This window comes from Hyaena hyaena, unplaced genomic scaffold (assembly GCF_003009895.1).
Source record: "Hyaena hyaena isolate Hyena2069 unplaced genomic scaffold, ASM300989v1 scaffold_217, whole genome shotgun sequence".
In the NCBI taxonomy this organism is placed as follows: Eukaryota; Metazoa; Chordata; class Mammalia; order Carnivora; family Hyaenidae; genus Hyaena; species Hyaena hyaena.
In genome coordinates this window covers 2,130,337-2,200,600 of record NW_024080849.1, presented here as the reverse complement: position 1 = coordinate 2,200,600, position 70,264 = coordinate 2,130,337, and the positions used below count along the sequence as shown (strand labels likewise).

At 51.8% G+C, this 70,264-nt stretch overlaps 1 protein-coding gene across 1 annotated transcript; it reads left to right on the top strand.

Annotated features, from left to right (window-relative positions):
* The first annotated feature begins 13,951 nt into the window (after positions 1–13,951).
* On the top strand, positions 13,952–65,472 carry VANGL1 (VANGL planar cell polarity protein 1). Its single transcript, XM_039242758.1, has 8 exons — positions 13,952–14,053; positions 24,444–24,647; positions 32,259–32,391; positions 36,600–37,207; positions 57,857–57,990; positions 59,763–59,895; positions 60,768–61,002; positions 65,184–65,472. Exons 2-8 carry the CDS (start codon positions 24,577–24,579, stop codon positions 65,442–65,444), a joined length of 1,575 nt encoding a protein of 524 aa, XP_039098689.1. The 5' UTR covers positions 13,952–14,053; positions 24,444–24,576; the 3' UTR covers positions 65,445–65,472.
* The last annotated feature ends 4,792 nt before the right edge of the window (positions 65,473–70,264 follow it).

Here is a 70,264-nt window from a genome sequence, read left to right as displayed (position 1 = left end):
GCAAGTTTAACAGGTGAAATCCTTCTTCAACATGTACGCCGCTGATGTTTTAATGAATCATGTTTCCTTAGACATTTGAAACTACAATCCCAATTTAATATATTGGATTCTTCCAGGCAGCTGAGACTCATGTCGTGGCAGACATAACAAGGAAAATTATTCTTGGCAATTATGCTACTATTGTAAATTAATAAATCAGTCTTGCAAATGTGGCATTTCAGAATCTCTTGCCCATTTCAAACATCATAAAAACAGAAAACAGACAAAGGGTATGCAAAGCTGCAGGATGATTTCAGGAATTATTACAAATCTCATATGATATCACCAACCGGAAGAAATTTGGCGCCTATTTTTCCATTCTCTCTATGCTTTATTTGGATAGCTGTCCAGGGTTGTAAATTGATCTTTCAACCCGGGGAAACAAAATTACAGCCTCCACTGAATGATCCTGTTCAAGATGCAGATTGAAAAGTTGACTGATTCTATGACCTGGTTGGGGATGGGTCTCTCTTCCATGGCACCTGCTTACCTGTCTTATTGCCCACTTTTTCAGTAGTGCTGTGTTGACATAGGTGTTGGTGATGAGCCGAGAGGGGGTCCCATGAGACAAAGGAACCTCACTCATAACTCCAGGCTGATGAGTTTGCACATCTCATGCTTAGAGTCTATCTCTCCTCCACGCTACACTGAATGGAAAGTGTCATGCAAGCCCTCTAGAATGCATCTTCCCATTTAAGTCAAGAAGCTTCCATGACAGGCTTTCCTCTTTATAAAACGTTGATTCTTGGTTCAAGAAGTTCTTTCATATTCAGCCAGGGGAGTAGCAGCATAGAGGCAACACTCTTAATTAATGAATCTTCTGGAAACAAAGCCTCTTGGTTTCAGAATTAGCCATGGTTGAAACACGCATATGTATACACATGCCTTGTAAGTTACGTTGGCGTGTTTTATAGTTTAGCGAATTGTCCACTTTGCCCTTCCCTGTTCATCCAGGCAGAGTCACAGACATGCTCATTCTACCTTCACTTCTTTCTAGTTTCTCAGCCCCCCTGCCTGTCTTTCAACCAGACCCAGTACTTGGCCTCCAGGGGTGAGGCTACACGGGCTCAGTTAGCAGCCTCCTCCTGCTGTCACCTTCAGTGCCCATGGTTCGCAGAACATTCCTCTGAAACACTGGCCCCCTCCCCTAGCCCCCAGCCTCCTTGGCCCGGACCCTCCCCTGACAGTGTTCCTTCAAGGGTGGCCCACGATCACTTGAAACAGAATCACCTGCAGTGCTTGCTCAAATGCCACCCCCCAGGCCACCCCCCCCCCGCTCCCCCTGGGCATACTGGAGCTCTGAGGACAGACACAGCTGTCTGCAGGTTTGAAACATAGACCTTATGCACCATCGAGTTTGAGAACCATGCCCATGCCCATTCTTGTCTGTGCCTTCCTTGGACCAATGGAGGTGGTGTCCTGCTCCCTGCTGTGGACAACCTTGGAGAGAAGCCTCTATTGACCCTCTGCTTGTGGGCATCACCTCTTCCTGGTGTGATCTTTGCAATGAGCTCCTCATTGGGGGTAATATTCGGCCAATTTACCTAAATCCCAGCATGCCCTGTCCCATGGCTTGCCTTATATTCTTGCTTCATTTGGCTTGACTGCTTTTGTTTTTCATATAATGATAACTCATTCCATAAGTGCCCCCACTTTTAACAACTTGAAATGCTAATGACACTGTTAAACTTCTCTCTGGGCCCAGCAAAGATCCCACGCATCAGGATATTCACTGGGAGGTCACTTGTCACAAGCTGATGGGTCTCAGGCCAAAGAACTACTTCTCTCAGTGAATCATAGAGCTGGAAGTCTATACTGAATTGTACAGCAGCAGCGTGATGCCCTTCCAGGCAGGGAACGGCCCCCTTTAGGAAAGGCAGTCAGTTCTCTTAGGAAGATGAAAGCTCTCAGGTTTGAGAGCTTCTGGGCTGACCAGGCTCCTAGAGAGCGAGTGTGGGCAGCGGACTCAGCGCAGCTGCAGGTAGCCCCGGGAAGCCCATCTTTCACCCCCTCCACCGATGAACCCTTGGATGATGAACATCCAAGTGGGTCCTCACTCCCACCCTACCCAGCTATGACACCTGCCTTGTGGGTTTTCCCTGTCCTATCCTCCCTGGCTTCCCCAAGCAGACAACTGCTGATGGACCCACACCAGTCATTAAGAGTTTGCTGTGTTACCTCATCTTCTAATCTATTCTACTCATCCATTCTCATCTATCTCATCTTTGTGAGATGCCCACAGAACCTGAGAATGCCAGACCTTAGATCATCTGGCCCAGCTCCTTCTCCATGAACAAAGCAATAGGATGGAAGTCAGGGACTCACTTGTAGAAGCACACACAGTGGTAGCTGGTCAGAGCCCTGCCGTCATTTCCAGAATCTTCTCTCTACCCTCCAACAGCCACATCTAGATAGGAAGAAAAGGGAACAGTCCCCAAACACTGCCCTCCCTCTCCCTTCTATTTATCTCTCCAGACTTACCCTCTCCTCTGCATGTTGGACTCCATGTCTATCTGTCTGCCCAACAGCTCCCTTGAATCTAAACCAGACATGTCAAAACTAACCTCTCCAAAGTTCCTGTTTCAGTAACTGGCATGCCTATTCTTGCAGTTGCTTGAGTCAAGACAACTTGAGGGTCATCTTTGCTCTCGAGCGTGCTCTGTCTCTCTCATAGCATATTCTATTCACCAGTCCCTTCACTTTCTACCCAGAACCTGACTTCTCACTGCCTGCACAGTAAGGTCAAAGCCCCAGCCATCACTACCTTGTATTGCAATGGTGTCCTAGACAGTGTCCCTATGTCTACGCCTTTTCCCTCCCTCCGGCCGACTCCACCCAGGGTAAGAGTGGGTCTGTGGCTCTCCTCTCCTTCAGGCCTCCCATGGCTCCCATCAGGCGCAAGCTGTGGTTCTCAGCATGGCGCATGAGTCCTGCCTGCCGTGACACCCCCCCGCCCCACCTCTCCCGTGGCTCCCTACTTCCTGGCCCTGTTGCAGGCACCCCAGCCTCCCTGCCCTCCCTCGCACTTACCCAGCATGCCGCAGGCTCTAGACTTCTATTCATCCTTCCCTGTCCAGCTGACTCTCCCCCCAGATCTTAGGTGCTCACTCCCTCACTTCCTTCAGGTGCTGCTCAATTCTTACCTTATGAAAGCAGCCTTCTGAACACCCTACATGGAATTTAATAGTGACCCTTCCCCCACGATCCCTTTCCCCTTGTATTATTCCCCAAAGCACTTACTAACGGAAATACTTTGCATTTACTTGTTATTTTTTATTGCCCTGCTCCAGCAATATGAGCACCATGGTTCTGGGGGATTGGTGTGCTGGCTGCGGAGTCGCCAGCGTGTGGAGGGGTGTCTGTCATTGGTAACTGCCCAATAAATATTTGGCGAACGAGCAGACAAATGGATGATTCTTGCGGCAGATGCTCTGTGGGGCATTTAATGTACATGATCTCATATCATCGTCATGACACACCTGTAAGGCAGGTATCATTCTCCTCCTTTTACACACGAGGAAACGGATGCTCTGAGGGTTTGGAACTAAAAACAAAATTTTCACAGGGCTTGCTGTTGGCAACTGGTAGAGTGAGGATTTGAACTCAGTTCTAATGGATTCAAAGCCCATGCTGTTAACATAACATTGAACCAAAGGAGTCAAACATACCACCCTTCTTAGAAAGATTAGCATTTTCAAGACATGGGATGGAGAACACAGTACACTATTGAATCACTGGTGGTGGGACTCCATACAGTCTGGCCTGAGACCTTCCCCAACCCCTCAAGATACTCACGAAGTTGCCTCTTTTCCCTGCCTCTGCTCACCCGGTTTGCAGCATGGGGAACCTCCCCTAGACCCATCCATACAGCCAGCCTGGAGGAAGACTCTCAACAGGAGCTGTCATTGTCACCCTGTTGGGCTAATTCTGTCTTGTCTATAGCTGGATGCCTGCCTCTTACCAAAACATTAGCACCAATTAGATGAGGCACAACTCCAGAGAGGTTCCGAAAGTATAATCACTTCAGCAATTACACTTTGGCCCGTCCCTCCTCCCCTTTGAGCACCCCCTGAGTTCTCTCCCATCTTTGCTGGGGCACTCTCCTTCTGCCCTTCACATTCACATCCTTTCTTTCACCTCATATATGCAATGCACACACATGGCTTTTCCCCCCACTTCCTCAACTTTGGACGGGCAGAACTGGGGAGAGGGGGAGCAGCTTTGTGGGAGTAGGAAGGGCATTGTGGGTTAGGGGACACTTCGAGGAAGCCCATCATGTCAGAGATGGGAGGGACATTCTTGAGAAATGGCAAGTAGGTGAGTCTCTGCATCGTGGATGGGTGGGGACAGGCTGGGGGTGCCCAGGGGGAGCACGGCTGTGAAGGTCAGTGGGGAAGACAGCAGAGGGCATGGGGCAAGGCCTTGGCTGGGACCCTGAATTCAGTGGAGATGCTCTCGTCACACCATCTCAGTGCCCCTTCACCCTGGGTGGAAGGTTCTTGGCCAGTGGGGTTTCGGAACACCCCCCATTCAGGCTTTTTGTTCTTGGTCCATCACTGGATTCCTGCCTCTGACCGAGGTGTAAACACTTGTGACCTCACTCCCTGGGCAGCCTCTCTTCCCCATGTGCTCTCACCTCCCAGGACCCTCTGCCTTTCTGCCTGTCGCATCCCAATGACGGCCTCATACACGTCTCCTGGCTGGAGAATCCCAGGCTCATCGCCTACCGATGGAGGACCATAATCTCCACCACAGTCATGGGAGACGTACCTCTCCTAGCCATGGAGAAAAAGAATGAATCTGATGATAAGAGAACGAGGCTTCCTTTTGGAATAAAGAAAGCAGGAAAGAATGTTCCCAGGCTAATGATGAGGAAAAGCCGGATAAGCTACAAAATCATACCTTCTGTGGAGCCCGTGAGAAGTCTGAGTTCACAAGGCAACTGAGTAAACCAAATTCCAAAGAGGGACAGAGGCAAAGTGGGACATGCAGTGTCTCTCCTTTGGCAGAGCGGGGAGACAGATGTGGCTGTCAAACAAAGGAGTAAGAAATTAACTAGGATGGGGGCGCCTGGGTGGCTTAATTGGTTAAGCGTCTGACTTTGGCTCAGGTCATGATCTCACGGTTCATGGGTTTGAGCCCCATGTTGGGCTCTGTGCTGATAGCCAGCTCAGAGCCTGTCTTCGGATTCTGTGTTCCCCTTTCTCTCTGCCCCACCACTGCTTGCGCTGTCTCTCTCACTCTCTCTCTTTCTCTCTCTCTCAGAAATAAATAAAACATTAAAAAAATTTTCTTTAAAAAGAAGTAAACTAGGATGTTAACACATTGTTAGAGGCCACGGGTGGGTCAGTGTGTCAGTTCGGAATATTTAGGAGCCCTAGATACTAGGAAACTGCTTCTCCAACAATCTCTTCTTTGTGACCCTTCCCTGGGCACTCACAAGGAATATTGGGGGCAGGGAAGGAGACTGACAGAGTCTCCTCTCAGACACAGGAGGGAAGAAGGTAACAGATGGCTGAGGGGGACAGGCACAAAGCCCTCCTTGCTTCCCTGGGCCCCTTTCTCCTATGAAGCAAAAGCGTTAAGCCGTTGAGGAAGGGTTAGTGAACCTCTAGACCCACAGCTTCTCAGAGGAGGTAGCAAAGCCTCTCCAGGGCATAGGCAAAGGACCGTTGCTGCTGGAAAAAGTAGAAGTAAAAACCCTCTCCTCCCAGGGGCAGCAAGGAATGTCTAGGGTCCAGAAGTCTACACTGATACCCCCGAGAAGAAGGCAGACTTTTCCCCAGACTGGGAAACGTAGATCAATGGAACAGAAGAGCGAGCCCAGAAACAGACCCTTGTGAATGTAGTCAACTCTATCTGACAAAGTATGAGAACGATACAATGGACTTTCTTAGTCAAAGGACTTTTCCTTTGAGTGGTGCTCAAACTACAAAATGTCCACATGCTGAAAACTTTATTATTGAACTTAAAATGTGAAAAGAATTGTAAGCTCAGAACCTTAAAGTCTTCTGTAAGGAAAAGAAGGGACTTTATTAGATCCTGGAATTTATGATTTATTTGCCTTTCAAATTCTCACCAAGGTGAGGAAGAAACACAAATAACACTGCGAAAGGATTCTTTTTTAAGGGGAGGATAGGAAAAAAGAAACATAGTAGAGGATGGGGTGGGAAGTAATCGTTAATCAGAGAAGGGAAACGGGAATGAAGAAGTAACAAAAAGAAATCTGTCTTAGCTATCTGTGACCAGAGAGAATTTCCTCACTGGGAACCAGAAGCCTGGGTTTAGCCTCAGTCTTGTGAGCATGGGGATGTCACCTAACACACCCGAGTTTCTGTAAAATATCTGCTTTATCACATTGCCAGGAAAATACCTATAAATAATAGATTTAAAATGTTTGCAATGCCTGAGATGGAATTGAAAACAATAACAACAACAACAAATATTAATTTCTTCTCTCGGACTGGCCATTTATATGTTTCCGAAATCGTCGAAGTTCCCTGTATTAACTGTTTTAAAATGCTAGTTTAGGGGCGCCTGGGTGGCTTAGTCAGGTAAGCATCCGACTTCAGCTCAGGTCATGATCTCGTGGTCCATGAGCTCGAGCCCTGCGTTGCGCTCTGTGCGAACAGCTCAGTCTGGAGCCTGCTTTGGATTCTGTGTCTCCCTCTCTCTGTGCCCCTCCCCCCTCATAGTCCCCCCCACCCTCTCAAAAGTAAATAAACATTGGGGAAATTTTTTAAAAAATAAAATAAAATGCTGATTTATGACTCAGGTATGATAAAGGCAACAGATCAGGAGGCAACTGCCTTGAAAAAACTGCTCCCAAGAGGAGAGGGCACAGGGCACTGTGCAGGGTCACATGGAGAGGCCTGGGGTCATTAGGGGGCAGAGGGATGGACAGAAAACAAGGGCCGGAGCCTCTGTGGCTGTTACTTGTGAGGAGGGGGGTAGGGGAAGGTCAGCAAGCTGAGGACCAGCTACCTGGAATTATTTCAGCAGGATCCGGGAGGCAGGTCTGTCTCTCCTTGGCTGGCACCCTGTCCTGGGGTGACTGGGGCCGGTGGACAGTGGCTCAGAGCGTGAGAGCCCAATAAAGGCAGTGCGGGGTACGGGCTCTGGATTGGTGCTTTGCCTGGGAAGAGCACAGTCGCAGGGGAGTCTCCTATGCCCAGGAATTAGCTAATCCGGGGAATGCAGTCCCCCAGGGACTCAGCAAAGCCCCAGAGGCCAGAGCCTCAGAAATACAGAAAATAGAGAAGTGAGAGCTTCACACAAACCCCAATTGCTAGGGTGGATTACTGGTGGTGCCCTGCCATGCCCGGGCTTGCTCCCCCCAACCCGCGGCAGCGCCCACGAAGGCAGTTTATGGCACCGGGGTATGCCGCTGCGTGTGGGCCAGAAGCTGGGCCTTCCTTCCCTGCCCGAGTCTGCTCCACGGCCGAGGAATCCCAGCTCAAGCCCGCAGCGCCAGAGGCCGGTTCAGGAAATAATGCCACCTGCTGTCAGTCCAAGCAATTAGCTTAACGCGCTAGGCACGGTGTTATTCAAGTGTTTCTCATAAATAGGTAATGAATTACTGAAGATGACTCCCTAGATTAAAAACAGCACTGAAGGAGAAACTTCCAGGCCCCAGAAGGGATCATTAGCCAGTTCAGCCCTGCCCACGACTGGCCCTGAGTACGATCCTCGGCGCTGCCCGGGCAAGTGTAATCGCTTCCGGGAACACCGAGAACCCCAGAGAAGGCCGTCGGCGCCGACTGGCGTCTTCATCGGGCCCTCGGCCCCTGGCTCTATCCTTTCACTGATCACAAAGCTGCCGAAGTGCAGGGGTGACGGGAGGCTGGGCAGGGTCCTGCCTCCGAGGTGGGAGCCCGACACAGCATTTAGTTCCCTCCCAGCCCCCGAGGTAATGACAGCCGTCGGGCCTGGGCGTCGGCTGCCTGCCCGGACCTGCAGAGCAGCGTGGGCACTGGTTCCTGGCCCGGTTGCAGAGCCGGAAGCGGCTTGATCCCAGGCCACCGCTGCTTGTATAGGCTCCCCTGGGCCCCGTGGCTTGACACAGAGCTCATCTGCTTCCTGGTCGCAGACGACGAGGCTATTGGGTAGAAAATCCCATCTTTGCAATTGCTTCTTCCAGTGTCCATGGGACGTCCTACTCTCACCTCGAACTCAGCTCATCAAAGACAACAATTCTTAGACACAGAAGAGAGCACGATGTCTGGGGTCCCCCGAAGGCCTTCAGGGCAGGTGAGTCCATGTAAATTGTTTGAAAAAACAAGGGAAATGTGCATTTTTCTGTGATTTCCAATGTGCATTTTTCTGTGATTTGCATCCCAGGGACAATCAGATCCTCAAAGGCCCCTGGGAAGCCGTCCATACACCTCCTCCCCCAGCCTCTCAGGTACTGTTGGGGCGGTTGGCCTCCTACTGCATAGAGAATAGGAGATGCCCTTGACCTCTGACGCCCACGCTGTCTGATCACCTGTCTCCACCTACGCAAGATTCGTCTTTCCACCTGTTTCCCAAGTTACCTTCTCTTCCTTAAATTTCGAAATGGAAGATGTTTTCTCCTTGGTCTATAAACAGTCTCAAGGGCTTCCTCTGTCGAAACACAAGGACAACGACACCTGTGTCACCTCTGCCTGTCCCTGTCTTATCTCTCTGTGTCCCACAGTCTGTATTTCTCTACCCACTGCTTGCTCCTTTATCCACTGCATTATCAACTACATGTAATCTCCATAAACTATGCATTGTCAGGTGCCCGTCTCCTCTGGGTCCTAAACCCACACTACTTAAAAGCAGGATAGCTTAGGGATTGAAGATGGGACATCTTGGGGCGCCTGGGTGGCTCAGTGGGTTAAGCTTCCGACTTCGGCTCAGGTCATGATCTCACGGTTCATGGGTTTGAGCCCTGCGTCGGGCTCTGTGCTGACAGCTTGGAGCCTGGAGCCTGTTTCAGATTCTGTGTCTCCCTCTCTCTCTGCCCCTCCCCCGCTCATGCTCTGTCTCTGTCTCCCAAAAATAATAAATATACGTTAAAAAATATTTTAAAACTGGGGCATCTGTGGCCAGCCAGTCTGGCTTCAGAGCCCGGCCCCACCTGTGAGCTGCTGAGTGAACTTCCGCAACATACTTGACTTTCGTATGCCTGAGTCTTCTCTGTAAAGTGTAATACCTACCACGGTGAGAAATAAATAAGACCTGTAAAATGCTAAGCACGGTGCCTGGCATACAACCAATGCTCAATGTGTTCTGCTACCGTTTGTGCCTACACACCCCAAAAGTACTGACATTCAACATACGTAAAACTGAACTTCCCTTCTCTCCTTGAACTTCTCTCTCCAGGCTCCCCATCTGCTTAGCTTGGCAGCATCTGTCATTTGGATTCCCTGTGCCTCCCCAGCAGGAGGCTTCCTGTCTTCACTCTTTCTTCCCCAAACCACTCTGCACACCTCAAATCAGCCCATCCTACCCCTCTCCATAAAAATCCTCCAATGGCTCCCGATTGCCCATCAGATAAAGTCCAACTTCTAGGTTCCACCCTATAAAGACTTCTGAATCATGGCCTCTGCCCCTCTTCCAGGCCGTGCCCACCCCTCTTCCACCCACCCAAGCCCTGCTCCCCCCCTTACGCCACCCACTGCCACACTGCTCACAGGTGCACCTGCTCCAACACCCTGGGCCTTCCCCTCGCCCCGCCCCACGTCATCACCAGCATTGGAGGGCCTCAGCCCTCCAGATCTGCAGTTCCACACTGCCTCCTGTGTCCCCTGCCCGCTCTCCCCCAGCTCGTCAGCGCTGCATGCTGCCCTCTGATACAGCCTCCCAGATGTGCTCTGTCACACTTCTGTGCCTTGGCCCAGAATCTTTTTTTCCCTCATCATCTGCCAAATACTCATCCTTCAAGTTCTGCTCCCAGGGTCATGGCCAGGTGAAGCCGGCAGCTTCTGCAGGCTGAGCTGGCCCTTCTTTGCGAGCACAGTGCTCCCATCCTGCGTCTGGCTCAGTCGAGGCACTCTCAGATTGGTTGTAAGGCTGTAAGCAGCAGCCTCGTCTGTCCGGCAGCCTGGGGTCCTGCAGGAGAGGGAGGGGCACGCGCCCGCCCGCCTCCCTTATCCCCCTTCCTGCTTCGTTTTCTCATTATTGCTGTTATCATCTACCCCAATACACATGTTGCTCATTTGTCCACCTCCCTCTCCCCTCCAGAATATGCACTTTATGAGGGCAGAAGCTTATGTCTGTTATGATGTATCCCCAGAGCCTAGAGTAGTGACTGGCACAAAGTAAGTGCTCAGTAAATATTTGTTGACTCACTGGTCAAAGTTCCATTATCTATCTCTGCATCCTTTAGTACTTAATACATTGCCTGGCTTGTAGTAGATACTAAGTGTATGTTTTCGAATGAATGGATGGGTGAGTGAATACTTTATGGTGCTGCTAGCCCGTATGAAAGAGTTCAAACACTAGAGTTAGGTCAAAGTTCTCTCTGCCTTCTAATCCCGCCACTCAATATTGAATGTTCTGTGTTTAGCATGAGTGCTTATCTGCTACTGCTCTTGACTATGTCCCAGACACTCGTCCCTCCACACTCCTGTCCACACTAAACAGAAATACTATTTACCCATTTATTCAATTCCTATTTAAGCACTTGAGATAAGCCAGTCGCTATTCCAGCTACTGTCATCTACCTCTGCCTATTCTACTTCTTTCTCTCCTTAAAGTAAGGACAAGCTGACCCTCACTGACCATGCAGGTCCCTGTGACTTCTCTCCTTAGACACTAATAACCCACATGTTAGCACCTCATCACTGGCATTATTAACCTAGATAATATGTGGCTTTTACCTATGTGCCTTTTACAGAAAATATCTCTTTAAAGAATCAGTACTTTGTAATGTTTCAAACATTTTGGATCGAAATCATTCAAAAAAATTTTTTACAGTTTTTCCTGTCTTCTTAGAGCACTGTATGCAGAATATCCATCTAACCTTTATAACAGAGGTTAATCACTATTATTCTGTGGTGTGACAGTGTGCCTAGAGAGGTAACTGGCAAAGTGGCAGGAGTTTGGGAATTAAACAAGCTTCACGATGACCCCCTTCGAAGACCCTGAGGTCTCCTGAGGTCACCCTCTGCTCTCCTCTGATAAGTATCTGATCTACATTGGGTTTAAAAATCAGATGATGAAGCTTATCAGAGATGTTTGTAAACTAAGTATAAACAGTATCTAAGTGAGGATATGAGAGACTCTCCTACTTAAAAAGTCTACCTACTTTAAAGCTTGGGCTTTGTACAGTCTGTTTTGTTAATCAGAGGACTTTCTCATGTAACTACTGTTTCTTGGGTGTATACAGAATTCTTGAGGCTGGGTGAGGGACTTTTAAAAATTGTGCCTTTGGTGCATTTAATGTATGGTATTCTCTTCTGTTGTTGACTGTCATAACTTTTCAATTAGATTGTTCCCTGGTTAGATTATAAACTTCTCAGAGCACCTGGGTACCTCAGTCAGTTAAGCATCCGACTCTTGGTTTGGCTGAGGTCACAATGTCACAGTTCATGAGACCGAGCCCCACAAAGGACTCTGCCCTGACGGTGCAGAGCCTGCTTGGTATTCTCTCTCTCTGCTCCTCCTCCCCACATAAATAAATAAACACTTAAAAAAAGATTATAAACTTCTCAAGGGCAAGTGGTATTTTCTAGTCACTGATTCATTTGCTAAGCTTTTTTCTTTTTAAGCAACTACTATATAGAAAGATCTTTGATGGAAAAAAAGGTAAGACGTGGTAGTTGCACATTATTAGGGAGTGAGATGCAAATAACCAATAGAAGGTGAGAAGGTGAGTGAAAAAATCCAGAGTGCTATGTGAATTCACATAGGGGAGAGGAATGTTTCCTGGTCATGAGGACCAGGAAAGGCTTTGGTAAAAGGTGGCATTTGAGCTGGATCTTGGCAGAGAGGGAGACTTTTAATGAGTAGCATTCTAGGCTTTTGGGACCCCGTGAGAATGGTCAGGAAGGGAGAAATATACACATGAGTCTGTGAAACATACAATCATGTGAGTCTTGAGAGCATCCATCATGTTGTACCCTACTCCCCTACTTGAGTTTGGAACAAATGGAGGATCAAAACAATGGGGTGGCAGATGGAACTCACAATTTTACTTTCACTGCTCATTCAGGCTAAGCTGGAGGACTCAACTTTAGGCAAGAGCTAAATAAGCCTGACCTGTGTTAGGATAGAAAACAGGAGCCAGAGCGGCCTCCAGGTTACACAGACCATCCTTCAGCTCCTGACAAGTTTTCCAACTCTTACCTTCTCCTCTTGGATATCTGAGATTATTGAATTAAAATACAGAGTGGATGGCACTTCAATGTGAATTTGTTATCTTAAACTAGAGTTTATTTTGCGATATCCCCCTTTCCCACAAAGGCACATAGTAAAGTTGGCTAGATTTAATAAACTACAGTGACTTTCATTTCCCAGGAAAATTTAGTGTGGATATCCTGGGGCTACCCAGGAGCCTCAGAACTAGGAATGGAAATCTCTGTCCTGCTGAAACTTTGAAGAGTCTGCATTTTAAAGATGAAAGACACGCGTGTTTATAAAGCTCTACATTTCTGCACCTGAGCACGGTGGATAGATGACTGGGTTCACCCTTGGGAAGGTGGCTACCTGAGCCAGCAGCACCTGCCCCCCAGAGGCAGGTGACAGTTGGTGAGGGGTGGGCAGATGTCCTGAGGTGGCAGGCTGGGGGCGGGGGTCAAGGCTAGCACATTGAGCAGAGGATGTCCTCTGAAGACGTGCATGGGGGAGAGGCAATGGGAATGAGAGGAAGGGGGCAGAGAGGTGGTGAGGGGACAGTGTGGGGGCTGAAGTTCCCCACCCGAGGCTAGCTCAGTGGGTGTGTGTTTCCCCACACCAACTGCCCACAGTACCTCATCAGACATGCCTCTACTGGAGAACTTGGGTTCCAGCCGGTGCAGACTCTCCGCAGGGATGCTCAGCCCTGCCCACACGAGACAGCTCAGTAAGAATGCAAATATTCATATCAACAGTCGAGGACTGTTCAGCGCCTGCCTGGGCACCAGCCACTTTCCATAGTCCTCGCCTCGCGCCGCAAGACAAGGTTGGCATTCGCATCCTCTCACTTTCTGGACAGGGAAACGGACTCAGAGATGGGACGCCCAAGTGGTTGAATGGTAGCCGACCCCCCCCCCCCCCCCCCCCGCCCCCGTCCTGCCACCCGGGGGCTGTCTGCCTTCAGAGGTGTGTTTTTCCAGCAGTTTCCAGAAAACTGGCTGGGGTGGGGGTGGGGAGCAGTAACTGCTCTGTTAGAGAAGGGAGAGGGTTGGCCGTGGGGGTCTGGGTGTGGATGGTTATCTGTGGGCTCATTTCCTGGGCTACATGTAAGTTTAAGTGTGAGTAATGTGCACTGGTTGAGGTGTGGGTCTGTATGGATATTTGGACTCGGGATATGCGTACAGGAGTGTGTACGTGTGTGTGGGGGGGTGTCAGTCCCTGCTTTGTATGAATGTCTGCGGGGCCCTGGTGAGGACAAACAGGCTTGGATTTTGTGCACGATTGTGAATGTGTTTGTGTGTGCGCGCGCGCGTTCGAGGGTGCAAGTATGTTGGGGTGCAGGGTGGGGTCGATCCGGGCACACGCGTTAACGATGTATGAATGAGCGTGTGTGTGTGTGCACTTGTGTGCGGAGCGACCCCTGGGGCTCAGGGAGGGGCCGCGAGAGGCGGGCCGGCCCCGCCCCCCGCTGCAGGTGGGCCGGGCCCGCGGCGGGGCCGGCAGCGCTCGCTGCTCTTGGCTCGCGGCCGCGCCGGGCTCGCAGGGCTGGGCTCGGGCTGCGGGGCGGCGCCGGGACAGGAAGCGGAAAGCGGCAGTGCGGCGGCGGCGGCGGCGGGGCTCTGCCTCTACGGGAGCCCAGCACAGGCCGCGGAGCCGGGGCCGCTGTGAGCCGAGAGCGCGGGGCCGCGGAGCCCGGCCGGCCGGCGCGGAGGTGAGTTGGGCGGGAGGCCGGGCGCCGGGTGCAGACCCGGGGCGCGGAGCCTCTCCCCGCCGCGGGCCACCCCCCCCCCCGCGCCCCTACCTCCCGGACTGGGACCCCGGTCCCCGCCCTCCTCGCCTCCGGCCGGGAGCCCGCTCCCGGCCGGCGCACCGCACCCCGATCGTGCCTCCGCGATCCCCCTCCTCTCCCGAGCCCGTGCGGTGCGCCCCTCCTGCCCCTGCCCCGCGTCCGCCGCCGCGCCCCACCGCCCTGGGCGCTCCCTCCCCACGCCTCGGACGCCTCCCTCTGCCCCGGCCGCACTTTGGGGTGCGCGTTCCGGCCGGCGGGCGGGGAGTGGCCGGCGTTCCCGGGGCTCCGGGCGGCTGTACCGGCCCTGCGGGCGGGTAGGGCCGGGCCGCCCTGCGCTCCCGGGGAGCCCGGCGCGCACCGCGGTTCCCACCCAGCCGAGGGCTCGACCCAGTAACCGTCGGCCCGGGGCCAGGAACCGGCACAGAGCCGGCCTGTGTTCACACCCCGCTTACAAAATTGAGCCGGCCCCGGAGGCCCGGGGGTGGGGGTGGGGGCGCGATGGGGGGGGGGAGGGGGCGGCGGCGAGTCCGGTTGCGCCCGGGAGAGCGCAACAGGCAGGTAGGAGTTTACTTTCAAAAACGCCGGGGTGGAGCAGACGGCGTCCGGCGAGTCCCTGCCCAAGCTGTCCCCGCTGGAGGAAATCTCCCCGCGCCAGGGCCGCTCTCGCCACCGGGCAGGACCTCATTTCCTCCGGCAGCCTTTGAACTGCCCCCAGCAGCGCGCTCAGGGACGCGAGAGGCTTTATAAAAATTTAAACGCGTCGCGGGTGGAGGCAGGCGGGGGGCGGAGCCGTGGCCTGGCGGCCGGGAGGTGAGCGGCGGAGCCTCGGAGCTGAGAAATCTCGGGCGCCGTTTTCGCGTCTTCCAACCGGGCAGCGTGGCCCAGGCGACGAGGTGTCCTGAGCCCGTTGAGCTCCTCGTTAGGCGATGTCAGAGCGCTTTATCCTGATGATTGTGTGGCTGGCGCGTGCACTCCGTTAAACCCTTTTGACCAGGGTTGGAAGTGCCGTGTATTTTTAGACTTTGATGCCCAAAGCCAGCGAGCTGTAAAGAATCTGGCCATTTTCACGGGTATGTTTATAAATTTCACAGAGTTGCTGGAAAATATTATAGCTTGCGTCGCTCATCAACAATGCTAATTAGCATTCTTCCTCCTGGGGGTGGGTTGATTACGCAGCTCCTGGGCTGTTTAAGGGACGTGGCAGAAACTGCCTAAAACCGGGGAAAAGTAATTAGTCATTTTATGTAACCACTAATTAGAGTTTTTAGAGTTGAATTAAATCCGTGTGATCTAGCTGGGGCTTTGGTTGGTGGGAGGAAACTGTTTTATTCTGGAGTTCAGAGAGAACGCCACTCTTCACCTATCCCTGCACACTTAGCATTCCCAAACATTGGCGTCTCTCAAGGCACTTAGTGAACATCGAGTGTGAAATGGCTGGCAGTGTGATTGGGTCGCAACTTAATTTGTAAGTAAAACGGGAGAGAATTTCGAGATAGCATTTTTGTACAGACTGCTTGCCAGGCAGTAGATTTTTATGGTCTGGTGTGTTTGAGCACGGCGACAGAATCATAAAGGAAAGTTTCCTTACCAGGCTCCAATTCCGTGTCACCTGAGTCTATTGAAGAATAAAGGGCTGTTGAACGAGGAAGGTATGCTCCCCTCCAGCCCCCGACACGCACAGACACCCTGTTTGTTACCCCAGAACCTCAGCATTTTTGGGTTCCGTGGATGCTTATCACGTTGCACTTTAATAGGCAGTTTCTACCTTTGAAGCTACAGCTGTTTCAGATTCTTTCCTCCCGGACTCTCTACAGTGCTTGGGACACCGAACCCGTGAGCAGGAGTTGAAATTGCAAAATTCTTTGTGGGTTATGTGTGGCCTGGGACAATGTATGATGGTTGCCTGCCCTCCCGTGAGTAAATAAACAGCTCTGGTAATTCCTGGATTGCTCTCTGTTTTCTGTAGCTAAGAGCACAGGTCGTGATATTAGATTGTCAGACTTCAAGCCCCGGCTCCTTCACTTCCTATGACCTAGCTTTCCTTAACTGTAGCATGACATTAATATCTGATGTCCTTCATGTTCTTGTTCTGAGGATTAAGTGAGATATTTCATGCAAATGACTTAAATGGCCCACAACATTTAAGTTGGGTAAGTACCCAAGTAACTGCAGTCTGTTAGATTGTTACTGCCATGCTCTCTCTCTGTAAAGGATCCAGCTATGGTTACGGGACTAGCTGTACGTGGGCCTGTGATGTGGGTGTCGTCCTATGCCATTTTCCAGAAGGTGGACAAGACAGGTTTAAGTGGACCTGGGGCTGGATCATGTTTCTGCCCATGGATTTGGTCTTGCCTGCAGCCTGATGAAAGGTACATGGCGCTGTCCCTGTTAGTGTCTTTCTGAATCCCGTTTATTGGACAGCAGTCATTGGACCAGGCACCATGAGATTTAGGATGTGGTACTCGTAAAATCTTTTTTAAAATGTTTTTAGTGTTTTTTTTTTTTGTTTCTTTGGTTTTTTTTTTTTTGTTTTTTTGAGAGAGATTGAGACAGAACATGAGCAGGGAGGGGCAGAGAGAGAGGGAGTCACAGAATCCGAAGCAGGCTCCAGGCTCCAAGCTGTCAGCACAGAGCCTGACGTGGGGCTTGAACCCACGAACCGCGAGATCATGACTTCAGCTAAATTCTGACGCTCAACCGACTAAGCCACCCAGGCGCCCCTCAAATCTCATTTTTGAAGCTTAAAAATCTAGCAGGGGATAAGGGGGTCACTTGACAACAGACGTGTTAACCATTCACAGCTCTTCAAAAACCCACACCCTGCCGCTGGGGGTATTCCACAGGTAACTAAGGACTGGAGCAGTTATTCTAGGAAAGGGAGTTGAAATCCTTGGCAACACAGGTAAAATGAGGTTGACATTTTCTTTGCTTGCCTGTAGTGGCCCAGGATCATTCATTTATCAGAGGTCTGCTGTCATGAGCGTATCAATTGGGTTTGTGACAAATGCCACGGGCCCTCTGATCCCCCCATCAGTGACCCGGAGGGTGTTTGGTGGTTGAGAGAGCAGTAGTTCAGCAAAGTGTTTTGCAGGACTCTGCCATACTCTTCCCACCCTCCCTTCCTGACAGCCCCAAGGCCTGTCAGATAAACCCAGCGGAACCCGCAGTTTTCTCTGGTCCCTCTGATACTCACTTCCAACCTGGGAGTAGGAAAAGGAGACCCAAGGAACAGAATGGAAATCACTAAATTACTCAGTTACAGTTAATGGTATTTGTTCAAAGCAGAATAGCACCAACCAAAAAAATGTACATAAAGCATAATGCACGCGATATGGATGGCTTATGCCATATTAAGATATGGTTAAGCGTCTGACTGAGGCTCAGGTCATGATCTCACCATTTGTGAGTTCAAGCCCATGTCAGGCTCTGTGCTGACCACCTGGAGTCTGCTTCGGGTTCTGTGTCTCCCTCTCTTTCTGCCCCTCCCCTGCCCACACTCTGTCTCTCTCTCTCTCAAAAATAAATAAATATTTAAAAATAAAATCAAATCTAAGGAAGAAGGTATTCCTTCATAAGGAAGGGATTTTACTTTACGCACAAATAATAATGCCTAAGGCTTATGTGTGCCTTCCATGTGCTAGGCATCGTTCTAAATGACTGTGAACTCTCTCCTTTGATACCTACCACGAGCCTATAAGGTAAGTATAATTGTGTTGCTGTAGCTAGGGACACAGGCACAGAAAGGTTAAGTAACTTGATCTGAGGTTGTTCAGCTGATCCATACCAGAGCCAGGATTTGAACAGTGGCAGTGTTAACTTGTGCTCATTGCTTCTTCTCCATCCAAGAAGAGCTGAATGTGAACAAAATTATTTTCCCCTAGAGTGCTGTATACTTGAAAATGGGCACCTTGAGAAAAACGTCAGCTGCAAAACACAATAAAAATAATAATCAAAAGGGACACCTGGGTGGCTCAGTCAGTTGAGCGTCCGACTTTGGCTCAGGTCATGATCTCACGGTTTGTGAGTTTGAGCCCTGAGTCTGGCTCTGTGCTGACAGCTCAGAGCCTGGAGCCTGATTGGGATTCTGTGTCTCCCTCTCTCTCTGCACCTCCCCTGCTCACACTCTGTGTCTCAAAAATAAACTTAAAAAATGCTTGAAAAAAAAGTAATGGAGTAAATCCTTTAGCATTCTATGTATATAAAAAGTAGCATGCACAGTGTACATAAACACGGTTGTACCAGAAACTTCTTTCCCTTAGAAACGCATCCACTGCAGAAGGAGCCAAAAGGCCCTTTAAATGCAGTGTGTGTCTCTGTACCCTCACAGGATACCTTTCCACACTCTAGACTGGAGTTCCCTTAATTACTTAATGGCTGTAGGCAGAGCCATTGATGTTTTTATAATTTCCTTCTCGTCAGGGTTAACTTCTGTTTACCACTGTCATTACCGTAACGTATTATTTCCCTCGCATGATTTTCGGAACGCTGTGTTTTTCTTCTAAGTAGTAGTCAGGTAATATTTTATGTGGGTGAACTTGACTTTAGGGAAAGCTCCTCTGTGAGGCCCCTGACCTTCGACGTGTGTTTAATCAAGCATGGCGAAGGGGGCCCTCTGACGTTTTTGCCTGGGAATCCCAGAATTTAAGATGCTGTGACGCGGTCAGAAGTGTCCTGCACACCTGGTCCCACGGTGGCCTCCTGGCCTTCACGAGATGGGCCTCGACCCGCCCTCTCCCGCTCCTGGCGTCTGCCTCCAGCTCCCACCCCTACGGGGGTGAAGAGAGGAGGGCGGGGGTGGGGGGGTGGGGGGAGGGTGGTCAGGGTGCTCACAGGAAGCCGCTGAACGAGACAGCTGCTGATTTTGACGTAGCGAGTCTGGAGGGAGACTGCTGTGTGAGCAAGAAGCTGGTGGTTCTGACATCTCCGCGCAGCTCATCTCTGCACAGCTCATTTCCGCACTCTTCGCCTCTTCTGTAAAACTGAGAACGTAAGCTAGACAGTGGCTAGCATTTCTTCCACAGTGGATCCGTGGCCTGCCATGGCCCGAGGCCTGCCACAGAAACCCATGCTCAGCACGTCTGTATTGAGCGCCTGGTGTATTCTGGGAATCAGCCGGACAGTACTGGACGTGGTCCCTGCCCTCGTGGGGCCGACAGTCTCCACGTGAGCCAGACGTTGAGTCCTCCGAGTAATTGCACACCGTATGATTGGAAACTGACAGAAAGGACAATTCTAGAGGCCACAGGTAGACTGAAGGGGCCAGAAGGGCCTCTTGGAAGAAGCAGCATTTATCTGTTTATTTTTAAACGTATGTATTTACTTTTTTAATGTTTATTTTTTGAGAGAGAGAGCGTGAACAGGTGAGAGACAGAGAGAGGGGGACAGAGGATCCAACGCGGGCTCTGTGCTGACAGCAAAGAGCCCAGTGGGGGGCTCGAACTCACAGGCAGTGAGCTCAGGACCCAAGCCCAAGTCAGAGAGCCTGGTGCCTTGACGGGCCTGGAGCTGGAGAAGGAGAGTGCAGCCTGGGAGGTGGGCAGGGCCCACAGACCAGATAAAAAAGGATTTTGTGTTTTATGCCACCTGGAGTGGGCCACTACCGGATGGTACAAGCAGAGAGATGACATCCACGTTGTGATAGAAAGGTCACTCTGGGTGCACCTGTGCAGAGTGGGTTGTCTCCAGGGCCAGGATGATAGGGGGACAGTTCTAGATTCCAGGATCCATACTTTTACCTTTTTTGTAAAGTTTATTTTGAGAGAGAGGGGGAGAGAGGGTGTGCAAACTTGCAAGTGGGGGAGGAGCAGAGACAGAGGGAGACCAAGAATCCCAAAAGGGCTCTGCACTGTCACCGTGGAGCCTGATGCAGGCCTCGGTCCCATGAACCGTGAGATCATGATCTGAGCTGACGCTTAACTGACGGAGCCACCCAGGTGCCCCTCTATTTGTACCTTTATGTGACTGTCCTGTTCAGGCCAGCCTAGCAGCCTATCAGTTTATTACCCCAGGAAGCTGATTCCTTTTCGGTACTTTGTTATCTTCCAGATAAGGCATCCCTCTGACCTTACTGGAATTCTGCTGATTTCTCGTGCATATAAGCAAACTGCCTCGTAAACATATCATTGCAGTGATAAGCTTCCCCACCACGGGTGCCCCTGCTAACTATATAATGGAAGCTCTTCCATTGGCCCTTTAATGCATCCACTCTGGATTTTGTCCATATGCCTCCTGTGCCCGTGCTTTATCCTCCCTCAGATCTCGGACACGAGTAGATAGCCGAAATAGAAACAGCACGACTTAGGAGAAGGAGCCGAGCTCTGTGCAGACTGGATCCTGTGGGGAAACTTGCAGGCTTTGTAACGCACCGGCCCCCTGTCTTCAGGGGCAGCGGGCGGCCGAGTGCCAGGACAGGGACAGAGGCTCCTGAGGACAGACGTCAGCACTTAGTGACAGCAGGATGTGTGCGAGTCACAGGAAAGAGTGTCGGAAATGGCACCGGGCTGGATGGGCTGGATGAACAGGGTCGATCCGGTGACCGCGCCCCCCCTGGCAGAGGAAACTGGGAAGAATAGCCCAGGACGGCAGATAGCACTCATGGAGGTGATGATAACCCCACGCGGAGCCAGAGGTAGCTGAGTAGGAGATTCATTTTGCAGTATTTTTTGAGTACCTACTATGTTCAGAGTATCTTGGTGTAGGCAGATCATAGCTCCTGACTCCAAGGAGCTTAAGCGAGAAGAAATCCGTGGATGAGGAAGAAGAAAGGGCGAGTTTGGAGACTTAAGGGATAACTCAATGGGGGAAGAGGGAAGGCGTGTCGGAGAAAGAGTAGCCTCCGTGTCATCAAATCGGAGGCTGACAGGCAGCAGAAAGCTCTGGGACGACATGCCAGGGCTGGTGTGCGTGTGCCGTTGTCACCGCTGTGTCCCCGTGGTGCTTACCAGGGGTTCCCCTGTGGCTGCGTGCTAAATGCAGAGGTAGATGAATGCAGAAATGGGGTCAGAAGGTGTAGGGAAAGGAGGACGAGGCTGTGACCTTTGGATCTGGCCCACTTAGAGCTGGTTCAGTGGAGCGCCGAGGGAGGAGGGTTGGGGTGACAGTCGAGGGGGAGGGAGGCCGCGGCAGCAGGCCCAGACCACCCTTCTGATGAGTCCAGACAGGACTCGTGGGAGAACCGGTCAAGGGTGCTGGTAGAGTTAGGTGAAGCCCGTCCCCAGAGGGCCCTCGGGAGCCCAGGATTTCCTCTGAGGGACATGCCTGGAGTTGTCCTAATGGGTGGCCGGGGGTTTTAATGAGGACTTGGAATGACGTGCTCTCACAGAGGGAGGGAACGAAGGCTGGGTCACCATGTGCCTTACCTGGGGAGCCTGCCTTAATGCTCTTACCAACTGAAAGAAGAGCGCATGTTAAGTGGCCTCATTTTATGGGCGGAGGGGAGGGGTGGGTGAATAGTGGCCCAGAGATGTCACAACTAGGAAGCCAGAATGGGACCAGCCCAGGGCCTGGGTCACCTGCCTCTGAGAGAGGCTGGCAGCCTTTAGCCGGAATTAACTGGAAGTGGGGATGGAAAGGGGGTGATGTGAGAGCCCGGCCGGAAGGAGGATCTTCAGGGAAAGAGGCACGTTCTGGGCCCGCCTGGGGACCCTGGCTCAGCTCCTGATCTAGGTGTCCCCTGGGTACAGAGCAGAAGCAGCAGCAGCAAAGCCCAGAGCAGAAAGGAGGTGGGAATGGAAGGTGCTGGAAGTCACTGAGATTGGGCGAATACAAGTAGGGGGCAGAGGAGGGAGAAAGAAGGATGAATGGGCTCTTGAAGTCGTCTGAGAAAGCGGAGATGGTCCAAGAGTGAAACTAACGCTCTAGGAAAATGCCACCGTTTGTTTTCATGTGTCCGCTTCCCAGTCAGCTCACAGATGGGGCGGCCTCATCTGCATTTTACGGGTGGGAAACTGCCTTGCTCTGGCGCACCACCGGTTAGCAAGCCTGGGGCTGAGATGCCAGCCCCGTGCTGTCTGACTGTGGGCGGGCTGCCGTGGGGGTGGGGGGCGGGCAGTGGGCACCAGCTCTGGCCTGCTCCCGGCCAAGTGTTTCTCCTGCTGCGAGAACCTGAACTTGCAGTTTGCGGCTTTCAGCACCTGGACAGGAGCACTGGTGGGCACGACCGTCACTTACCTGCTGCGTCTGCAGCCGCTGCTGGCCCCGTTCACAGCCGTAGCTTCCTGGCTTCTCACAGCACATTTTTTCTTTAAGTTTATTTATTTGCTTTGGGAGAGAGGGTGTGCAAGTGGGGCCAAGGGCAGAGAGAATCCCAAGCAGGTACCGCACCACCAGCACGGAGCCCCTGATGTCAGGGGCTCAAACCCATGAACCGCTAGATCGTGACCTGAGCTGAAGTCAGTAGCTTAACCGACTGAGCCATCCAGGCTCCCTGCCCTGTTTTTCACATTTACTGTGCAGCTCTTGAGGGGTTACATAACCAATCGGGTAGTAAAGCCTGGGATTGAGACCCAGCTCCCGACACTGTGTCTGTTTACGTTTTCCAGATCGCCCCCATGAGGACAGTGGCCGGTTGATTGACCCCAGTTTGACAGATGAGGAAACTGAGGCTGACTTTCAAGGCAAGTGGCTCCTCCCAGGTTCTCCCAGGCAGTGAAGAACCCCGGCTAGAACCCATGTCTCCCCACTGCTCGCCTTGGGCTCTTGGCGGCAGAGGAGAAATGAAGTGATGAGTCAGGACACGCAGGCCAAGGGGGTGCTGGCCCAGGGTCACAGCCCCTGGAAGCGAATGTGCCTCACTTAGAGCAAATGCATCCTAAGGGGTGTTTAAGGCTGAGAGCTGGGTGGGTGTGTGAGGACTTGCAGGTTGTTTGTGGGGGGTTATGGGGGGCGGGGAGGGCCTTGGCATTTGTAGCTCCTTTGTTTTCTCCACTTATCTCACTGGCTTTGTTTGCCCTTTCAGCTCTGGGGGCCCTGGAAGAGGGGCCCTGAATTGTCAGAGACAGGCTCCAGGGTGAGGGATGCAGGGCCAGCAGACTTGTGGTTCTCCGGCTTCTGGGAGTCAAGGTTGAGCATGTGGGGCTCAGGAGTATACTTGGAAATGTTTCCAATTTATGTTTATTGCAAAGCAGTATCTAATGAAAATGTGGGGAAACGCCTAGAGCCTGCAATAAATAAATCACGTACTTCCATTTTCTGATGTTCCCTCTTAATCGTGTTTACAGAAGCCTTTTCTGTGATTATAACTGTAACACAGATTTAGGATGTATCTACAATCTTGTAGTCTGCCTTTTATCTTATTTTTTATTTAAAAACTTTTTTTACATTTATTTATTTTTGAGAGAAGAAAGAGTGTGATCAGGGGAAGAGTAGAGAGAGAGAGAGACAGAATCTGAAACAGGCTCCAGGCTCGGAGCTGTCAGCACAGAGCCCAACGTGGGGCTCAAACTCCCAAACCTCGAGATCATGAGCTAAGCTGAAGTCAGACGCTTAACCAACTGAGCCCCCCAGGCGCCCCTGTAGTCTGCCTTTTAAATTTACCATTATATTGTAAAACTTTCCATTTTTCGTAATTATTTTAAACAGTTCTATGATATTTATTTGGGTGGCTGAATCATGTTTTCCTTACTCATTCCTCTATTTTGAGGGCATTTAGATTATTTCCCACTTTCTACTCTTATAAACAACGTGCTAATAGTTTTTCTTGAAAAAAAAAATTAGTTCCTAAGATAAAGTCTCAGGTGTTTGGATTCCTGGGTTAAAGAGGCATTACTCTTTGTTTCTTGCTTGCTTTCTTCTTTCTCTTCTCTTCTCTTCTCCCCTCCCCTCCCCTCCCCTCCCCTCTCCTCCCTTCCCTTTCCTTTCCTTTCCTTTCCTCTTTGCCTTCCTTCCTTCCCTTCCCTCCCCTCCTCTCCCCTCCCCTTCCTCAGCTTTCAGAAACTGTGAGCAAAATCCCTTAAAAGCTGCTTCCCTGTGTATTGTTTGTGCAACCAGCAAAGTGGCCGTGGGTGGCTGGGCACTGTCTAGGCTGTGTCCAAGAAACGGCCAAGGGCCAGGCCTGTCCCCTCTCTGGTTTGCCCGCTGCCATGGTGTAGGGGGTTGGCCTGCTCAGCACCTCCCCGTCTGCCTCCCGGATCCCCGGGGAAGCTTGTCACTGCGTGAGTGGTGCATTCAACGTGCAGACACTTCTTCCTTGCACACCCGTTCCATAACAGAGACCCCAGAGGAGATGCCTGCTGTCATTTCTCTTCCACGGTCTTTGGGTTGCCTTTGAAAGTAGATCTCTTTTGTTCCCCCCCCCTCTTTCCACTTTTCCCAGACTTTGTTCCCGTTGAAGAGCGGCTCCTGGATTTCCAGACGCTGTGCAGTGTTAGGAGTCTAGTAGGTGAAATTCTCTGCCTCTACGGAGAGACACTGCCTGCTCCCTCATCAAGCGCAAGCTCCCCACTGCTATGGATACCGAGTCCACATACTCTGGATATTCTTACTATTCAAGTCATTCGAAAAAGTCTCACAGACAAGGGTATGTAAGCTCTGGCTGTTCCACGTTTCCTTTTGGGGAAACCGGCACGTGGGTCCGGTCTCGAGAGTCACTTCTCAAATGGTAAAGCCAGCTCGCAGCGCTGCTGGTGGCTGGAGGTCCCTTCAGTCTGCAGTATGTGAGAAGCTGGACGTTAAGAGCACTTAACATGTCTTGGGGGTGACTAAACCGCCAGTTTATATTTTATAGCTGCCATTACAGTCGATGACCTTGATTTTTCACAATTGATTTTAAATTAAAGTTTTCTCCCTGCAGTGGAAATGTTTTTCATTTCTAAGTGCTTCTCATAGGGGACCGTTCTCCCAAAGCTTTACGGAGAATGCAAATGAAAGTTCAAAAAAAAAAAAAAAAGTGTCAATTTGTTGCTTTTTCCCTAAAGCTGCTGACTCATTGTCCATTAGGCAGTCGCTGTGAGGTTAATACACTAGGTGGTGGGATTGGCCCGGTGCCATATTTCTCTATGACTGGTTTTCCCAGTGAACATGCCTGGGTTATGAAAACTGCCTTCCGGGGTGATGGGGCCCCGTGGCCTTCCTCTGGGCAAAGCGCACGTCCGCGCTGGCATTTGCAGAGCCTGCTGTGTTACAGACCTGCAGACTGTTTGGTGAGTAAAGGAACAAGGGAATGAATGAATGAAGGGGCCACTTTAACTGGTTAAGAATACAGTTGGTTGGGGCGCCCGGGTGGCTTAGTCAGTTAAGCGTCCGACTTTCGCTCAGGTCATGATCTCGCAGATCGTGGGTTCGATTCCCGCGTCGGGCTCTGTGCTGACTGCCAGCTCAGAGCCTGGAGCCTGTTTCAGAGTCTGTGTCTCCCTCTCTCTCTGACCTTCCCCTGCTCACGCTGTCTCTCTCTCTCTGCTAGAAATAAATAAAACATTAAAAAAAAAGAATACAGTTGGTAAAGTTGTAGTGCCTAGTGCTGCCTCTTACTCCTCACCCGTGAAGTGGGTACAGCAATCCCCTCCTTACAGGGCTTTTGAGAGGATTGAATTAGATTGCGCGTGTAAAGCATTTAACACAGCACATGATAGGAGGTCATTATCCAGTGATTGTATTAATGCTCTTAATGGCCTGGGCCTGTCAGCATTACATTCAAAGGTCCCAGCTGGCCACAGCCCAGAGGTCCAGCTGTGGTTACAGCCCAGTGTGGCCTGGGAACATTGGTTGGGGTAGTGTTTCCCTGACCAAGCAGTTCCTCATGCAAGCAGCTGAATGTAGAGCAGGACTTTGTTTTGTGAAGCAGCAATAAGATGCATCTAATTGACTTATTTATTGGGAGCCCGTCTGGATTCACACAGGCAGTGGGGGGGGGGGGGTCTGGAAGGACATTCTCTAAGGCGCCGGCAGCCGTGGTCACCCACAGGAAAGGGTCCAGACGCAAGATGGTGACGGATGGGAGTTCTGTGTACGCTTTATCTTTCTGCCCCCATTCAGTCTTCCCCAAGGGTGTGTTTTGTAATTAAGAATATGAATGGAATGAAAGAAGATGAAACAAAAATTTCCAAAGATTGTTTAATGACACGAGATCACGTTTATGACTCCATGTGATAAAAAAAATAAAAGGAGGCAGAACTTTGTGCGTTACAGTAGTTCTATATTCTTAAGATGAATCGTAACATTATTCATGATGCTCATATTGTTTCTGAATATAAGGTTATTAAGATTTTGGTGTTTGTTTTTTTTAACCTCCATTATTTTCTAAATGCTCATGTATTGGACTTATAAGCCTAAAAATGTGGGGCAGGGATGTGAAGGAGCTTGCCCCAGACCCTGGGTGATTTCTGGAGGCAGGTGGAACAGAAGCTTGCTGAGTGAGGCCTCAGGTCCCCGCAGCAGAGCCCCGATCCCGAGAAAGTCAGAAACCCTCTGGTAATGAGAGATTCACCGCAAATTTCAACCGCTGGGCCCATGTGCCAGATGGGTTCTAAAAGGCCGGAAACAGCTGTTTTGAAACATCAGATCTTTGGCTCTGACCCGAGAAAGCCGTCCCTTGTCAGTGCACCAAGCTTCCCCGTTCTACTTGGTGGTGAAAGAAGTAGGAATTTGGGGTGCCCTTGGTGCTTGGAGACAACTCAGGAGGACGCATCCCGGTGTTCTGAGCAGGAGCTATCTCTGGCCTCCCCTGCCTGCGCTGCGTCCCGATGGTCACACCTCAGCCCCCAGGCTGTTCTCCACTGTTTTCTCCGGCCTTTCGGGGCCCCCAGAAATCGATACAGCAGTGCCCTCGTGTTGACTTCAAGAGGCGATAACCTTCGATTAAAACAGCCTACGGAACTCTTAGCTCCTTCTTGGACCCATGTGGAAGGTACTTGGTGCATGATAGGACAAGCTGAGACTTTAATAAACAATCAAGGAATGTTCCTGAATGCTCAGAAAAGCGCTGGGTGAAGGGATGGCCTTTAGAGATTCCATGGGAACAAACAGCACCCACATGTGGTGCGCTCTCTCTCTCTCTCTCTCTTTTTTAACATTTTATTTATTTATTTATTTATTTTAATGTTTTTTATTTCTAGGAGAGAGAGAGAGAGAGAGAGTGTGAGCAGGGGAGGGTCAGAGAGAGAGGGAAATACAGAATCTGAAGCAGCAGCCTCCAGGCTCTGAATTGGCTGTCAGTACAGAGCCCAACACCGGGCTTGAACCCACGATCCGTGAGATCATAACCTGAACCGAAGTCAGACGCTTAACCGACTGAGCCACCCAGGCACCCTGCGGTGCACTCTCTGAGAGCCCTGTAGGGCTTAGTAACTGACGATGGGACTGAACCTATACTCTGTGAAAGATGGATGCCAGGGAGTTCTTTGCCCAGGTGTAAAGAATGTTACATGGTAATAACACCCCTCACCGGTGCATAAGCAGGCCTGAGACCCAGTCAAGGGTGCTGTGTCGCCTGCGAAGGCTGCTCTGTTCAGGGATTTGTCAGGAATTTGCATGGAAAAGTAGGAAAGGGGAGGGACCTTGCCTTTTGGTCATTTTAGTAGGCACCTAACTCCGGAATAATGAAGCGTACCGAACTTGATATGCCCAGTGACTCGATGATCATCTCTGGGAGACTGGCTGGGCTCCAAACAGATGACAAGTGACTCCTTTCTAACAAACAGGTCAGTGGTCTGGTTTTGTGATGTTTCCTTTCTCCAGGGGGTGTCCAGTTAACTTGCTGGGAAAATGGTGCGGACCTCAGCTGACCTTGCCTTACCTTTTGAGTTCAGAGCCTCAGCTCCCAACAGCTGTAAATTAGTGATGCTAATGAGCCCTCAGCGGGTGCCTGCTAGTACCCTCAGCCACTGTCCCCCTTCCTCATAGCAGTCCTAGAGCCTTGGGAGGCAGGGGGCCCCCATTCAGCAGATGATAAAACCGGGGTGCAGAGAGGCAGTGTTATTTGATGTTACAAGGTTATTAGCAGGTGCCCTTGGCAGGTTTCAGGCCTGACCTGTTGGTGCTTTGGGAGCCCAGGCGTTCCCCTCACTGGGCTGTGCTGGGTGGAGAGCCAGCGAGCGGCACAAGTAACTGGTAGGGGGAACGCGGGGTCACTCATGTGACTCCTGTGCTGAAATGCATTGTCCAGAAAAGGGCTGCCTGAGCAGTGATGGAATTGCCACTTTTGTTCCCGGGCGGCCCGAGAGTCAGTTTGCCCTGTGCCCGGCCCTCCCACCCGCGTCTGTGCCAGACGGAAGCAGCCAGCCTGCCCCGCGGTCGGCAGAGAAAGGGCAGGTGCTGGGTGGTGGTAGAGAAGGAAAGGGAGGAGTAACTGAATGGCGAGGCCGGCTTTCCCCAAATAGAAATGGGCAAACAACACACAGAGAGCTAAATAGTCTTCCCAGGAAATGCTGGCTGTCGTGGGAATGGAATGGGAATCGCTGGGGGTTGTGGCTGGAGCAAGGGCGTTTTACAGCCGCCCCCCAAGGGCTCGGCTCCAGAATAGCCTAGGTAGGTGCGTTTGCGCACGCGCACACACACACACACGCACGCACACACACACACACACCCCTGCAGGTACAGTGTGCTGGGGCGTCCTGCGTGCCTTCGCTGGCTCTTCCACCCTCTTGCCTGCACATGCAGAACAGATATGCTGACCGGACTCTGCTGGGCACATGCTTCACAGGGACCGACCCGGGTAAAGGGACAGGCTCCTGCTGCCAATACAGCTGCCCAGCCCCCCGGTGATCCGTATCACGGAGGCAGAGCCAGAGACGCCCCTCGTGTGCCTGGCTTGGTCACAGCCCCCTTGTGGTCTGGTGGCCTTACCCGCCCTCCCTGCCCCACTCTCCTGTTTCCACCCTTCGGTCCCACAAGCACCGGGGAGCCCTCTCCCAGAGTGCCCTTGACACAGCATTTGGAGCTAGAGAGAAGAACATGTGGACACCTGCTGGAGAGGCAGCCGTCCTGTGGCTCAGAGCCCTGCACCCTGCACAGCATTCCCTGCAGGACTGGCTCAGACACCCTCCTGGAGCAGTAACGCACAGCCGGTGATTTTCGTAAAAGCCTGTGCGGCAGGTGTTACTTCTTAACAACAGGGACCAGCACGGTGTCGGGCACACGGCGCTGCTGATGCTCCATCCTGACGCATGCTGGCCTGAGCTTTTTCCCTCATCCACGCAATACCCCTTTAATAAAGAAGCCACACTACACCTCAGCTTCATGCAGCTGAGCATCGCACTCACGGCTCCCGCTATTGAGCCCCTGTTGTATACAGGCATGTCACAAACAGCCAGACTGCTGAGCAGTCACCCCCAACAACCCTCGACCCAGGAGCATTTGGGTGGAAGAACCTTGGGGAAGGTTTCCTGGTCCACCCTGATCACCCGGGTGCTGGGGGAAAAGGCAGGTTCCTCTGGGCTCCCCGCCAGCATTCCTGTTTCTCTGCACACTCAGGTGTGAGGGGCACTAGGTCAGGGCTTCTGGCTCCAGCGGATGAGAAACGCTCCTGGGTTGTCAGACAGTAGGCTCCTATCTGGTTTACCTCCCTGGTTTACCAGGGGCGTGGTCAGGCTGTCGCTTCTCCTTTGGGTGCTGTGGGGCCCTTTAAGAGCCAGCTGGGGGGAGGTCTGGGGGAAGGGCTGCTGGCTGGCCCTAGAGAGGCTGTTTCCATCCCTGGGTGCCACCCACTTGCTTTCTGCCTTGGCAGCGTTCAGGCCCCAGCACTTGGCACTCTGTGAAAGAATTTGATTTCCAGCGGAATTTGTGCTGTCAGAGGATTTGACCCCTGGGACTAGTGAATAGACAGACCGGTGAGGGGAGCATGTGACTTGGCGGACGGCAGAAAGAGTGACGGACAGGAGAGCGGTCGGGGATGGTGGAAACACAGGATGGAACCTGGATCCGGCTGATGGAGGCCCAGAGGAGCACGGGTTCTAGACTTGGTCCAAATGCTTCAGATGAAGACCGCGCAGGCGCGGGAAGCCTCTCCCAAATTGTTTATTGTCCTCACACGGGGTCCTTTTGAAGCGATTGTCTTTGGCTGCCCAGAGTGTCAGACCCGTTGCCTTGTGCTAGCCAAGTTCACAGCGCATTTGTGCTCCACGGCCGGATTTCATGGCCCCGGTAGATCATCCAGTAGAGGGGGTCCGGCTGAGCATTAGGCATATTCATGCTACCAGACCTTCAGATCAGCGCAGCATAGCGGGTGTGAATTGCCATGGTGGGAGCAGACCTGGGTTCACATTCTGCTCCACCACTGACTATGACTGGGAAGTCAGAACCTCTGTGAACCTCCGTTCCCTCATCTGTAAAATGTGGCAAGACTACCAGCCTCATATACTTAGTGTTAGGATCGAATGAAATTAAAGCACACAGTAAAGTGCTCTCTAAATTGCAGTGGGAGTGAATCGTTGGCATTGATAGATGTCTAGGTAAACAGATTCTCTGCTGTTCCCCTCGTTACCTGGTTAAAATAAAACACCCAAGTTGGCCAGAATACATGTATTTCTAGACTCTAATTTAGCAATAGATTGGGATGGTAAGTTACACTCTAAAAATTGGAGATACTGTCCCTGAGAATTTCTGAGACCAAGAAAGCCCCACTGAGCTCTTTGAAGGAAATAACCAAAGCTTATCCTAGGGCAGTACTGATAAGGTAGGCGTTGGCCCACAGTAAGTGTGCATGTGATTGTGTTTGGTAAATAGTAGGTTAACAGGACAGCTGTGGAGGGAAAGGGCTTGGGTTCTGTGTTAATGGCTCCTTTTACATCTCCCTCTCCGAGGCCCTGGTACGGAGCTCTGCATCCATTATCTGTGTGGTATTATTATCCCCATTTCACAGATGAGGTAACTGAGGTTTTCAGAAGTTAAATAATTTGTACAAGGTCACACACCAAATAGGGGCAGACCTGGGATCTGACTGTTGTCCCCGGAGTCTGTGTGTGCTCTGTCCTGCCTGGGGAGCCTCAGGAATGAGAACAGGTATTTGAGGGAGGACTGATGTCAAGGCGGCCCTATAGACAGGAGGTTGAGGGAGCTTACTTTTGGCCCCCGAGGGGCTCCTTTGCAGGGGGCGGGGCGAGGGTCTCCTGGTCGGACTGTTCACAGATGGGGGCGGGAGTCCCAGTTTCCACAGGTGGTTAATGCCGGGTTGTGACCACACTGAGCTTCACACGGTGGCTGATCCCTGTTGTAATTTCAACACTGAAACTGAAATCTCACAGTTGCCCTGGAAGAAACCACCCAGGAGGTGCATCTGGGGTAAAATGAGGCAGCAGCCTGTTTTCCGTAGGAGGCCTCACCATACACACACAGACAGTTGCATCCCCCTGGTGTCATTTGTCCTGGCTCTTGGTTCCTCTGGGCGCCTTCAGATTCAACCAGAGCCTACGAGAATGACTTTCAGTGTGAATTTGTAGGAATGAGACGTAAGTGCTTCTTCGTGCTGGGTTCGAATTTCCTTTCTTCTCATCTCATGCAAAGGTATAGGGTGACAGTGTGCCCCAGATTTTTTTGGATAGACCAAAGTGTAAACATTTTGTAGTATTGTCCCCACAAGAAAGTCCTAGAGAATAAATTTAGGCAGATTGTAAGCAACAAGTCACGTCAGCAGTTTTAGAGTAAAACGGGCCTCAGCTACAGAAGTTCTCAAATTCACAATTTTAGGCTTTGAAAGAGTGTGATATTTTCTTTTCTTTTTTAAAAAATATTAAATTTTTTTTAATGTTTATTTTTGAGAGAGAGAGAGCGCACAAGCTGAGGAAGGGCAGAGAGAGAGGGAGACACAAAATCTGAAGCAGGCTTCAGGCTCTGAGCTGTCAGCACAGAGCCTGACAAGGGGCTCGAACTCACAAACTGCGAGATCATGACCTGAGCTGAAGTTAGATACTCAACCGGCTGAGCTCCCAGGTGCCCCAAAAAGTATATTTTCAACTCCACTATTGAGGGTGGAGTGACAGTCTTTCTTTAGGGTCTTCAAATGGCAAGAAAAAAGTACTAAGTAGGGAATAAAAATGAGCTTATTCTTGCAGGGGGTGGCTTGGGTGAGTAGTGGCTCCGTGTACGTGTAGAATTTTCCTAAGGTCAAAATCAAATCCGTAATATGTTTGGATGAGAGGTGATTCATGTGGTAGATATAAGCGCGCTAGCTGCTGACCAGTCATTTTTGTTTTTTCAGGGAGAGAAACCGAGAGAGACACAAGTCACCCCGGAATAAAGATGGCAGAGGGTCAGAAAAATCTGTCACCATTCAAGCTCCCACCGGAGAGCCCCTGCTGGCAAACGATTCTACCCGGACGGAGGAAGTTCAGGTGAGGATTGGAGGCCGTCTGTAAGCACATACGGCCACTTGATCAAGACTCTTTTCAGTCAGTGTTTCCCTAAGTCATGTCACAGGTAGGTTCTCTTGGGGTTTTATCTTTATTTTCCTAGCATGGTAATTAGTTTATCTGTGTCTGCTGGTTTCTTGCTGGTCTGAGGATGGCCTTCCTGCCATTGGCTGCCTTGGGGACCGGTCTGAAGCTGGTTGGATGGCCTGCTTTGAGTACGGTGTTGAAAAGCAGCCGCGGGGCTGATGACGGGGCAGAGACAGGGAAAGTTACAGGCTTTCCTCTCCGGAGACTCGGTCCTAAGTGGAGCAGGTTGAGAGCGGAGGAAATGCCGCCTCTGCAGCGCTGAGCGGTGTGGGGAAGAAGAGGTTAGGAGAGCCCAGACGCACCGCTACAAGGTATATGAAATAAATCAGGGGCTGGGCACTTAGATGCCAGGTAGGCAAAACAACCCTGGAAGAATGAGAGAGGCCCTGAGTCACGGAGCAGGGGCGCACATGTATCAAGCAGACTGGGGGGCGAGCAGCAACCCATGGGGCACCCTAGTGTCCGGGCGGAGGCGTGTGGCAAACTGGAGAATGCGTTTCCTCCATCACAAGGAACGGTGGCTCCCCAGCTCTGGACACCTCTTACTGCCCGGAGTACAGGAGTTCGGCAGATGTGGGTGGACTGGTGTTTAAGAAGAGCTGGAAATCCGGATCTCCTGCGAAATCGCCCAGTTCTTAAATATTGCCAGTTTATTCAGAGCCGCTGCGTGGGCGCTTCTCTCTGGCCCCGACTGTCTGCCCGCCTGATTTAAATCAACAACTGAGCGCCACTCAGAAACACGTTGGCATACCCTCCAGTGCTCTTGAAATAAATGCGCGTACAGCCGTGGCCCCAGGTACACCGGTGTGGGCTCGCCCTGCAGGCGCGCACATACGTGCATCTTTAAGCAGGCAGACGGACTGGAACTGGAAGAGCCCGCGGGGCCCACGAGGTCCTTTCAGAACCCACAGCTCAGCCGTGGAGGAGTGTGGCATCTGTCCAGTGATGAGTCCCAGCCATCATCACGTACTCTCGCACCCGCTGCCGTGGTTCCTAGAGGGAGGGCGGCATGCCTGGGGCGGATCCCAAGGTTGGACCCCCTTGAAGTGCTGCCGGGCATCAGTTTCCCCCTGCGTGTGGATTCCGAGGCGCTGGCCGCCCACTGTGAAGACGTTTCCGCTTTGCAGCTTCTTTGTGCCTTGGAGCCCACTGGGCAGCTGTTGGTGTTTACACCAAGTTGATGTGATGGGAAAGGCCTTGACATCGGTTTTGGAGGCTGTACTTCTCAGTAGCTCTGTGACCAGGGGCACTCGTGACCTTTGTGGGCCTTGGGCTCTTTAGGTATCAGATTAGAGGATCTTAGATCCTTTCTGTTGTAAGAACCCCAAGCTTCAGCGGACCCTCAGACATCTACGCTCTTTAGGCACAGATGTGCATCCGTTCTCAAAACGTACAGGGGATTGAGTTAGCAACGCTGGCAGGAAAAGGGGTGACTGGATAAACCGTAGCAGTGTGGCCGTCAACAAAATGACCACAAGATACTAGGAATAGGTACTTCCACACTGATTGTCAGTTGAATATTGGGCCCAGGACAGAACATGGAATATTTATACTTCACTCTTTGAGAGTGTTACAGTAAGTTATTTTATGTCAGCTGTGAACTCACCTTATGTTACAGGTTGTTGTTGTTTTTTTTAATGTTTATTTTTGAGAAAGAGAGACAGAGCTGGAGCAGGGGAAGGGCAGAAAGAGAGGGAGACACAGAATCCGAAGCAGGCTTCAGGCTCCGAGCTGTCAGTGCAGAGCCCGATGCGGGGCTCCAACTCATGATCGGCGAGATCATGACCTGAGCTGAAGTCGGATGCTTAACTGACTGAGCCAACCAGGTGCCCCACAAGTTGTTGATTTTTGAATTTATGGATATTTTTTCGCTCCTCTTGGTGATTGTTTTTAATTGAAGTAAATTTACCCACAGAAATGAACAGCTCTGAAGTGTACAGTTTGAGAATTTCAAACAGCTGAATAAACCCATAGAACTCACACTATTAATACATATGTTTTTGTTCCTCTACAAAGTTCTCTCATGTTCTTCCTAGTCAGCTCTTGTCCCCACCCACCTTTCCGAGACAGACCCTGTTTTGATCTCTATGGCCGTAGATTAGTTTTGCCTGCTTTAGAATTTAATGTAAATTGGGATCTTACTCTTCTGTTTCAGACTTTTTTCAGTCAGCATAATGATTTTGAGATTTATGAGTGTTCTGGTGTGTTTTAGCAATTCATCCTTTTCAAATTTTCACTGAGTCATATTCTGTTGTCTGAATATACTACTGGTTGTTATCCATTCTCCTGATAACATTCTAGACATTTGAGGTGTGCCATTTGGGGCTACTGTGCATAATGCAGTTAAGAACATTCTTACACAGGTTTTCTTGCCGATGTGTGTTTTCACTTATTTTGGATAAAACCTTGGGTTAGCATTGTTGGATCATACAGTTAAGCATATAGTGAAATTTGTATAATGCTACCAGACCCTTCTTCAAGAGTGCTTGGACCATTTGATACTTACCTCAGCCGTGTGCGTGTGTGTGTGTGTGTGTGTGTGTGTGTGTGTGTGTGTGTAAGAGAGGAAAGAGAGAGAGATAGACAGAGTGGCTTAGTGGATTCTAGGGAATTGTTTCTTTCATGGAATGGGATACTTGTAACCTTCCAAGTTGAAGACCTGTTTGTTCCCAGGTCAAGACCATTGCCACTGCCCACCAGTCCTTGTCATAGCCTGTCCACTCATAGATGACAGGTTTCTGATCATTCCTAGATCTAAGGTGGTTCAGTCATGAGCCCCATCTTGCTGATTCAGCTGTCAACTTACACTAGATTTTTTGAAGTTGGTGTCTTACCCACGAATTTCACCCAGCTTGTCCCTACACCCGACTGTTAGTTCGTTTGTTCTCTTTCCTTCCCTTCCCTTCCCTTCCCTTCCCTTCCTTCTCCTTCCTTCCTTCCTTCCTTCCTTCCTTCCTTCCTTCCTTCCTTCCTTCCTTCCTTTCCAAGTTAAATCATGCACACAAATCTCTGAGCCAGAAACCTCTTTGGACCCCCTGTGGCTTCTCATTGCCTTTGTAGTGAAGTTAGGCTTGCCGGAGAAAGAGTAGAATTGTTTGAAAATCTTAACCACTGGATCTTGGTAACCGCAGAGAATGGTTGCTCCAACTGGAAACTATCTCAGAGTTTAAGGAGAGAGAGAAGGCGAGAAAGTCAAAGCCATCCTGCTATAGTCTAGTAGTTCTGTGCCCTGGAGATTCCCTGTGTCAGTGAGCATGTGTGTTTGGGGAGGACATTTCAAGCTGTCCTGGCCGTCTGTCCATCCGTGCTTGAATTTGCCTTGCTTGCTCATGGAGAAACATTGTCAGGGAGTGCTTGGCACTGATGAAAAAAAATAGCTACAGGTCAGCTGTGATTTGTGCATAGCAGCAAAGGCTCTTCAGAGCTGCTGGACGGACAGCGTTATAAGACCTCACTCTTCCAGAAGCTGGACTCCGTCAGACTTTTAACCCAGCCGCTAATTGGTGAGAGAACACAGAGTTTTCTTATGCTGTAGGTGAGCCCGCCTATGTTAGTCTCACAGCGCAATTGGGAGATTCTGGCACGGGGAATGATAATCAGCATTATAGGAAAGGATCACCCAACAAACCCACCAAAAGGTTAGACTCCGTTTCCTCCGTTTGAAAAGGTCGATATGTGATATACTTGGAAAAAATTCTGATGAAAACAGCGAAAGTGAAAAATCCCTATATTTTGGGGCACTTCAGTGGCTCAGTTGGTTAAGTTTCCGACTTCGGCTCAGGTCATGATTTTGCAGTTCGTGAGTTCAAGCCCCGCATTGGGCCCTGTGCTGACAGCTCAGAGCCTGGTGCCTGCTTCGGATTCTGTGTCCCCTCTCTCTCCCCTGCTTACATTGTCTCTGCCTCTCTCAAAAATAAATAAACATTAAAAAAAAATTCCTGTATTTAAAGGGTTAGCTTCCATTTTCTAGGATGCCCGTGGGCATGGGCTGGTTCCAGGAGGAGGGCCTTCTGTGGGCACCATGCCTCCAGATGCTGGTTTCATGGCTTTTACCAGTGACCTATTGCCGTGGCTCTTCATGTTCCCTGTGTCTTCCCCACCAGGATGACAACTGGGGAGAGACCACCACGGCCATCACGGGCACCTCAGAGCACAGCATCTCGCAGGAGGACATTGCCAGGATCAGCAAGGACATGGAGGACAGTGTGGGGCTGGATTGCAGACGCTACCTGGGCCTCACCGTGGCCTCAGTTCTCGGACTGCTAGTGTTCCTCACCCCCATTGCCTTCATCCTGCTGCCCCCCATCCTGTGGAGGGACGAGCTGGAGCCCTGTGGCACAATCTGTGAGGGGCTCTTCATCTCCGTGGCATTCAAACTCCTCATTCTGCTCATCGGGACCTGGGCGCTCTTCTTCCGCAAGCAGAGAGCCGACGTGCCGCGGGTGCTTGTGTTCCGTGCCCTCCTGGCGGTCCTCATCTTCTTTTTCGTGGTTTCCTATTGGCTGTTTTATGGGGTCCGCATTTTGGATTCTCGGGACCGAAATTACCAGGGCATCGTGCAGTACGCAGTGTCCCTCGTGGATGCCCTCCTCTTCATCCATTACCTGGCCATCGTCCTGCTCGAGCTCAGGCAGCTGCAGCCCATGTTCACGCTGCAGGTGGTCCGCTCCACCGACGGCGAGTCCCGTTTCTACAGCCTGGGACACCTGAGGTAAGGGCTGCTGACTCACCTCTTGCCAGGAGACAGCATGGGGTGGGGGGCAGGGGATGAGGATGGGTGCCAGGACCAGACCGTCTGACTCCTTCCCTGAGGTTCTGGGAAGACCCATGCAGGGGGGGGGCAGGTGCGTCCATGCGTCCATGTCTGTTGACTCTCCTGACTGGGGGGGGGGCCACGTGCTAGCTGTCCTCCAGGCTGAACTTCTGTTGGGCGAGCTCTCAAACATGGCAGCACCCAACAGTATTGGAGGCAGGATGCCGAGGGTTGGTGGCTGGCCTTGACCCTGGAATTGGCCCATGGGCTGTGGACGGATTGGCCAGTGCCTCCAGTCTGCCTGGAATGCTCCATTTGGTTAACCTCCCTGTCCCGGTGGAATGGCTCATCTTTCCTTTGTTTTCCACCCTCAGGGGCATCCTGGTCCAGGCACTAAACTGTATAGCCACTAAGTGAACCTTTAGTGGGGAATCAGGGGCAGGCGAGAGAGACCCTGAACTTGGAGAGTTGAGTGTTTTGAGGATGTAAATACGTGGGATGAAGTGAGAATGACACTGAGGTGTCCTACTTTAGATCTGTGTGCGTAATCTACTCGGTGGTGAACTTAAACAGGTGATGGTCATATTGTGCATTGTTTTATTTTCATTTATCTTGAAGTAAGCACTTTGTCATGTTTAGGCCTCACAGAACCCTTCGACATGGGCAGTGTGCACCCCACTTTACCGATGAGGAAGTGGGGGATTTGTAGAGACTAGCGAGGGCTGGCCTTGGGTAGGAGTCACCCCGTCGTCACGCGCAGGCCTCAGTTAACGCCTTGCCCTGTGTGTACGGGACCATTTTTCTGTGTGTTTCCTCCCACCTGTAGAGCAAGGGGCTGAGCACGGAGGCCGTGTCCCCTCTCAGTGCGTCCACAGTGCCTGGCATGGAGCGCGGCATACAGCCGGCACTCACAGGGCAACTGGGGAGCCAATAGCCTGTGACGATGGACTTCGCTGTCCCGCCGAGCTCTTCTGCCTCCCCAGGTGATGCGTGTAACCTGCCCGGCCCGTGGCGAGCACCCAGTCCCTTGTGGCCCTTAGGGCCCATGGTCATGTAGCAGGCGAAGCAGCTAGCGTGGGCAGGTGCAGCTCGGCGGGTCTTGGAGCAGTTGACTTTGTCATCATCTTGGCTGGGACACGGGAAGGTGGCCCTGCCCTGGTAGGGGCTCGCTCTCACCGCCAAACAGGCTTGGTGCTGGCACACAGCCTGTTTGGGGCCTCTGGCTTCACCTGTGCCACCCCCAGACCAGGGGGCGAGCTGCTGCCATCCTGACGGGTCCTGGGAGGGCATCGGCGTCAGAGCCACGCTCTGCCCAGCACCACCCTGTGTTCCGAGTCCTTCGCGGATGCCCGTGGGGCTTGGAAAGCAGGTAAGCTGCTGCTGCTCCTTCAGCTTTGCTTGCTTCCCCCGTTTTACGGTGGGGAGTGATGGCAGGCTTGAGTTGGACACCTGCTGTGTGTGTGTGTGTGTGTGTGTGCGCACGTGTGTGCGTGTGTGTGTGTGTGTGCGTGTGCAGCCCCGTGCGGGGGCTCCTGACACACAGGGCTCTGTTGCGGTGCTCCTGGGGCATGCGGTCCCTGGGAATGAGGCCAGCACGCCACTGCACTTGGACCGCTGCTGACCCCGGCCCAGGTGCAGGTGTGGGGACCACATGGGGGCAAGGCCATGGCAGTGACAGAGCCCGGAGGGGGCAGCATGTCCCGGGACAGGATGGGTTGGGCCCAAGGTTTAGGGGTGGAGGGCAGTCTAGCTCTGGCTACAGGAGAGACAAGTGATCTTTGGGACTCCGAATGCAAGTGGCACGGCGCTAGCCTCAGCCCTCATTGGTGCGAACCCCATCTGGGGAGTCGGGGGTGGTGGTGGAAGAACCAAGGAAGCGGTCTCTCCTCTGGTTGCCCCGGCGGTGGGGCTGGCTTCCCCTCCACAGCCCCCACCTCACCCGTCCCTGTGAGGCTGGTCGCCCTGCACACCGGATGGTATGCCTGTGCCATGTCCAGGAAATGGGCAGCAGCCCGGGGACCTCACCACCTGGCTGGGCGGCCCAGGGTGGACCCAGGTGGGAGGGCAGGGCCGCCCGTGCCCTTCTGGGTGGTCCTCACCTGAGCGACAGCTACCCAGCCATTCCCTGCCCACCCCAAAGCTGCTGCCCCCAGCCCCCCAGGAACCCAAGGGGAGCCCCTTGCCCACAGCCCTGGGGCAGAGAGCACCGAGGTGATGCCCTGGTCTTCCTCTCGGCTTCACTCCACGGCCCTTGCCCTCCTCCTCTGCCAGCCTTCAGTTAGGCCCTCTTGACCCTCACGTGGAGACCCTGCTCATTGGGGCAGGGGGGGAGGGGTGGCTGGGTAGGGGGAGATGCCTATCTCCACAACTGGAGCCCTCAGGCTGTGACAGCCGCCCCTGCACCAGCCAGGCTGGGCCAGCGGGCTTGGCACCTCTCTCTGCTGGCACCATGTGGGCTCAGTCACCCGCCGACTCCTGGGCTAAATCTGGTCTGAACCCAGCAGTGCCTGGAAGAGTCACGGGGCCATAAATAGAACTTCTAAGCCCTTTTGTGAAGTGTGGGAGCAGGGGGGATGGGGGAAGCAGAGAGACAAAGAGCGAGTCCGGGGGTCAGGATTGTAGGTGTTCCTCAGTGGATATGCGGTCCATTCCACCTTCCCTTTATGTAAAGCCTTCCCCGTGGCAGTGACCTGATGGGCTGAGGTGCAGGGCCACGGTGAGTTTGTCGATTTTGCTTTGTCCTCAAAGATGATTTTCTTGATTCGACCGAGCTATTTTTGAGAGTTGTCGAAAGAACACCTATTTTTACGTTTCTTGAAGCAAGTAGGCTTCTTTTTAGCTCCCCTAAGAGGTACAGTGGCCTTGCTTGCTGGCAGGAGTGGAGTTTTCTGGAAAACTTCCAGAAAAATAAAAGATTATTGTGGTATAGAACTAAGATGCATACAAACCTTTGCCCAGTGCCTTGGGAATGATGGGCGGGGGGCTGGGAGTTAGATGTCTGCTGTCAATTCCCTCTCTTGCCCTGTTGGGGGAGGGGTTGCGGGTAGTATGGGGCTGCTGCCCTTTGTAGAGGAGAGCCCAGGGGCGCCTGGATGGCTCAGTCAGTTAGGCATCTGACTGAGGTCATGATCTCATGGTTCGTGGGTTCGAGCCCCACATCGGGCTCTGTGCTGACAGCTCAGAGCCTGGAGCTGCTTCAATTCTGTGTCTCCCTCTCTCTCTTTGCCCCTCCGCTGCTTATGCTCACTCCCTCGCCCTCTCAAAAATGAATAAACATTAAAAAAAAGTTTAGAGGAGAGCCTGAGCTGCAGGATCAGAGATGCTTGTGCCTTCCTGGGGGTTCCACCCCTCCTCTGCAGCACCCCGGTTCCCCGCACATCTGCTTTGCAATTCTGCACACACACCTCCCTGGTCACTTATTTTGACCTCACTCTCACAATGAGTTGCTGACTTTTCTAGGATTTCACCAAATACTAGGAAGTTTTGATCTGACCATATTTGGTGAGAAATCCAGAAGAGGGAGACACATGGCATTTGGCTGTCGTAATTAATAACTCCTCAGTTTTGAGATCTTCAAAGCCAAATACTGTGACTGTTGGAGCACGGAAGTCAGCTGAATTGTCCTGAATCTGGGATGTAGGACAGCAGTTACGATGAAGCCTGAAGGTAACAATTACCCGGTCCTTCCCGGGTACCAGGCTCCCTCTGTGCTCCTAACATAGAACTCATTTAATCGGAATAGTCCTGAGGGGCAGGCACTGTCATCTGCATCTTCAGAGGAAGGGACAGAGGCACAGAAGAAGAGGCTACTTGTGATTGTGGGAGCCAGAGTTTGAGACCAGGCTCTCTGGTGCCAGAACATCCTTAACTTTGCCCTGCAGTGCATCTGGATAGATGTGTCCATGTTCACACTGCTGCTTTGAGAACACGGGAACGGACGCCTAAGCATTTTTCAGTTGCTCACCATGGGCCGGCCTGGGTGCTAGCTATTTTTTTTAAAGATGTGATTCTGTTGAACTCTCAGCTTCAGGGCTGGAAAGGGGAGAGTGCAGAGAGGATCGTCACAGATGTCCAGCTGGCTCTCTGCAGCCATTCCATAGTGCATTGGTTCTTCTGTTCAGTCAGTCAGCACACAGAACCCGGACCTTAAAACCGTAGCGGTAGGTTTTAGCCTTCGGTCAAAACTCTAACTTTTCTGTAGGTCACATGTCCCAAAGACCCCCCCCCCCAATTCCAAAGCCACCCCAGAATGTAGTTGTCTAGAGCAACCTTGTGTTATCTCACGATTATTTGTCACAGTTCTATGGGCCGGTCTCAGCTGGGAGGTTCTTTGGCTGCTCTGAACAGAGTTTTCTGTGTGATTGTGGTCACGTGGTGAATCAGCCGGAGCTGGGCTTTTCTCTGCCTAGATAGTCTGCCATCCTCTCCTCCCCAGAGAGCCCTTTAGGGGGAGTAGTTTCTTCATCGGGGTAGCTAGCGTCATCCGCATTCCCAGGGTCACAGAAGCGTCCTAAGGCTCAGGTCTGGGACTAGCCCAGGGCCCCCTGCCCTGCATTCTCCTGTTAAAGCCTGTCTGAGCCCCAGGCCTGGCTTCCTTGGGCACAAGGCAGGGAGATAAGAGGGTTGGTTCACTGAGGGCTCTCATTCCCAGAGTCTGCCTGTTCTTTGCATATGGTTCTAATACTTAAGTGCCAACGTCGGCACTTCAAACGAGTCCACAAGTAACATGTTTCAGGTGAGAGCTGCTCTAGGGAGGCGTGTGAACATCGAGGAAAAGTGGGAGCCGGGAGTCAGCAGCAGAGAGACTGGAGCTGCAGAAGCAGGCAGAGCCCTTGCCTGGTGACATTGACCCGGGGTTCCGTGAGATCCTCATCTGATTCAGCCACCAGGCTGGAACTGTTTGGGCTTCTAGGCATGCATCCTTCATTGGCATGGAGAGTACCTTATATAAATTGATGCCGACCCTGCACCGTTTTATCAAGGGTATGGTTACAGACCATTGAACCGCCTGTGCTTTAAAAGAAAGGATTCTCGGGGCGCCTGGGTGGCTCAGTCGGTTAACTGTCCAACTTTGGCTCAGTTCATGATTTCACGGTTTGTGGGTTCGAGCCCTGCATTGGGCTCTGTGCTGACAGCTCAGGGCCTGGAGCCTGCTTCAGATTCTGTGTCTCCCTCTCTCTCTGCCCCTGCTCACTCTCTGTCTTGGTCTCTCAAAATAAAAAAATAAAGACATTTAAAAAAATAAAAAAAAAAAAAAAGAAGAAAGGATTCGCAGGTTGCTTTTCAAACAGTGTAAGTTTATGGTCATGCGTGGTCGTAGCGTCGCTTTGTTGAAAGGAGCCGTTGTGTCAACCCCCAACGTTCATAGACAGAAACAAGAAATGTGTCATTGGAGAATGATGCAGAGATCATCTTTGTTATCAAGTGGCAAGGAACTTGGCTGGGCTGTGTCCATGTTCCAGCATGTTCCAGTGTTCTGTGGCAGGGAGAACTTGGGAGTCATGGAATTGGATCGTTAGCCGAGGAATTTTTTTAATACTTTTTTTTTTTTTAATATTTATTTACTTAGCGTGCACACAAGCACAGGAGCAGGGGAGGGGCAGCGAGAGAGGGAGAGAGAGGATCCCAAGCAGACTCCGCGCCATCAGCGCAGAGCCCGACCTGGGGCTTGATCTCATGAACTGTGAGACCATGACCTGAGCAGAGATGAAGAGTCCGTTGCTTCGACTGAGCCACCCAGGAGCCCCGATGCTCAGCTGAGGAATTTCTATGCAAGGCATTAAAGATGCACCTCTGGTCCTCCTTCACTGCTTACAGTAAAATGTGACAAGAGGGTGACACGGTGCAGAAGGGAAGGCTGTTAAGCAAAAGGCGATCCAGACTTGAAGATTTTGGAAAATTCCCAGCCTCTCCAATATCTCAAAAAAAATGACCCTGAAGAGAACAACACCAAAGGTGTTTTCTAAAGTTTAATTCTTCGTGTTTGTCTATCTATGAAATCTCTACACCCGACGTGGGGCTCGACTTCACTGCCCCAAGATCAAGAGTTGCGTGTTCTACCAACTGAGCCAGCCATGCGCTAACTGATTTAATCAGGATATGATCAGCCTTTCCATCAGAAGCCAAGAATAAAGATGGGAAGGTGGGTTTATCCCAGCAGAAACATTGTCACCTGGGTCTAACGGATACAGAGAAGGGGTGTAGCTTGAAAGAAGGCTGCAAACATGCATTATTATCCACAAGAATAGGGAAGAATGACCCCAGAGATGGTCCAGAGATCATTAGGCTGCTGCTCCCGCTACAGGCCCAGGGGTCAGGTTGCTTCCTCATTGGCTTCAGAGGTTGGGTCCCCAACCTTGGAGCTACTGCCAAGAGCTGCCTGGGCAGGGCCAGCCCTGACCCCAAGGGTATAGTGTGGAACCAAAGAGGATGACCCTTAAGATCAAGATCTTAAGACCTAACGGACTTGGCCTTGCTAGGTTTTGGACTTATTTGGGACCCATCAACCCTTTCCTCCAGTTTCTCCCTTCTGGAATGGGAATGCCTAGCCTCTCCCTGTCTCGTGAATATACTGGAAGCAGCTAGGTTGTCCAGTTCCACAGGTTCACAGCTGGAGTGGAATCTGGCCTCAGCGTGGGTTATACCTCGAGTCTCGGTACTTTGATGAGACTTCGCACGTAGAGCTGGTGCTGGCAGGAGTCAAGACATTCTGGGCTGTTGTGATGGAATGGGTATAATGTGGCGTGGGAGAAGAACATGAATTTTAGGGGCCCGGGGTGGAATGTTACGGACTGAGTTGTGTCACCCAAAATTGATAGGCTCTAAACCCCGTGTGGCTTTATTCAGCAGTGGGGTATCTGAAGAAGTCATTAAGGTTCAGTGAGGGCATAGATCTGATAAAACTCAGGCCCTTAGAAGAAGAGACACCAGAGAGAGCTTGCACACTCTCTCTCACCCCTGTGCTCATGAGGAAAGGCCACGTGTGGAAATCATGAGAAGTTTGTCATCAGCAAGCCTGGAAGACGGCTCTCACCAGAAACCGAATCAGCCGAACCTTGATCTTGGACTTGTGGGCTTCTGAACTCTAAGGACATAAGTTTGCGCTGTTGAAGGCACTCAGTCTATAGTCCTTGGTTACGGCAGCCCCAAGCTAAGTCAAGCACATTACACCCTGGTGACTCCCCAGCACAGAGCCCCGGGAAATGGTGGGCTCAGTGAACGCAGTTTAGCCCTGATGAGACAGCTCATACTGTCCCTTGTCCAGCTCACACCTGCGTCCTCCCAGCTTGAGTGGGAGCCTTGCTTCTCTCGAATGTGCTTCAGTTTTCTAGTCAGCAGCGAGAAAGGGAGAGTCTCCTAGGCGGATTAAGGTTACTCCAGTAATTCCAGGATAGAGCCACCTCCCCTTGAAATCTTCTGTCTGTGATTCTGGGTCAACTGACATCCAAGCTGGTAATTACATCATTGATCATATTTGACTGTCACACTGAGCTGCCGGCCCTTTCACCCACACTTAAGACTGGCATCAACGGGGGCACCTTGGCGGGGGGGCGGTCAGTTATGCCTCTGACTTCGCTTCAGGTCATGATCTCATGGCTCATGAGTTTGAACCCCACGTTGGGCTCTGTGCTGACAGCTCAGAGCCTGGAGCCTGCTTTGCATCCTCTCTCTCTGCCCCTCCCCTGCTCGTGCTCTGTGTCTCTCTCAAAAATAAACATTAAAAAAAAAAAAAGACGAGCATCAACGGTTTGGGGAGGACCCAGGACAATTGGCTGCAAAGTTCGGGAGTGTTTTTTAAATGACCACCAGAGGTTTTGGCCCATGTCGTTTATGATCACGGTTTCGTGCACAATTTCATTTTTAGAAAGGTGTGTTTTGTGTAACTGCTTTTCAGCAAAGACGTTTGCCGGCCTCCACTCCCACCCCCTGAAAAAGCAGAGGATAAAAATGAATAAAAGCTGATGAGTAGAGTGGAAAGGGTTTTGCTCAGATCAGCGTTGCTGTGGGAGAATTGTGAGGGCTGCTGTTCGTGGTTTGGCCTGGGGGCGCCTGTTAGAAGTGGCTGTAATGAGGGTGTGAGGCACTGGACACTGCAGCCCTGTGGTTGGACAGCTGCCTCCTGGCCGCAGCTGGGAAGCCTTCCCTCGCACAGTGTCTGCCCATAAGCCCTGCTCCGAGCCCGAGAGGGGCCAAGCCTCATGCGGCGCAGGCACCGAGGGCCACGGAGCCCGTGGACACAGAGCTGGTGTAGATGGCCTTCGCGCGGGGCCGCAGGTGGCTAGGCTGTGCCAGCACGCAAGAAGGCAGACGGACCCGGGCCCGCCTTTTCTGTCCTGTAGAGCTGCTGCCCAGCTCTGCTCTGTGCCTGTTCTGGCTCCGTCTCTGCCGACACAGGTCCAGTTTGCCAGGCTGACTGCCCTCAGAATTCCAGACTTTTCATGCTCTGCTCCCGCGGTTCTTCCCAAGGCCAGAGATACCTATGCTGAGACATAGGAGGCTGGATGAGAGAATGCCAGGGGCGCCTGGGAGGCTCAGTCGGTTGAGCATCTGACTTCATTCAGCTCAGGTCATGATCTCACGGTTTTTGGGTTTGAGTCCCGCATTGGGCTCTGGGCTGACAGCTGAGAGCCTGGAGCCTGCTTCCAGTTCTGTGTCTCCCTCTCTTTGTGCCCCTCTCCTATTCACATTCTGTCTCTGTCTCTTTCTCAGAAATAAATAAACATTTAAAAAAATTAAAAAAGAATACCAGTCAAGCATCCTGGGTGGGGCTGGAGGTACCTTAGTTCCTATCTAGATCTCTGTCGTAGAGATCCTTAAGCAGGCTTTGATGTTTATCTGGTATGATTCAGCTCAGTAATTTGAAGTGGTGAGAAAGCCAAATTTCCATCCCAGGCAGGACAGGCAGGTGCAGCCCAAACTGGATGGGGCAGGGAGGTGGCGGTGTGGTGGGGTCTGAGCCCTAGCCCGGAAGCAGGGCCGTGGACTCTCCAGGCTGATGACCTTGGCAATAGCCAACCCTGCCATGTACGGGGAGGCATATCTCAAGTTCACCAGCATCTCCACTGCAGGAAGGCCTCCAGGGGGTCAGCAGCCATGACGGAGTCACCTGCTCTGACGCCACTCTCAGAACCGCCCCGGGGATCGTGGCATTGCGGCCGGGAAGGGTGACATGTTGGACCCTTGTTTGTTGTCTGGTCCCCTGGACCGGAAGAACCAGGCCGGTGCATTCAGCTGTGAGCTACCTCTGGTCCTCCAGACGCCTGCCGAGGCCACAGCGCAGTCCCTCCTCTGGCCATGTTCGCAGGGTGGTCTGACTGGTACACGGGAGGGCATTTTCCAGAGTGATGGTTCTGTCAGCAGTGGGGATGGTCAGTTCCAACGAGAAGGGCTCTGCTGCTTCTCCAGACTGTACTTAGAGGCCATTCCTTGGTGACCAACCCGATTAGAGCTGTTCCTGGCCTCCAGTGTCCACCTCCTGGCGGGGGGCAGTGCAGGGCTTGTGGGCAGCCCTGTACTTGGTGCCTAGGCCAGCGACACTTTCCAGCCCGTAAGTATTGATTCGGAGAACTAGGTTTCTACAGCTTCCGTCTGGCTGGGGGGCCCACAGGCCGGGGTCCGCCCGGGAATCCACGCGGCCCAGAAGGGAACTTCCCGGGACCTCGGCAGCAGGACAGGGCTGCCACTGCGGGGCCTCCGTCACGGTCGGTGATCTGCCTCCCACCCCAAGACCTCGGGCAGCAGTGTGTGTCCCACCAGCCTGTGGTGACAGTTCCCGCTTCCGCCCAGATCTTCCTGCCGTCCAGTCTGGATCTGTCAGTAAGCACAGGCTGTTTCCCATGTTCACCCCCCGCCCCGCCCTTCCACACCAACTGCTGCCTGTTCCCTGTGTGGGATTCGTGGGAGCCACATCCCCAAGGGCGATCGCAGGACGAACATTTTAATTAAAAGGCAGGAGGCCCCAGAGATGCAAACGCTCTTGGGCCTGGCTCCCAGGGGAGGCGGCAGCGGCGTTCGGGGGCTAATTATCTCGCGTCTCTGGGGCTCGGCGGCAGACCGTCCCAACTCTGGGTCACACCAGAGGCGCGTTACTGCCACGTCCGGGCTGCAGCGGTGCCCACGCACCGGGCTGCAGTCTTGCTGGCTCTCGTGGGGAAGAGTCAGGCAGATAAAACCGAGTCGCATCCACCAGCTCGCCCACATTTTGAGAGTTTTCACAGAATGTCGAACTGTTTAGAGTTTTCTCCAAGACCCCGGGTTCAGGCCCCGGATCAGACATGCCTTTAAGGGTAGTAAATAGGAGAGAGGGAGGCCTTGGTCCCCAGGTTAACACCCTCTGGTCTTCCCGGCCGGCTCACCCTCCCCTCGCCTCCCCACACACCCTCTCTGCCTCGCCATCCCCTGTCCCCCACTCTGACCTTCACCACCATCTCAGCCTGGTCCTGCTTGCTACCTGCCTCCATCCCTTTTGCCCTAAATACAGTGCATTCGCTTCCTAAAGCTGCCATAGGACACAGACTGGGTGGCTTCATCACCTTCCTCCCTCTGGAGACCGGAGTCTCAGATCTAGGTCCTGGCAGGTCCGTGCTACCTCTGAACCCTTCCCGGTCTTCCCAGCGTCTGGTGGCTGGCTAGCCTCGGCTCCTGGGTTTGCACCCGCAACAGCACGGTCTCCGCTCTGTCCTCACGCGGCGTTCTCTGTGTGCATCCCCTTTTCTTCATAGAGTCCAGTATGCCCTGAACTCACTGCAGGTACATCCGTGGAGATCCCATTCCGGGGTCCCGGGTGTACACGTGGTCTTGGGGAGGCGACACCCTCTACCCGACTATAGCGGAGCCTCAGAGCTGCCCTGGGACCCAGTAGGGTGGCCCTGTTGCTGTTACTGTTTCACACGAGCCTGCTTTACCCACACTGCTTCCTCTGCCGGGAATTCACTTTACAGCCCATCATCTGCACGGCATGGCTGCCATCCATCATTTAGGACTTAACTCAGAAATCCCACTTGGCCTCCTCTGCAGATCTTCACCTGAAACCCTCCACCCATCCCCTGGCCACGTGGTCTGTCACAGTCCATAGGTCACTGCCAACAGGAGCTTAACCCTCCTGAGGTTCTCTTTACATCTGTATCCGGGTCTTTGGGATCTAGTGGGTGCTCCTAATTCATACTAGCCTGTGAATGGTGCTGGAGAGACTGGTTGTTAGGATTTTTTTGAGCGTCAGCATCCTTAGTTGGCTTGTAGAGTAATGAGTACTTGCCCTGAAAGCAAGCCTTTGCGGATTTTGCTGTGACTGGAGCATGGCCTCCTCAGTGCCTTCCTGTCGGCACACACCGCAGTCACCAGGGTAATGGCGGCTGGCATGTATGTGGGGTGTTAACATGTAGGAAATGCTTCCACGTTTTTCACGCATGAAGAAAGCTGTGTTGACAGAACTAAAGGGAGCAAATGAACGTTTAAAAAGAAGTGTCTGGAGTGCCTGGGGGCTCAGGTGGTCGGCTCAGGTCATGATCTCAGGGTTCGTGAGTTTGAGCCCCGCGTCGGGCTCTGTGCTGACAGCTCAGAGCCTGGAGCTGCTTCCAATTCTATGTCTCCCTCTCTCTCTGACCCTCCCCTGCTCACGCTTTGTCTCTTTCTTTCTCTCAAAAATAAATAAACATTAAAAAATATCTAAAAAATATTTAAAAAGAAGTGGCTAAAACCTGACTGAGGCTTCCGCAACTGGCCCCGTCAGGGGAGGGCCTTTCACGTGGCTCTGGACAGCGAGGCATAAAGCATGAGGATCTCAGACTGGCCAAGCTCCAAAGCCTGAATATTTCTGATTTTCAAAGTGGGTCTTAGTTTAACTACAGAGGCCACAACCAAATCCAAGGAAAAGCGAACAAAATGGAGCACATGAGTGTGCACACGTGTGCATGCGTGTGTCTGCACGCTTGTACACATGTTTTCCTAGGCCTCAGAGCCCTTATTTGCCCAGGAAGAGAGTTAAAGGGGGATGTTTATGGCCGAAATTGTTTCCTTCACGTACTTGATGGGCTTTCACATGAAAGGGGGGGAGGTTGGGGTCCAGAAGAAAGCAGTGGCAGGCCCACTGGGTAGAACTTAGAGAAAGATCATTTCAAGGCCAAGTGAGAGTGAGCTGTGTGTTCCTGGAGAGGCTGGTGCCGTGTGGGGTGTCATGAAGAGAATTAGTGTGTGGACTGGGGGGTTGGCTACCTGGGTTCTGGTTTCTCTGCTGCTTGTGTCTCTGCTTGGGTGAGCATTAAGGTTCTCTTCCTTCTGTGAAGGGTGATGTTCTGTGACCCGGGGCGGGGAGGGTAGGTATGCCTGAGTGCCAGACCCTGGGTGAAGAACCGGGCCCCAGCTGGCCTCAGCCCTTGCTGCTGATGCCCAGATTCCTTAGGCATGGGACCATCTGGGGCGCCTGGGTGACTAAGTCAGTTAAGTGTCTGACTTTGGCTCAGGTCATGATCTTGCAGTTCATGGGTTCGACCCTGCGTCGGGCTCTGTGCTTACAGCTCAGAGCCTGGAGCCTGCTTCAGGTTCTGTGTCTCCCTTTCTCTGAGCCTCTCCTGCTTGCTCTCTGTCTCTGTCTCTCTCAAAATAAACATTAAAAAAATTAAAAAGAAAAAAAGGAAGGGGACCGTTTGTGTTTCCCTGGTGACGTGTGGATGCTTTTCCTGTGGTTCTTTCATCCGCCCTTCCCGAGATCTGCATGCAGCACTAGGTACTCGGCCCATCTTGGTTCTGGGGACCGAGAAATGGGCCCAGGAAGGGAAGGGGCTGTGCGGAGCCACAGGGCAGTGGGAGCAGGTTTGAGATCTGGGCCTCCTGAGTCCGAGGCTGCTCCTCGTTCACAGCATGTGCCTGGGGTGCCTCCCGGTAGCAGGGCCTGGTTTGCAGGAGGCCAGAAGTGGCAGGAAATGCCACAGAAAAACAGACAGTAGTGGGGGTGCCTAGGGGGCTCAGTCGGTTGGGCGTCTGACTTTGGCTCAGGTCATGATCTCATGGTTCATGGGTTCGAGCCCCGCATCGGGCTCTGTACTGACAGCTTGGAGCCTGTTTCAGATTCTGTGTCTCCCTCTCACTCTGCCCCTCCCTGCTCGCACTGTCTCTCTCTCTCTCTCTCAAGAATAAAATAAAAACATTAAAAACAAAATAGTAGCACAGCTCTAGGGCCTAAATCACTAAGGAAAGCTGTGCAGAGGGGTCTGTCCTTGCTTATTTCCTGTGGCAGTGCCCTCATGGTGGGGAGGACAGTGCAAGGGCACATGGGGACAGATGGGCCTCCCCAGCCCACACGGACATGTAAGTTCATGGGACTGCCTTATCTGAGCCATTGACTTTGGGCCAGGTACTTTGGAATACAGTATCTCATTTAATCTTGGAAGCATACCTGAAGGGGTGCCCAGATGGCCCAGTCAGTTCAGCATCCAACTGTTAATTTTGACCCCAGTCATGAGCTCACGGTGTGTGAGTCTGAGCCCCACGCTGGGCTCAGAGCCTCCTTGGGATACGCTCTCTCTGCCCCTCCCCCACTCATGCATGGGCACACCCTCTCTTTCGCAAAATAAATAAACTATAAAGATTTTTTTTCATTTATTTTAGAGAGCACGCAATCTGGGGGGGAGGAGAGAGAGAGAGAGAGAGAGAGAGAGAGAGACTTAAGCAGGCACCATGCTCGGTGCAGAGCCTGATGCGAGGCTCAATCCCATGACCCTGGGATCATGACCTGAGCTGAAATCAAGAGTCAGATGCTCAACTGACTGAGCCACCCAGATACCCCTTAATAAATATACTTAAAAAAACAAAACACGTAAACCAGGCAAGTAACTCCTCGGGGGTAAGAAAGTAGAGGGTAGGCTCCCGAGTCTCTGGTATATTTTCCAACCTAAATGCCAACTGACTCTGAAGTCTTGGAAAGCCATAGAATTTATATTTGTCCTCATTGATATATAAGCCCAGGAGTTAAGTGCAGGTGATACCAGTCTTCAGCCAGATCCTAGCATATTTGGATCTTGCTCTCTGTCCCTGGAATTTTTAAGAAAATTTTTTAATGTTTATTTATTTTTGAGAAAAAGAGAGAAAGCATGAACAGGGGAGGGGCGGAGAGAAAGACACAGAATCTGAAGCAAGCTCCAGGCTCCGAGCTGTCAGAGCCTGACGCGGGGCTCAAACCCACGAACCGTGAGATCATGACCTGAGCTGAAATCAGACACTTAACTAACTAAGCCACCGAGGTGCCCCTGGAATTTTTTTTTCAGATTTTTTGTTTTTTAGTGTTTATTATTTTTGAGAGAGAGGGAGAGAGCAGGGGAGGGGCAGAGGTGGAGACAGAGGATCCACAGCGGGCTCTGCGCTGCCAGCAGAGAGCCCGATGTGGGGCTCAGACTCCTGAGCTGTGAGATCATGACCTGAGCCACCTGGGCACCCCAACCCTGGAATTTCTGACTGGCGCCCACACCAGGCTTGCCCCCATCATTCCATTGACCTTTCAGTGACACATTTCATAGACGTTAAGATTTGGGAGCCCACTTCTGGACCTAGCAGGGCTTTCTGTATTGCGCTTCCCATCCTGCAGACAAAGAATCAGCAGTTTGGAGGAATGAAGTAATTTGTTCAAGGTCCAAGAATAGACGATAGAGCCATGGGCCACATTGGCTGGGGTCAGAGCCCGGTGCCAGTTGCTCTGTGCATACAGATTCCCCCTGTAGATGTGCACAGAACGGCCGTGCAAGACAATACTTTGGTTTGGGTTTGGGTTTTCGGAATTCATCTTTCAGAAACGTCTTCCAGGTTCTTACGAGCTAAACTGTGAACGCTGTACAGAGGAGTTTGTGTCTGCTGCAGTGCAGGTGAGCCCCTTGTCTCTGTTCCCCTGGCAGTCGTGACATTCGTCAGCGACACTGGAAATGTTTTCGAGGCTGGTGAGACCAGAGGGTACAACACGTCTCGTTCCATGGCTTTGTCCTGAAAAGGAAATAGGCCAGGAAGGCAAGGCGTACCCAGGTGGCTTGGTGGGTTAAGGTCCGACTCTTGATCTCGGCTCAGGTCGTGATCTCACAATTCGTGAGTTCGAGCCCCGTGTCAGACTCTGCGCTGAGAGCACGGAGCCTGCTTGGGATTCTGTCTCTCCTTCTCTCTGCCCCTCTGCTGCTAGCGCTCTTTCTCTCTCTCTCCCCGCCTCTCTCTTTCAAAATAGAAATAAAAAATGTTTAAAAAGATAAATAAAAGTGGCTGTTGAATTGCCTCAGATGCGTGTGCTGATCTATTGCTGGCCTGTCAGTTCTTCTGGTCCTAAATATCCCATCATCTGTGTGGTCTATCACACGTGCATCTGGCGTTCCTACCCGTGTTTTATACACAGGTTTGAGGGAAGTTCTGTTATAGCTCTGCCTGTCTCCACGCTGTTTCCCACAGATCCGTGTGTGCTGCGAAGGGGCATTTCTCTGGATTGTGATGCATAGTGTAGGGGACTGTGCTGGGACACGGTATGAACTGAGCTCTGCCTTGTCTACCTCGGGGGTGGGGGAGGGAGGCCCTTGCCATGGGCTTTTGGTGGGGCCGTGTCTGCAACCTGTACATCGGGCTCCACCTGCCTGTGATACGGGGTTTCCGCACAGGGGCTCTCTGATCAGATTACTGGTTCTTGGACTAAGGCGGGGATAGGAGAGATGGCGGGCTTCTCGCCAACTTGGTTGTTCCTGCCCACACCCTCCCTCCCCACCCCCGCCCTTCCCCAGAGACGGTCTGGTCTGGCGCCTGGGACTAGTTGCAGGATTTGCTTCTCTCCATCTCCGAGGCCCTTGTTGCCTAGGGAACCCCACGGTTTCACAAAATGAATACTTTGGACCAACCCTATGCCTGTTGGAATTCTGAGGATTCCTCCAGGAGCCGTTGAGCCAGTGAGTACGACTATGTACTTGGGGAAGGTCTTAGGAGGTGTCCCTAGCGCACTGGGGACTTTGATGGCCTTGCCGAGGAGGGAGGGTAGCATGCCTGAAAACCTCGCAGGTCCTGTGTGGTGGCTGTTGATGCTGCGCACTCAGGGACAGATCCGTGGGACCAGAGCACCAGGAAAGGTGTCCTCAAGGAAATTGGGCCCGCTTTGACCTTAGAAGGCCCCCACGTTTGAAGATGGTGAAGAACAGTGGCGGAAAGATCCTGAACCTTAATGCTGGTGAGGACAAGGATGCTCCCGCGTCCTGGCATTGTGGGCCATGGCTGAGGCCAGTGCTGGGTGCCTTGCAGGGTGTCCCCTCGGTGGGTGCCGAATTGCCCCTTTACTGGAAGCCAAATGCTACATTAGCAACATGTTACTTTTAACCTGCAGTCAGTTATCTGACAAACTCACTCAGTCTACAGGATAGAAATGAAAAAGACCTTAGACTTCACATTGAAATAGACCACAGACTCATGTGCCCATCGTGGGTATCACTTAACTGGAGCAGAGTTCCTCACTTGGGTCTATCAAAGCCCTTTTCTCTATTTACACCCAGGCTGAGGGTGTATGAGAACAGAAAGATGATTGCCAGAGGCAGGTAAGTTGATGTCCCTTAGGAAGGAATCTGATAGCCACAGTGGCGGGGGGTGGGGGTGGGGGGGGCAGGGAGATACAGAAAAGACTTGAAGAAACAGCCTTCTGTACCCAGACATCCCTGCAACATGTGGCATGGGGACAGGTGGCCTCTGTGTCCTATGGGGACAGGACATTTTCACTGGGCTATGTATGTGGCACAGCTCATAACTAATGCATGAAACATTCAGCCTGAGTCACCAACAAGGCTTAAGTCATGTGTAGCTTACTCTCTTGAACAAGGTGGAAAAAAGGCATATTGGATTTTTTTTTTTAAGTTTGTTTATTTTGTGCACATGAGTAGGGAAGGGGTGGAGAGAGGAGGAGAAAGGGAGAACCCCAAGTAAGCTCTGCGCTGAGCACAGAGCCCAACAGGGGGCTTGATCTCATGAACTGGGAGATCACAACCTGAGCCAAAATCAAGAGTTGGATGCTTCATCGATTGACTGAGCCACCCAGTTGCCCCAGATTTTAATCCAGATTTCACAAGCATTTAAAAAAAATTTTTTTAATGTGTATTTATTTTTGAGAGAGACAGAGACAGAGCGTGACCGGGGGAGGGTCAGAGAGAGAGGGAGACACAGAATGTGAAGCAGGCTCCAGGCTCTGAGCTATCAGCACAGAGCCCAACGCGGGGCTCGAACCCACAAACAACAAGATCATGACCTGAGCCGAAGTTGGACGCTTAACTGAGCCCCCCAGGCACCCCACAAGCATGTTTTTGAAGTTGGGCACTTGAGTTATGTGTTACTTTTAGTTACGTGGACCTGCCTGTACCCCAGCGTTGCTAGATCTGTCGGGTGCTGCTCAGACCATTTTCTGTAGATGAGGGCACGCATCCTCTTAGAGCCACTTCTAGGCTTCCCGGTGGGGTTCCTCAGCTCCTGTGTCAGTTTGTCAGCCAGGGGCAGGTGGGGGCTGGCCGGGTCCGTGGCTGCTTCTAGAAACCTCTGGGGCCTCTGTGGAGGTGATGGTCCTGGGGGAAAGCGAGCACCGCCTGGCTTTCCCCCTTGTTTTGAACGGTTTTCCCGAGCAAAGGTCCTCGAGGACTCTGAGACCCACACAGGGAGCATCAGCAGCTCCCGTCCCATGTTCCCCGCCCCAGCCCAGAGCACCCCCCAGGGCCCCCTGGGCTTCGGCTGAAGTGGGCTTCGAGGGAGGCTGTGGGTTTGCCCCGCTTGGACAGAAGGAGGCAGGGTGCGGTGTGCATGCCCCGGCGAGGAAGCCAGAGCCTGGCACGGGTGGACCCCTTTCTCCAGGCAGCACAGCGCGTTGTCTGTGGCTTCGGGGTGCAGAGGTCGGTAGGTCGGGCCACCAGGCTCCCCTCCAGCCTTCCCTGCCTCGCGGGCCCGGACTGGGTTAGCGGGATCCCCCAGGCCCCTGTCTGAAGCCAAACCCGGCAACTAGCAGAGAGTTCGCTTTGAAGATGGGTCTGAGAATAAACCTGTGCATCGCCTCAGACATTTTACATCTTGATCAGGGAATTGATTCTCAGCCAGAACCCTAGAGCCTAGAGATGTTTTCACTTTTCACGCACCGTGGTGATGGGGGAGGGAATATTTGCACGTGGCATGTCGGTGTGCGGCAGCTGGGACGTTATTTCTGTGTGGAGGGACTTCTGGCTGCACCAAGCCCAGAGCCTCCAGAGAGGCAATGCACGGGGCAGGAGGTGGGATGCGTGGGTGCGAGGGCGTGTTTGTGAGTGTGTGTGTGTGTGCGCGCGCGCGCGCGCGAGCGCGTGCATGCATGTGATCAGTCCCTGGAGAGTGTCTGGATGGAGGGGTGGGGGTGAAGAAGAAGTGCTTACCCCGCTTCGGAAAATACCAGAGACAGGAGGATCCTGGGCTGTACCGAGCCGGAGAACCACCGAGCAGACTTAAGTCCTAGGACATAAAACCTCAGCTCGGGGACACTGGCTTGCTTGGGGAGGCTGGGCGTTCCCAAGCCAGCCCCTGCGCTCCCTCCACCCACATGTGTCCCCATCAGCTGTCCCAGGGCTTGGGCTCCCTGCATGGCTCACTAGGGCGCAGCTCCTCGCGTCCTGTCTTACATTCCCAGGGCCGGGGAGACATAGGCACTCAGATGTGGAAGTGATACCGGCCATCCGTGTAACTGAATGACTAGGGCCTTCAGAATGTGCCTTTGCTCGTAGGACTCTTCCTTCTGTTATACAGGGTTCGTCTCGCCAGCTTCTCACGGCCCCCTGTGAGCATGCCTGGCGAGGCTGATACGAAGCAGTGACTAAGTGCAGACCATTGATGGAGGCACCGTCCAGGTATAAGTGAGAGAGCTTTGCCATGGCTCTGCTCTCAAGGAGGTTAGCTGATTGACTGCTGGATCGTTTTTAGACTCTGTGCTAAGCAAGGGGACCCAAGCCAGGGTCTGACAGAGCGTCCAGTGGAGAGACAGGTTAGGGGGGCTGTGTTGTCTCACTGTGGGATGCACAAGCCCCCAGCCGCTCCAAGGGTCACGGTGGCTGTCCAGGAATGGAGGGCAGCCCTGTCCTGGCTCCTGGACTCTTGTAAGTGACCCTTGTCATCTCAGCCACTTAGCGGGGAGCTAGGAAGGCAAATAAGCTGGGCAAGATAAAACAAACTTGTAGAGTTGGTGTCCATAGGTGCACTGTCCCACCGGTGCCACGTGTCACAAGGAAAGAACATAGTTTGGAGGTTTGTAAACCCGGATTGGAGTTCCGCTCTGCTGTGTGCTGGCCTGAGATTATTTATTTTTTTAAGTTTATTTATTTATTTTAAGAGAAAGAGTGCGTTTGCACATGAGCAGCCATGGAGCAGAGAGAGAGAGCGAGAGAGAGAATTCCAAGTAGGTTCTGCACGGTCAGCACAGAGCCCAACATGGGGTTAGAACTCACAAACTGCAAGACCATGGTGTGAGCTGAAATCCAGAGTCAGATGCTTAACTGACAGCCACCCGGGTGTCCCTGGGCAGAGAGTTTTGAAGGCCAGTTTTCTTACCTTGGATGATTGTGGAAGTCAGACAGTGTGTGTGACAATCTGTGCCGTATTTGCCCAGGGTTCTCTTGGAGGTGGTGAGTGTCCTGCTTCTATGACCAGGATGCCACCACGAGGGAGTGTGGATGCTGTCCCTCCTCAACCCTGTACATGTTGGCCTTACCCCTTCTCTGCTGCTCTCCGGGGGACCTGACCTTGCGCAGGGAGAGTCTGCTCCGTACGCCTCTGCCACGGGCAGGAGGCCTCGTAGAGCAAGAAAGATCAAGGTCTCAGCTGAGGCTTCAGGAAGGGGTCTTGCTTCCTCTGAAACCAGGAGCTCCCGCTGACCCGGGGCAGAGAGGATGGAACCCAGAGGAGGGACGGGATTAACTAGTGTCTGCGGCCAGCAGGCACGTATTTATTTATGTATTTATACGTATGTATATTTATTTTATGAGAGCGTGAATGAGGGAGGGGCAGAGAGAGGGAAAGAGAGAGAATCCCAAGCAGGGTCTGCACTGCGAGCTGAGCCACCCACATGCCCTCCTGCGCCCGCGTCTTGCACACGCCCCCTGCCCCGGGTGGTTGTACTTGGCTCTGATCTCTAGAAAAACGAACACCTAGCCTTCCTCACAACAGGGGCGATGGGGCTTATGGGGGCAGACCCTGCACAGAGACCCGAGAACCTGAATCTACCCTGGGCTCCGTCACCCGTTAGCCCTGCCACCGTTGGTAAGGCTCTTGACCACAGTGGGTTCCTCACTTTGCTCTTTTGTAAACTGAGAAAAACGGGAAAGTTCCGTGTAGCCTAAACAGATCTAAGTTATAACTGATTTCCTTTCTCAGCTGCTGCTGCAGTGGGATGTGGGAGAAGGCACAGAAGCCCCTTGATGACGGAACTCAGTCTCACATTTAAATTCTCCTCCTGGAGACAAATGGGGAGCCTACGACTCCTGCACCTTACCCTTGGTGTCCTGCTGTTTTACCTGACTCCAGGAGAGGGCTTTTTCTTTTTTTTTTTTTTTCCCCCACTCAGGACCTGCTTATTCAATAAAGAAGCATCGCATTAATTTTGCCCTCTTTTCTCAGTATCCAGCGAGCAGCACTGGTGGTTCTGGAAAATTACTATAAAGATTTCACCATCTATAACCCCAATCTCCTAACAGCCTCCAAATTCCGAGCAGCCAAGCACATGGCCGGGCTGAAAGTCTACAATGTAGATGGTACGTGCCTTGAAATGGTGTCTGATTGGGGGATCCTGGGAGCACATTTGGGCAACTCTTGCGCTTAAACTTTAGGATCCATTTGGCTGTCACTCCCCTCAGTGTCTGTCTTTGTGGTACATTCTCCGTTCAGAACAATTTTTTTGCTTTGTTTTGCTTTTTTCCCTTTTCTTTTCTTCCCCCTTCCCCTCCTTTCTTCTTTCCTTCCTTCCTCCCTTCCTCTCCCTCCCTCCCTTCCTTCCCATCTCTCTCTCTCTTCTTTCTGCAGGCAGACATATTTTCAAAGGAATGTTGATTTACAGTCTACACATGTGGGAGGTCCATTCATTTTGGGATTTTCTGGTTGAAAACAATAGTGATGTGTGTTTCCTGCCTCCTGCTGGGAACACCTATGGAAAGCTGCTTTTGAGATTTTGGATAAGTTACCCAAAGACTCAGTTCCCTAGATCCATGAAGTCAGTAACTCTCAGTAAGTAGTTGAGGCATCTGGTGAGACACTTACAGGGATTTCTCAGTCCTGGCCAGGAGCTGGGGCCAAGCGGGTGGCGAGAGGCCAGAAGCCAGCCTGGGGACGTCAGAGCTATCAGATGGTTAAGTGCAAGAAACAGGACACAGTGTCATTTTCTTGCTCGGTGCCCTGGGTCAGGGCAAGAGCTTTGCAGACCCCGGAAGAGGGTCATATTGTTAGCAAGCCGAGTGGTTTATGGATGGTGTCGGTTTTTAGTGGCGATACCCTCCCCATCTTGGCGGGAGAAAGTAGTTTCGTGAGATACACACTCTGGTGGGATCCCAGAGGGTTGGTAAATTTCACCTGTGATCTGAAAGCTTAGCATAAATTCCCACGAGTGAAAACCAAGTCATTAACCGAGTAGTCGATACAGAAGAAAGCGTGTGATCTGCGTTGTCCTTCTGAAAAGCTAAGGTGATCTGTGGCCAGGTGGGAACAGGCTCGAGTTCTAAGTCTGTATTAACAGACGGGCCATACGCCAGTCCTCAAGTCTTTCTTTTCTTTTTTTTTTTTTTTTTTTTTAAATACTGTGACCACTGTGACATTCCAGCATGGCTTGTCTTGTACATAATCCGCGTCTCCATGTCCCTTGACTTTCTTTTTTTCTCTGTCCTTGCTCTCCCCGTGTGTCTCATTCTCTCTCATTGCCTTGTTGCTGAAACATGATGTTCCAGCGATGCTTTATGGCCAAACTGAAACTTTATGTAACTGATGGTGAGTAGTATCCTGAGCATACTCTGTGTGTGGTTTTTGGCCAACTTTTTTTTTTTTTTAATGTTTTTTATTTATTTCTGAGAGAGAGAGAGATAGAGTGAGCAGGGGAGGGTCAGAGAGAGAGGGAGACACAGAATCCGAAACAGGCTCCAGGCTCTGAGCTGGCTGTCAGCACAGAGCCTGACGTGGGGCTCGAACCCACTAACCGTGAGATCATGACCTAAGCCAAAGTCGAACGCTTAACCAACTGAGCCCCCCAGGCTCCCCTGGCCAACATTTTAATTGGCGAGTGTTCTTCATCTCCTTCTGAGTTCTTTTTCCATTTCCACGGATCACACGGGGCTTGGGGGAGGTTTCCTTCCCCCGAGGAGCGCCCTGAACATGACTACAGGAGTCCTGGCCACCCTCCTGGGAAGTTTCCTCTGAGATTCGTGTATGTGCGGTTGGATGGGTGGGCGGCATTGACTGACCATGGTTCTGGCTCTCTGCTCTACTTTGCAGCCCCATGACATTAAAACCCTTCTTCCCCCTCCACTGTCCTTCCCCAAAGGCCCCAGTAACAATGCCACTGGTCAGTCCCGGGCCATGATTGCTGCCGCCGCGCGGCGCAGAGACTCCAGCCACAACGAGTTGTATTATGAAGAGGCCGAGCACGAGCGGCGGGTGAAGAAGCGGAGAGCAAGGTCTGTCCTCCCCTCGACCCTGAGACCTGTCATAGTAGACTTTCTATTTTTTAATTTACTTTTTTACCACCAGAATGAAATCTCAATGTATAAATGTGACACGTTCAAGCCTTAGGCGCGTATCCCATCCCAGTGCTTCTCGTAATTCAGCACCGTCAGGAGGGCTCATTAAAGCGCAGATCTGAGGTTCCGGGGTCCACCTGCACAAGTGACTGACTTACTATTCCATGGGGCCGGAGAAGCCCCTATTCCAAGAAGCCATACGTCTTACAGATTCCCAGCTGACGCCAAAGCTGTTGGGCCACGGCCCACGCTTTGCTGGGCCCCCTCCCCCACCCCCAGGCCCTTGCTGGTGTTCAAGTTCTGATCGTGTGAATGGAAGTGGGCAAAACTGGTTTCCATCATGGATGCTGGGCCTTTTCCGTCCTTTCCCCGCGCCCCCCCCTCCTTTGGGGCTGCTGGTGTGGGTGGCTGGATCAAGGGGGACACAGCTCTGGTTCTTCTTGCAAGGCTGCTCCTGTACCTCCAGCCACCTGTCAGTGTGTGCAGAGCCTCGTGTGGCCAGTTTGAGGGATCTCAGAGGTCTTTTCCTCTAACCCTTCGTGGTGGCGATGGAAGGGTTGAAGCGAGGCCCCTAAGCAAATCAGGGGCAGAATTGAGAACAGAGGTCGTCCCCCAGTTCCAGGGCTCCTTCCTCCTCACCCCTGTGCCCCCTGCTTTCCTCTCTCCCCTCTCTCCCCCTCCCCGCCATCTGGGGGACAGCAGAGGAGGTGAGCCTTGGGAGAGCTGGCGGCAGGCTGGGCCGCGGAGGCGGGCCCTTCCGTGCCGCTTTGCTCGGGGCCCGTCCTGACGACTGTCCGTTGCCCCCCCAGGCTGGTGGTGGCTGTGGAGGAGGCCTTCATCCACATCCAGCGCCTCCAGGCCGAAGAGCAGCAGAAGGCCCCAGGGGAGGTGATGGATCCCCGGGAAGCCGCCCAGGCCATCTTCCCCTCTATGGCCCGGGCGCTGCAGAAGTACCTGCGCACCACTCGGCAGCAGCACTACCACAGCATGGAGAGCATCCTGCAGCACCTGGCCTTCTGCATCACCAACAGCATGACCCCCAAGGTGCCACCCGTCCCTGAGCCCGGGCAGTCCCACTGTCGGCTGTGCCCAGGAAGGGTACAGCCCAAGCCTTCTCTCAAACACCCACTCCCGAGAACTCTCCCTCTCCCTTCATATTATTTTGGTGCGACTGGTTTTTTATAGCCCCTTTGACAGCCTCTAGATTCAAGCAGAGGAAAAACTCTTACTTAGAACCAGCGTAGGTAGTCATTAAAGGCACTCCATGAGTTCCGGAGCCGAGCTGACTCCTCCTCACCTGGGGGTTCTCCGCCAGTGAGCCAGTCACCTTGGGCCAATAGTTTAACGGCCCTTTGCCTCATGTTCCTACTCTCCTCAGTTGGGGCTGAGAGTCCATACCTACCTCGTTGGGTCGTTTTGGGAATGCAAAGAGCTCGTTTGTAGGAAGTGTTTAAAACAGAGCCCGTCGTGTGGTGAGGACTGACTACATGACTGTCAGTGGAGGGAAGAGTGCCGGCACCCTGTTAGGCATTTGGGGTGTCGTGGAGTTAGTTTTACTTGAATGGCCTTTTGAATTATGATGTGACCATCCTCTTAGGGATATTGGAGGAAACGGCTGTGTATCTAAGAGAAGGGGTGTAGTCAGGGGAACAGAACAGAGTGAGGGCTCGCAATGGACCTGGCATCAGACGGAGGGGAGCTCAGATCCTGGTGCCACCAACTGATTGGTTTCGGACTTTGTAGAAGTCACTGTCCATTTGTTCCCTCTTTCATAAAATGGGGACAGTGGTAGCATCCACCCGATTGGGTCGTTGTGTGAAAGTTATGTGAAATACGACAACATGACGTGTAAATCACAAGGGAGGGAGTAAGTGAGCTTGGCATATAGCGTGCATGAGAGGTTCGGTGGCGTTTGTTATCAGGGGCCGTGTGCACGCGTCGCCTTACATGTGTGCAGCACATGACTGTGTTGTCCCTCACCAGTAGGGACCGGCATGAAAGCGATACAGAAGTCTTCAGTGAGCTCTGTAAGGGTTTCCATTTCCTTTGACTCACTAATTCCTCTCCTAGAAAGAGTAGTCAGTACACGCAGATAGACACACAGATGTACATGAAGGTGATTCTTGCAAAATAATCTGGAATAACTCCAAACTGGCCATAATGTAAAAGTAGAACAGTGGCTTATAAATTATAGTATATCACCTGTTAGAAATAGAAGAATCTTTGTTAGAACGTTAAGTTATAAAATATGGAATGCAAGAAAGTATGAACAGGATGTTGCAGTGAGTGTAGTACGTCTGCACAGGCAAAGTGAAGGTTCATACCATGTAGAAGAGAAGACTTTCCTTTTTTTCAAGATTTTTTACTTCCCTGGTTGCTTTCATTTTCACTTTAAAAATGTATACTTTTGGGGTGCCTGGGTGGCTCGGTTGGTTAAGTGTCCAACTTCGGCTCAGGTCATGATCTCACAGTTCATGGGTCCAAGCCCCGCTTCGGGCTCTGTGCCGACAGCTCAAAGCCTGGATCCTGCTTCGGATTCTGTCTCTCTCTCTCTCTCTCTCTCTCTCTCTNGCTTCGGATTCTGTCTCTCTCTCTCTCTCTCTCTCTCTCTCTCTCTCTCTCTCTCTCTGCCTGTCCCCTGCTCATGCTCTGTCTCTCTCTCTCTCTCTCTTAAAAATAAACAAACGTTGGAAACAAAGATGTATACTTTTTCTGATAAAAAAAAAATCATTTCACACTCTTTCTTTGTGTAGAAGTCCAGGCATTAAAGAAAAATATAATGTGCAAAGGGAACTTTCCATTCTATCTCCCTAAATGGTTCATAGTGATAAGGAGTCAGTATGTATGCTTTCAGAGGTGTGTGTGTGTCTGTGTGTCTGGGTGTGTGTGTGTCTAAAGTAGAAGTGGAAAAATAAAAGCAAACCACAAATGGGGGCTTATACACGCACACACGCGCGCACACACACATGCAGTTTGGAATCTTGAGTTTTTCACTTAAAACGACCTCTTGGCTCTTTTCCCATGCCCGCACTCGCAGACCTCTTCCCTGCAGCTCTGACTCCTTCTCTTTAATGGCTGCGTCTTATTCCACTGACTAGCTTACGATGCACATTTGGATGAAGATCTTCCACTGGTTTAAACCAGGGCTCGGCTATTTTCGTTCATCAGGTTTTATTGGAACACGGCCACGCCCTGTATTTCCCTATCATTGCTGGCGGCTTTCTCTCTTCACAGGCTGAGCCGGGCAGTTGTGACAGCGGGTGGCTGGTGAAGCTGAAAATATTTACATTAGAGAAAATGTTGCCAACCCCTGGTCTAAACAGGGTTGCAGCAAATATCTTTTTTACAGAGTCTTTGTGCATCTGTGCAACTGTTTCTGAAAGATAAATTTCTGGGAGAAGAACAGCTAGAAGGAAGATACAGATCTTGCCAAATTGTCCTTCCTAGCGATGTTGCTATGTTTCACTTTTGCCTCCAGGATAGGATTATTTATTTCTTCCACACAACTGGCCTATTGGGTGTTACCATTCTTTTTAATCATAGCCCACATAAGAGGAAAAAAAATATTTTTCATTTTAATTCCTTTTTCTTGAATTATTAATGTGGTAGAACATCTTTTTATTCGATTAATTTCTATGAATATTCTATAAACTATCTTATTAATTTCATGTCTCTAATTGCTGAGTTGTTTCTTTTTCTTATGATTCACAAGAGGTGTTTCTTTTTTATGAGCGAGAGAGAGAGAGAGAGAGAGAGCAAGCGAGCAGGGGAGGGGCAGAGAGAGAAGGAGAAAATCTTCAAAAAACTTTTTTTAACATTTGTTTATTTTTAAGAGAGAGAGGCAGAGTGTGAGCAGGAGAGGGGCAGAGAGAGAGGGAGACACAGAATATGAAGCAGGCTCCAGGCTCTGAGCTGTCAGCACAGAGCCTGATGCAGGGCTTGAACACATGAACTGTGAGATCATGACCTGAGCCAAACTTGGGTGCTTAATTGACTGAGCCAGGTGCCCCAAAGGAGAGAGAGAATCTTTAGCAGGGACTCTATCTCATGAACTATAAGATCATGACCTGAGCTGAAATCATGAGTCAGATGCTGAACCAACGGAGCCACCCAGATGCCCCCTTAAGAGCTATTTTTATATTAGAAGGGTGTTTAGGTAGGCCTGTTCCTTCCCGCCTTAGAATATAGGCTTACAGATCAGAAATAATGTACTTAGCAGCAGGAGTGAGCTACAGACGGAAGGGAAAGGTACAGAAACCATTCTGTGTCTAGGACCAAAGTGCTATATCCCAGTATATCCTGCCGCAGTTACTGGCTCATTCTTTTCTTGCAGCTTAATCAGTGTATGTATTGATTTAATGCACCCTTGAACTTCTAGTGTGTCCAGGTACATTGGAAAAATTCACATTTAAACAATAGCTCCCTCCTCCAGGAGGGTAAAGTCCAGTGTGGGGGACAGACACACGAGTCCAAGTGATTGTTAGCAAAGTAAAATGTCACACGGGAGTCAGGCCAGCGATTATAAGCACTTGGAGGAGGGTGTGTTCTTCTGTCCGGAGGTGCAGGCGGTGGTCTGAGGAGATTAAAAGGCCTTGGAGGAACAGTGCATGTGGACCCCACTTGGGGCCGGGGTGGGGAGGGGAGTTGCTGTCCAAGAACTGAGGAGCTAAGCAGCTAAGCGCTGTTGGAGCAAGGGGCTCCTGAGAGGGGCAGGGCACATTGGTCCCCACGGGAGATCACTGTCCACACTGGTTGGGTTTCGTCTCCACTTCCAGGGAAGGAAAGTATCTTGTCCACAGTTGCACGACCTATGAGTAGTATTGCAGTTTCCAGCGTGCGAGTGTATCCTCTTCTGTGTTCAGCTTACACTTCCCAGTGTCCCTTGGGCTGGCCTTTGCACTGAGGAGCTGTCAGTGCGCAGGGGGGCAGACCTAGCCCAGGGACGTGCGGCGGCATGTGTGGTGGGGCCGAGCCTTGGCAGATGCGAATGCCAGCTGCCCCCCCCCCCCCGCCTGCCCCGCCTCTGGTGTGCAGAGGGCAATGAGGATGTCCAAGGAGGCTTCCCTACCCAGCAGCGTCTCCCTATGGGGTTACAGTGCGATAGGCTGGGTGCCATCTTGGTTTTCTGGGACACACTGTCATGGCTGCAAGGTGGACAGGCCCCTGGCGGCACTGCCGTGGGCCTGGGGGAGTCTTCCCTGATGGCCATTCCCCCTCTTTTTCAGGCCTTTCTGGAACGTTACCTCAGCGCGGGCCCCATGCTGCAGTATGACAAGGAGCGCTGGCTCTCTACGCAGTGGAGGCTGGTCAGCGAGGAGGCCGTCACGAACGGATTACGGGATGGAATCGTTTTCGTCCTCAAATGCTTGGACTTCAGCCTCGTGGTCAATGTGAAGAAAATCCCGTTCATTGTACTCTCTGAAGAGTTCATAGACCCCAAGTCTCACAAATTTGTCCTTCGCTTACAGTCTGAGACCTCCGTCTAAAAGTTTTATATTTGTGGCTTTATTACAAAAAAAGAGAATATATATATATATATATGTAGACCAGAGGGGCGTCTTTTTTTATTCTTCTTCTTCATTGCTGACTGAAACCGGCAGATGATAGACCAAGAAGTACCCTTCGACCATCTGCACTTTATTTGGAAGGAAGCAGGGAATGTCCGCCCTGGAGAACAGTGACTGACGACATCTGACCTTTGTGGATGGGACTTCTCACGAAGCTGTTCCCTGGTGCTTCTGCGACAGCTGTAAACCAAAGCGGAGCAGGTGGCTCTCCCGGGAGCCTCGCCTTGCGGCCAGGGGCAGCCAGTCCCTGCCTCTCGTCGGGACCACTTCCTCCTCTTGCTTCTGGTCCACCCCCCTGGGCAGAGCTCTGGGGGGACGCATCTTTACTCTGTCCGGGAGGGTGGGTACCAGACACGGCCCGTCCGCCTGTATGTTTGTGTGTGTCAGCGTCCCCACAGGAGCCACGGGCCCTTCAGGAAATGCCTGCCTTCATCTTTGTTCTCTGTTGCCTTAAGTTCTGCAGAGGGAGGTCACAACAGAAAATGTGCACTATCCGTTTACAGCTCTGAACGATCTTGGGTTGTTTTCTTCTCCCCGCAAAGGGAAAACCTGCCTGTCCTTCCCTGGTGTGGAGCAGGTAGACCATTCCTGACCCCATGATCGCCCGCCCGCCCATCTCTCTCCATCCACCCTCCCCTGCACACACCACACACTGGCCAGGCAGGCCGAGCCTTCAGAGCTGCCGACCCGGACCTGGCTCCTCACGTGTGCTCGCAGGCTCCGGGCGCCGCCTCCAGTGGGTTGCAGGGATTTGGTTGCACAGGGAGGCATAGAATGCCTCTCAGCTAGAACACGGGGCGAGCGAGCCCGCCAGGCTGGCCCTCTTAGGCTGCATTGGTAGCTCCTCCCCTGCCGGTCCGCCTCCCCACGGCTCGCAGGGACCAGGGGGTGGCCGACCCCGGGACTCAGGGACTGGCAGGTGCAGCTCGGGGCGTCTCATTTCCCCGGGGAGATAAGTCCTCACCAAAGCTCCAGAGTAAGCTGCCCTGCCAAGGGAGACCAAACAGTGCCTGGCGCAGTGGCAGCTGCTGCCGTCCGGTCCCTGCTTCCTGACCACCATCACTGTGCGCCACGTGACCTCCGCCCCTCACTACCAGGGAAGGAGCTGCTTTGACCCTGGTGCTGGAATTCCTTATAGCCTTTGGGGAAGTGGGGAGAGGGAATGGGCAAGGAGCAGAGCTCAGGGAGGGAGGAACAGCCGCAGTTGGTGGTGGGGTGGGGAGTGGCAAGCCAACCCTCAGAGCCCTGCTGCAGGGAACCCCTGTCTGTGCCTCTGTCTGCCTTCTTGTATCATGACAAACCCTTGCGAAGTATTTGGGGGTGTCAGTCACCTTGCTTTCGACAAGGAAGACGCTGTCAGAATGCCCTTTGTGTCTGTGTGTGTGTGTGTGTGTGTGTGTGTTGGCACGTACCCTTCCTGGGTTGTGCAGTATTTGTGTATCATGTTTTAAAATCAAAATTGGCCTTGGATATTGCTAATACCACCTGTACCTGAAAAAGTAAACAGCATTCTTGAATCAACGGCCTTCGGCTCAAAAAGGTGGAAAAGAAGAAGGGAGAAACCAGCTCTTGTGGCCTCGAGCCAAGATGTACCATGTGACTACATGGTTCTGTTGATGCAAAGCACATACCATGTAACCATGGTGCTTTTGTTCGTAGTTGTTGCCTTTAGGTCCCTTCAAACTGGACATTCCTTACGATGTCTTTCTCAGGAAATTTATTTTGGGAGATGAAGCAAGGGAAGGGCTAAGTGGGTGAGACTCTGGCCATGCAGAGGTTCTTTTGTCCCAGGCTAAGTGTGTCCGAGGCTTCTGCATCAGGAGCACAGCGGTCGGAATACTGTGGCTAAAATACAGTGCCCCCAACCCGATCTTAAGTTACCAGCCTGGAAGGAGTTAAGTTGGAGTCACTGCTTTGGTGCACATACTCCAAGCAGAGTGAAAAAGGGTTTATTAAGGAATTTATTTTCTCTCTCTCCCTCCCACCCCCCAGTCTTTGCATAGGAGAATGTCAAGCCTTTCTGAAATTATTGTTTCGGTTTGAAATTGGATATCGATTTTTGACGCTGGCTCCGGATTGAGTCCCTTTTGAAAGAATAACAAAATAAAATGCAGGATCTGTGTATAAAGCCTTTGCACCTTCAAAACCTTAATAACTCGACTTGCTGGTGCAGTGGGAACAATGTAAATGGCAGTAAAAAGATGGAAGGCTCCAGAAAGCTGCATCACACAATCGAAAACGATGCGTTTATGTTTCAGGCCTTGGAACCATTGGGCTATTCTTTTTAAAAGAGGGTAAACTGCCCTAGGGCTAGTAAAATATAGGAGACTTCACATTAAAGGGGACAGGATTGCATTTGCCTTAAATGTTTATAGATTTTCTATAACTTTCAACCCAAGGTATTAAAACATGAATGTCAAATGTGAGGAAGGGAGGGCCCCGATGAGGAGCGCGTGCCTGAGATCTCTCTGTTCTCTGCTGCTGTCTCAACCAGCGGGTCACTTTTGCTCTTCAGTGCAGACTTCTGAAGGTGACGATAATTTTCAGTCATCCGTGAACTAAATGGTACAATGAAAAAAGTCGGCCTTCTTGGAGGGGGAAGGGACTCTTAAGTTGTCGTAATTGATTCATCCTTTGTGTTACCGGTTAAGTTCAAACGCCAGAATACTGAAGTTCACAAAGCCCTTGAGGAAATGCTTGAGCAGGTTCTTGCCCAGCCAGCAGCATCTTCCCCGTCTGCCCTTCCCTTTCACATCTACGGCCAGGAGAAATTCTGTGCAGAAGTGGGGGGGAGGTAGGTGACCCTGGGGGTGGGGGTGGGGTGTGTGTGCACGTGCGCGCGTGGGGCGGCTCATTGTAAGAGTTGGAACTCCTTTTCAATGTGTGCAGGGGTGTGGCTGGGCTGGTGTGGGGGGAGGGCGGTGGGATGAGGTGTCCCCCCTCTCCTCTCCCCCTACTTACGGCCTCCTCTTCATTTTGCCTCTGCATGTATTCAGACACTCGGGATGGTAAGAAGTGATTACCCTGCCCCTCCTCACCCCCGCCCCCTCCCCCTGCATCTGGGGAAGTGAGTATTAGTCTCTCCACAAAAGCAAGGGAATTGGGTCCTTGGTTCGCACCCCCTCTGGTTGTGCTGTGTGATGGAAGGCTCCCTACACGGGGACCCATGCTTGTTTGTGGGTGTGTGTTTCCATGTATGTGTACATTTCTCTTAGAGTCATTACCAGATGGGCGGCATCTGCTTTATAGGTTAGCTGTCTCAACATCTGTGCTCTCTGTAGATGGGTTTGTTCTGGCCCGAGAGCGTCTGTTTCTCCCTATGCCTGATGGCAGAGAGGTCTCCTGATAGCACCCATCTTTTGGAAGACTTCTCTAACACCGAGTCATTTCTCCCTTGGCTCCTATATTCCTTGCCCTCTGTTACACTGGCTTCTCCCCAGGAGTAAATGGCTTTAGCGTAGAATGTCTTCTGGAAAGCTTGATGCCCTGCAGGCAGTCCATTAGCCTCTCTCTCTCTCTTTCTCTCTCTCTCTTACCTCAGGACCCTATAACCTAAAAACAGCAAGACGCAGAGAAAGAAAGGTCAAGCTCTTGTGATAATTACTGCTCCAACTTCACTACCTTGGAGGCCTTCCTCTTGTTTCTCAATATAACTTAAAAGCTGAGCTTCATAAAAAAAAGATAAGGCTGATTGCCAAAAGTAGCACAGAAATGTTCACATCATATTTAAATGGTCCAGCAGAGGTCCTGCAACTGTAAAGGGATGGAAGTATTTCTGGGTAGCCATGATGCTTTACAAATCTTGTTACAAAAAAAAAAAAAAAAGTAAAACAATAAATCACTACTGTGAGTTTACTATGTAACCTTGTGGTCATATTCTATTGATAATAAAATATGAGTTGTTCTCAAGCCCATAGCATAGTTCTTGAATGGTATTCAGGGCAGTAGTGAATCGAGGTAATTTAGACTCTAGGCAGAAGTTGCCGGGTTGCACTTTAACCAAGTTGATGCCCAGAAGATTCAATTTCAGGTCAGGTTTTTGACAAAACGTATTTTGGTCAGACAAGGAAAAGAAGGGTGCCGGCACCATCAGGCGTTGTGTCGGGTGCTGTTCTAGAACATGAACTCCTTGGAGGCAGCGGGATCTCCATTTGGCAGCTGAGGAGGACCATCAGAGAGGGAGGCACCGGTCTGAAGTGTCCTGGCTAGTGAGTGGGATTTCAAATCTAATGTCTGATTCCAGCCCCTCGCTCTCTGCGCCCTGAGGTGTGGTCTGCATGATCTGGCATTTGGGAACGTGGAGGAGGGACCAGAGGGACACTTAACCTTGACTCGGAACCTGGGGTGAGGGTTCCTTGGAGGTGGGAGAATCCCTTCAGTTCTTTCACTTTGCACCGGAGCTGTGGCCCCGGTCAGGGGTGGGGGGAGGTGATGGTGCTGGCCGATTTCTTGGGATTTCTAATTGAAAGGACTTGAGAATGCCCCTCCCCCAGGACAACCTTCTCTGCCACCACGTGCCACAAGGCCAAGGCTCTATTGTCCTGGCAGCCACCCTTTGCTTTTGCCGCTCTTGCCCTGGTGCTCTGCTTCACCTGGTTAGGGTGGGAGAGAGACCACCCACAGGCCCAGCGATGGGAGCTCGGGAACTGGGGTCCCTGGCCTCCCTCCTTGATGTCAGTGCTTCCAGCAGGCATTTCCCATCCCACTCTTCCCTCCGCCCCGCCCCCCCCCCCCACATT

What these genes read in the sequence shown, in the direction of transcription:
- VANGL1 (XM_039242758.1), top strand. Translation starts at nt 24,577, where the DNA reads ATGGATACCGAGTCCACATACTCTGGATATTCTTACTATTCAAGTCAT. An exon ending in CCCGGACGGAGGAAGTTCAG is followed by an intron (nt 32,392 to 36,599) that starts GTGAGGATTGGA and finishes CTTCCCCACCAG; the next exon opens with GATGACAACTGGGGAGAGAC. An exon ending in GAAAGTCTACAATGTAGATG is followed by an intron (nt 57,991 to 59,762) that starts GTACGTGCCTTG and finishes CCTTCCCCAAAG; the next exon opens with GCCCCAGTAACAATGCCACT.